This window comes from Narcine bancroftii, chromosome 2 (genome assembly GCF_036971445.1).
Source record: "Narcine bancroftii isolate sNarBan1 chromosome 2, sNarBan1.hap1, whole genome shotgun sequence".
NCBI classification, from domain to species: Eukaryota; Metazoa; Chordata; class Chondrichthyes; order Torpediniformes; family Narcinidae; genus Narcine; species Narcine bancroftii.
The window spans coordinates 203,411,019-203,483,107 of NC_091470.1; the positions used below are offsets into that span (position 1 = coordinate 203,411,019).

Sequence of the window (72,089 nt, forward strand, 5' to 3'; positions counted from 1 at the left end):
TTCTGCCCCCCCCCCCACCCCCGCTGCCCGTCCAGGCCTCCCCTGCCAAGTATGTGGCAAGCAGTGCCTGTCAAGGACCAGCCTGTACAGCCACTCCAGGACGGACATATCAAACCCCACAAACTGAAAGGAACCATCCTACATGATGGATAGCCAGAGGAAGACCCTCTGTCTAAAGAAATTCCCCCTAAACCTTTCCCCTTTCACCCTTAACCTACGTCCGATGGTTGGTATCTCACCCACCCTCAGTGGGAAAAGTCGACCTATATTTACTCTATCTGTCCCCCTCATATTTTTAAATACCTCTATCAAATCTCTCCTCATTCTTGATCAGCTGGGCAGTCCAGGAGAGGAAAGGCTACTGGAATTTAAATTTACAATTACATCTTTTAAATTTAGACATACAACACAGTAACAGGCCGTTTTGGCCCATGAGTCTCTGCCACCAAACTTTCACCCCTGGTACGTTTCAGATGGTGGGAAGAAATCAGAGCCCCCAGGAAAACCCAAGTGGACTCGGGGAGAGTGTACAATCTACTGAGCCCCATTCACACTGGCACTTTGCCCCTTTGCCCCAGTAATTAACGGGTTCGTGATATGGCACGCAGGCCGTCAGATCGCCCCAGGAATAGACATCCTAGGTAGGGTGTATAATAACCCCCCCCCCCGCCCATGGGGTCATCTGATAGCTACGTGCCAGTTACCCCAGTGTGAAAGGGACATGGGCTATTGTGGGAAAATTTAGTGAAGGGTTGATGACGTATTTGCACGAGTGAAGGAAACTAAAGATTAAAAAACTAAATTCAATTCACTAAATCTTGATCATGTATTTAAACAAAATTACTGTATAAAATTATGAAGGCAACAAAGCACATTAGCACACAATTTATGAAGAGCATAAACCCATATATGACAATTGCAGTACAGAAACACACCATCTCAGACCCTCTAGTCCACACCAATTTAAGTCATCTCCTCGTCCCCCCTACCCGCTCCCTCTCCATAACCCTCCAATCCCCTCCCATCCAACCTTCTCTTAAATGACAAAATTGACCCTGCTGCAACCACCTCTTCTGGAAGATCATTCCACTCGGCCACCACTCTCTGAGTGAAGAAGCTTCCTCTCATGTTACTTCTAAACTTTTTCCCCCTGTGATAGTACAGATTCTATCACCAATGTGTATATGTACATATGTACAGATGGTAGTGTAGGATGACTGTGATTGGCTGAGAGCATAGCCACACCTACTGGCAGGTCTTAAAGGATTGCTCCTAGCCAGACCAGGTCATTCTGGACTGGTCGACCTATTTGTGATACGCTCCAGTCTTTTAGTTAATAAAAGCCTTGGTTTGGATCAACAAGTCTTTGGTTCTTTCAACATGCTCTACACCCCCTAACCCTTAACTTATGACTCCTTGTTCCAATCTCACCTACCCTCAAGGGGAAGAGGCTATTCACATCTACTCTAACTATCCCCCTCATAATTTTAAATACCTCTATCAAATCCTCCCTCAATCTTCTACGCTCCTACTCGATCTTTCTCCATATTCTAGATACTGCAATCCAGGCAACATTTCAGTAAATCTTTGCACCCTCTCTATCTTATTGATATCCTTCCTATAATTTGGGGACCAGAACTGAACTCAATATTCCAAATTTGGCTTGCATGAGTGCTCAGTGCTTCAACAAAACAGCCCTTTTTCTGGCACTCGGAATTCTGGGAGGGCAGGTCCACCTTCGCTTGCTCGCTCCCTCTCTGCGACTTTCCCATGGTCTTTATAAATTCTGTGCCTCTGTGTTTTATTTGCCACTACCACTTTCTCACGGTCTTTTATAAATTTATAAAGGTTTATATAGGTCGGCACACCAGCAAGGGCTGAAAGGTTCATACTGTACAGTACATAATGCTTAATTAGGTTATAATTGGACACGATTAGTTTTGTTTAAATGCAAGATCTTTTGGATGCATCATTCACCAGTGGAGGATAGGTGATCCAACCCCCCCCCCCCCCACCCCCCCCAAGGATTGCCTGGTGGTGAAGGGACACAGAGAACCAGTGTGGTGATATGTTTCCACCATTGTATCTAGTTATCATTGCTGGTTGTATATATGGAGCTGGCTTGCCCACGGATGACTCATACCCTATGCCTCCTCCACTGTGGTCCTGGGCCATAAAGGTTGAGCCACCTCTCCCTTGCCACCAATCCTATCCTGGGATCTGGGCCAGCAAGGTTTTTCTGTGTATTAAAGCCTATCGTTTCCTTAGCTTGTCTCTGTGGTTACTTGTAGTGCCCTGCAATCAATTAACGGTGGTCTAGAGAGAATGGGCAAAAAGAAACAGCATCTTTAACTGGTTGGCTGAACGGCCAATTTACCGGTTAACCAGCATGAAAAGGGCTGCAGACAGCAAGGGATTTGAACCCCAGTCCCGATCACTGGCACTGTAACGGTGTGGCACTAACCGCCAGGCCGACCTTGCCACCCATTGGCGAGATGCTACATTTTTGAGGGGCCTAACATGTGCACGGCACACACAGTGAATGGTCATGATCTGGAGAGTGTTGTGGAGCAGAGAGAGAGAGAGAGAGAGAGAGAGAGAGAGAGAGAGAGAGAGCGCAAGGCGTACATACATGGCACCTTGAAAGTGGAGTCACAGGTAGGTAAGGTATCAAAATGGCTTCTAGCGCATTGGCATTCATCAGGGTCTTGAGTCCAGAAGTTGGGATGCTGTGTTGCAACTTTATAAGACATTGGAGATGCCCAATTTGGAGTATTGTGTTCAATTTTGGTCACTGTGTCAATGTTGTCAAGTGAGAGAGGTGGCAGATATTTACAAGGATGTCGTAATTGTTTTTAAGTCTTTAAATTTAAATTTTGGCATGTAGCACAGTAACAGGCCTTGCTGGCCCTCCGAGCCCAATTAGCCTGCAACTCATGTACATCTTTTGAAGGGTGGGAGGAAACTGGAGCCCACCGCCCTCCCCCCCCAACCCAAAGGCAAAGGGAGGACGCACAGACTCCTACCGGACAGCTCGGGTTTCGAACCCCGGTTGCTGGCACTGTAATAGCTAACCACTGGCCTTGAGAGGCCTTCAGAACACAGGAGGGTGAGTGTGGGAGGTGGTGACCTCACGGAGGAGCTCCAAAGCACAGTGAATGCAGAGGGTCTTTTGCCCAGATTAGGGGAACCAATAACCAGAGGACATTGGTTTAAGGTGAGGGGAGGATTTAGCAGGAACCTGAGAGGTCAGTTTTTTATTCTGAGGGTGATGGGCATGTGGAAGAGGCAGCCGGAGGTGATCGAAGCAGGGTCTATACCAATACTTCAGAAATAAATTGGATGATACAAGGAAAAGATGGGTTTAAAGAAAGCAGGCAGGTGGACATGTGGGTGAGATGGACCGAGGGTGTTTCCACCCTCCGTTACTCCACGATTAGTCGGCATGGCTTAGTATGTAAGAAATCATGTCTCTGGAATATGATGGAGTTTTTTCGGAGGTCGAAGACAATTGTCATTGGCACTGTCACCATGGACTTTAGCAATGCCCCGCATTGCAGGGTGGTCCAGAAGGTGAGAATGTGTGGGGTTCAGGGTGAGTTGACCAATTGGATACAAGACTGGCCCAGTAGGAAGTTCAGGATGTCTGATAGAGCAGTTTTTTATTTCCCCCCTAGTTAGAGGCCTGTTACAAATTTTTCAAAAGATTTGCTTCCCGAAAATAAACCAGGGATTACGATCGACAATGTCAAGCTGAGTACAACGATAATTTCCGATTTGCTGTATCATGTAGGAAACATTAAACTTTGATTGAATTTAGCATGTTTAATCACATCACGTTGTTGACACATTCGACCGTCCCCAAAAAGGTTTTGCCACTAATTTTTGGTTGTACTCAGCATCTGATGCCTCTCAGGTCAGTGTCCAACAATAGTCAGCCGGCGTGGATGGATCTTAGTTGCCCCGATACCGCTTTCCCACCATCGCAATGTCCTGGTGAAACCTCTCGTCATGTCTGCCGCTGATGGCACTGAGGTCAGCGGGGAAAACATTTGTATGAGTGCAGCAAATGAATTTTCAATTACATGTCACACTTCATGGCTTTGCAAGAAAGTAGATTTAAAATATAACTGGAAATCACAAAAATAGGTTCTATCTAAAAAAAATGAATGTCCATGGTCCATAAATTTATTTAAAAGTGTTCAGAAAGTGAAATCTTTGTTCAATTTTATTGATGCTTGTGCAGCTCAGATCAGTGTCTATGTCTTCTGCCGTTTGAGATATGTAACAGAACCTTGGCTGTGTGGATTCAGAATTGGCTTGCCTGTAGAAAGTAGTGGATAGAAAGTACTCTGCCTGGAGGTCAGTGGCTTGTGGAGTACCTCAAGGATCTGTTCTGGGACCCCCCCCCCCCCCCCTCTGTGATTTTTATGAATGACCTGGCTGAAGAGGTGGAAGGATGGGTCTGTAAGTTTACAGATGGCACAAAGGATGGAGGAGTTGTGGATAGTGCGGACGGTGGATGTAGGTAACAACAGGATAGAGACAGGATGCAGAGTTGGGCAGAGAAGTGGCAGGTGGAGTTCAATCTGGGTAAGGGCAAGGTGATTCACTTTGTAAGGTCAAACCAGAAGGTTGAGTATTGGGTTTATGGTTGGATGCTTCATGGTGTGGATGAACAGAAGGACCTTGGGGCCCACATCCCTCAAGGTTACCACACAGGTTGAAAAAATAGTAAAGAAGGCCTATGGGACACTGGCCTTCATTAAGTCAGGGAACTGAGTTCAAGAGTTGAGAGGTCACGTTGTAACTCTACAAATCTCTGGAGAGACCACACTTAGAATATTGTGCTCAGTTCCGGTCATCTCATTTCAGGAAGAATGTGGAAGGTGTAGAGAGGGGGCAGAGGAGATTCATCAGGATGTTATGAGGCAAGATTAGCAAAGCTGGGACTTTTCTCTTGGAGAGCGTAGAAGGATGAGAGGAGACTTAATAGGGGTCTACAAGATTCTGAGGGGGATCGATAAGATGGACAGTGAACACCTTTTACCCAGGGCTGGAAGGTCAAACACCAGAGGACATGTGTACAAAGTGAAGAGAGGAAAGTTTAGGGAAAACATCTAGGGTGTCTTTTTTACAGAGTCGTGGGTGCCTGGAATGCATTGCCGGGGATGGTGGTGGTATAGTGGACATTGAAGGTCATCTGAGATTACAATGGGATCTTATAAAGTGGGATCTAACCGGATCTGTTGAATCATCCCCTCACACTCAACTGATATCCTCTGGTAACTGATCCTCCTATGCAGGACAACCAGGAAAGTGAGCCAAGGAGTGGCAGCTTGCAGCAATAATGTCCCTGCCCCTAAACTCCATCCCTCCAGCGATGAAGGCCAACATTCCATTTGCCTTCTTGACAGCCATCGCAAGCCAACCTTTTGCAATTCATGCACTAGCATTCCCCACCACCACCGCCCTAGTCCTCCTGCATGGTGCAATCGCTTACTATGTAAGTAATACGCTGATCTTCCATTTTTATGCATAACCTTACATTTACCAACATTGTACACCATCCGCCAGACCCTTGCCCACGCACAGAGGGAATTTAACTTGGAGATGTGCAAAGTGATGTGTTTTATGTAGTGAAGCCAATGGCAGGAGATACCCTGTGAGAGACAGCATCCTGGGGAATGTCATTGAACTGAGTCATCTTGTTGGGGGGGGTACAATCACACAGTTCCCTCAAATGGGAACAAAGGTGGATGGAGGAGTGAGGGATGACTGGCGAACGCATGCGAAGGCACTACTCCTTGAGACAACATGTCCATAGTGGGAGAGATCATTGGAGGATCGTGGACAGTTCTTGCCGCCGCCCTCAAGTACGGGGAGAATTCAGCCGTGAAAGGGTGCAAGAAAAAGTCCCAAGGATTATACCTGGATCGGAAGGATTGAGCTATCAGGCAGCCTTGGGAAAGGCAAGGTCTGCTTTCCCCAGGTCAAAGGAGGCTTGGACATGATGTGGTAGGGGTATCAGAGGATGGCGAGTGTCTGTCCCCCCGTGGTGTGTGTTTAAAATGAGAGGCAAGGGCAAGGTGAGGGGGAAGAGATTTCAAATGCATCTGAGGAGTGAAGCTCGGTGTCTGGAATGAGCTGCAGTGGGAGGGTGGAGAATCACTAAGCAGAATGTAGCAGGATGTAGAATTAATGCAGGGAATTACTATTAGAAATGAGAGTTGGGGTACAGGAGTGTTTGTCTGGTTGGCAATTGGTGGTGAGCGTGGGGGGGGTACAGGGGTGGGGGGGGTACAGGGGTGGGGGATGGGCCCGCAACTGTTCACGACATAGATGAACGATCTGGAAGAGGGGACAGAGGGCAGCGTATCGAAGTTTGTTGATGGCACTAAACTGAGTGGAAAAGCAAATTGGGCAGGGGATAAGGATAAGGGGATTGTGTAGTAGAGTCATGTTGCCACTTTGTAAGTCTCTGGGGAGACCACATTTGGAGAATTGTGTCTGGCTGCCTCATTATAGGAAGGATGTGGAGGGTGCTGAGGAGGTTGTCTGGATTGGAGGGCATCTTATGAGGCAAGTTGGAAAAGCTGGGACTTCTCTCTTTGGAGCGTAGAAGGATGAGGGGGACTTTATCGAGTGTCTACAAAATTATAAGAGGCATAGATAGGTTGGACCTGTTCCCTAGGGTGGGAATAACAAGCACTACAGGACACATATAAGATGAAGGGGGGGGGGAGGTATAGGTGGGAGTTTTATTACACAGAGAGTTGTTGAGGCCTGGAACGCTGCACCAGGAGTGGTGGTAGAGGCTGAAACCTTAAGGGCCTTTAGATAGGCACATGGATGAAAGGAGAGGTTATAGGGTAGCGAGGGTTTAGCACTTTGATATGGTTCGGCACAATGTGAAGGGCCTGTACAGTGCTGTAATATTTTAATGTTTTTTAATAATGATAGTTTGCAGGGGGATATAGATAGGTTAAGTGAATAGGCAATGGTCTGGTAAATGTGAGGTTACCAATAAAAAATGGAAGATCAGAGTATTACTTGAAAGGCAGATGATTTCAGCATGCTGAGGTGCGGAAGGACCTGGGAGCGCTTGTGCATGAATCGCAAAAGGTTGGCTTGCAGGTGCAGCGGGCTATCGAGAAGGCAAATGGAACGTTGGTCTTCATCGCTGGAGGGATTGAATTTAGGAGCAGGGAGATTCTGCTGCAACTGCACACGGTCCTGGCGAGGCCGCGTCTGGAGAACCGCGTGCAGTTCTGGTCTTCTGACTTGAGGAAGGACGGACTGGCTTTGGAGACGGAGCAGAGGAGGCTCATCAGGTTGATTCCAGAAATGAGGGGGTTGGCCTGTGAGGAGAGATTGAGTCATCGGGGATTGTACTCGCTGGAATTGAGAATGAGAAGGGATCTTAAAGAAATTTATAAAATTATGATGTTTCCATTGGTGGGGGAGACTAGAACTAGGGGACATCATCTCAGAATTCAGGGGAGTAGATTTAGGTCGGAGATGAGGAGGAACTGATTTACCCAGAGGGAGGGGAATTTGTGGAATTCACTGCCCATTGAAGCAGTGGAGGTGACCTCAGTAAATATATTTAAGACAAAGTTGGATAGATTTCTACATAGTTGGGGATATGGGGAAAAGGTAGAGATGAGCTGATCATCAGATCAGCCGTGATCCTCACTGAATGGCAGTACAGACTCGATGGGCTGGATGGCCGACTCCTCCTCCTATTTCTGTTCTTCTGTGGGATAACAGAACATAGAACATTCCTGCATGGTAGATACCCAGCAGCCCCACAATGCCGACCAATGTAAACCTGCTTCACAATAATCTTACCTTTCCCTCCCTGACACCCATAACCCTCCATTTTTCTTACATTCGTGCCAATCTGAATCTTCCGAATGCCCCCATTGTACCAGCCTCCACCACCACCCCCAGGCAATGCATTCCAGGCTCCCACCACACTCTGGTTAAAACAATTTACCTCTGACGTCTCCCATAAGCCTTCCTGTAAATCGATGGTCCTCTGGTGCAGAGGAGCAGAAGGACCTTGGGGTCCAAATCCATACATTTCTCAAGGTCGCTGCGCAGGTTGATAGGATAGTTGAGAAGGCCTACAGGGTGCTGGGCTTCATTAATGGGGGGAGGGGATTGAGTTCAAGAGTCAAGAGGTCATGTTGCAACTCTACAAATTTCTGGTGGGCCCACACTTATGGTGTTCAGTGTGGTCACCTCATTATCGGAAGAATGTGGAAATTCTGCAGAGGAGATTTACCAGGGTGTTGCCTGGATTGTTCTTTTAGAAAATAGAACACTACAGCACAGTACAGGTCCTTCAGCCCTCGATGTTGTGCAAACCCATATATCCTTAGTACTAAACCTTCCTTACCCTGTAACCCTCTATTCTTCTTATATTCATGTGTCTGCCTGAGAGGCAAGGCTAGCAGAGCTGGGGCTTTTCTCGTTGGAGCGAGGGTTGAGAGTAGACTTAATGGAGGTCAAGATTCCGAGAGGCATAGACCAGGTGGACAGCCACCGCCTTTTTCCCGGGGCGGGAATAGCAAACACAACCGGTGCAACGCCATTACAGCGCCAGCGATTGGGAGCGGGTTTAGAATCCCGTGCTGTCCATAAGGAATTGGTACGTTCCCCCCGTGTCTGCTTGGGGTTTCCCTGAGGGGGCTCCAGTTTCCTCCCACCATTTAAAATGTCCCGGGGGTTGTAGGTCAACTGGGTGTAATTGGGCGGCGTGGACTAATGGGCCCAAAGAGCCAGTTACCGTGCTGTAGGTCGAATTATTTTTTTCAAAATATATAATGAACACCAGAGGATGTCAGGACTAAGGGAGGAAAGTTCAGGGGTACATTTTTTTTTACCAGAGTGTTGTGGGTGCCTGAAATACCATGAAGGCTTCAATATTAAAGGCATTGAAGAGACTCTGAAGCCCCTTTCACTCTTGCCAGGGATCCCAGGAATCAGACACCAATCGGCCTTTTAAGCGGCAAGTGTGAAAGCAAAATCTGCTCAGATGACGTCGACTCATGCCGGGGATCGCCAGCCATGACTCCCTGGTTCAGTCCCCAGCGTCTACAGACGTTGGCGTTGAGATTGGGCAAGCACAAAACGTGCAACCGCTCCTCTCTCTCTTGCGCGCTATGTCAGGCGGCCACTTCCGATTCAAGATGGAGCAGACCAAACACCAGGGATGGACCCTTGCAAGTGTGAAAGTGTTCAGTGTCCCAGTTAGGAGTGGCCTGAGTTCAATTAGTGAGATGCGGAGGTGAAAGGGGCTTTAGACAGGCACATGGATGGAAGTAAAATAGAGGGTTATGAGGTAGGGAGAGCTTTGGGTTTTTTTTTTGGGTAAGAAAAAAACCGCTGCAACCGTGTCTGCCTGTCCCGCATCGGACTTGTCAGCCACAAACGAGCCTGCAGCTGACGTGGACTTTTTACCCCCTCCATAAATCTTCGTCCGCGAAGCCAAGCCAAAGAAGAATATATGGGTTGGCACATCAAGGCCAAAGGGTCTGTACTGTGCTGCAATGTTCTATGTTCAATGTTTGTTATTGCCCGCAATAACACGGTGGCCCAACGATCTGTTCAACGCTGTTCATCTCTGTGACTCTGTAAAACAATTCAGGCAGTAGCATTTCAATCAAAAATACAGAGACTCAATGTCAGTGATGCTCGAACTCACCACAAAGGGATTTATTGAAAACTTTATGCACTCTATGCATAACCATGGGCTTCGCAACGGCAGACCCAGTGACCTGGACAAGCCACTTCCTTGCTTTCTTGCTCCTGCAAATGTAAGTCAGCCAGGATATGGCAGCTCTACCTCGCCTCACCACGTGGCACAAGGCCCATCTTGTGGAATCGCAGCCACCACGGACTTTGCAAGTCAAATTCCCCCACTGCCTGTCAGAGTAGCTGCCATGACGAGGGTGACCCGCCACAGGAAGGGAATGTCAGGATTACCCACCACAGGGAAGAACCTTAGAACACTAAAGCACAGAAAACAGGCCATAAGGCCCTTCTAGAAATATCATTTCTCTAGTCCCACTGACCTGCACCCAGTCCATAACCCTCCAGGCCTCTCCCATCCGTGTATCTAGCCAATTTATTCTTAAAACTTAAGATCGAGCCCACATTTACCATGTCAGATGGCAGTTCGTTCTACACTCCCACCACCCTCTGACTGAAGTTCCCCCTGAACCGTTCCCCTTTCACCCTAAAGCCACGTTCTCTCGTATTTATCTCTCCTAATCTCAGTGGAAAAAGCCGACTTGCATTTACTCTGTCTGTACCCCTCATAATTTTGTAAACCTCTGTCAAATCTCCCCTCATTATCCTACGCTCCAAGGAATAAAGTCCTAACCTGTTGAATCTTTCCCTGTAACTCAACTCCTGATGACCCAGCAACATATAGTAAATCTTCTCTGCACCCTCTCAATCTTATCAATATCCTTCCTGTAGTCTGGCATCCAGAACTGCACACAATGCCCCAAATTTGGCCTCACCGATGACTTATACAACCTCACCATACCATCCCAACTCCTGTTCTCAACACTTGGATTTATGAGGGCCAAGATGCCTTCACGACCCTGTCTACCTGTGATGCCACTTTCAGGGAATTGTGTATCTGTATTTCCAGATCCCTCTGTTCTACTGCATGCCTCAGTGCCCGACTATTTACTGTACATGTCCTCCCTTGGTTTGTCCTTCCAAAATGCAACACCTCACACTTGTCTGCATTAAATTCCATCTGCCATATTCTGGCCCTTTTTCCAGTTGGTCCAGATCCCTCTGCAAGTCTTGAAAGCCTTCCTCGCTGTCCAAAATGCCTTCAGGGAATAATCCAGTGCAGGATTTGATATTGGAATAACCCATCATGGGAGGAGATATTGGTCACCAAACCACAGGAAAGATATCAATAAGATAGAAAGAGTGCACAGATTTAATGGAATGTTGCCTGAACTCAGTCAGGAACTGAGTTACAGGGAAAGGTTAAACAGGTTAGGACTTAATTCCCTGGAGCGTAGAAGAATGAGGGGAGATTTGATAGAGGGGTTTTAAATCATGAGGGGGACAGACAGAGTAAATGCAAGTAGATGGCATAATTGGCAGAGCGGTTAGCGCCGTTACAGCACCAGCGGATGGGACCGGGGTTCGAATCCCTCGCTGTTTGTAAGGACTTTGTACCTTCTCTCTGTGTCTGCTTGGGTTTTCCCCGGGGACCAGAGGACGTGGGTTAAGGGTGAAAGGGGAAAAGTTTAGGGAGAACTTCTTCACACAGAGAGCGGCAGTGGTATGAAACGAGCTGGCAGCGGCCTCAATTTTAACATTGAAGAAGATACGTGGATGGGGGGTGGGGCTATGGACCGGCTGCAGGTCGGTGGGACTAGTTCTGCACAGATTAAAAGGGCTGTTTCTGTGCGGTCATGCTCGATAACCCGCCCTGGGAGGAGGTATCAGGATAAACACCCCCCCCCCACCCCATGGGGGGAGATATCAGGAGAACACCACACGAGGAAATATTAGGATATCCCACCACGGGAGGAGATGTCGAGAAGACCTTCCTGGTGAGGAGATAACAGGATAGTCCACCCCTGGAGGATTTTTCGGGACAACTTAGTTCAGGATTATTATAAGGGTGGACACTCAGCTTGTAGCTGGTTATCCAGCTTTCTTTAACAGCGGTCAAATTAAATGCCACTGGGTTAAGTGGTGCATACCTGTATTCAATCAGGACATTGGTCACATCCCTTGGCTCTACATGTAGATTACTCCTGTAATCCCAGGTGGGCTTGGGAGAGACAAATCCTCCCTCCCCCAGCAGTTTAACCCCAACCCTGGCTCATTGATTGCCACTTACCCAGCTCGGTCCTTGTCTCCGTGTCCACAGACATTAGAAGTTGGAACACACGATGGATTGTCCCCACCCACCCCCGCCCCCCTCCAACCCCTCCCAGGGACTGGGAACCTGGTCACAATGAGCTTGCCATACACTTCGCCTCCCTCCTTCAGTCAGGCATCAGAAGGAGGCACAGGTGCTCGGAGCGAGGGCGACTCGACCCAGCGGGTACAGCCTCAAGAGCGCAGCAGGGGCGCTAGGAGGATCTTCCTGCTGGGGGCAGCGGGGAAGAACTTGGCGTCCAGCAGGTCCTTGTATTGGAGTTCGGGCATGACCATGCGCAGGCATTTCTCCCGCTCACCGCCGCGCAGGTTGGCGTTGAGGTTGTAGCCCAGGATCCGAGCTCTGCCGTACTGGAAGGGCTTGATCTTCCGATCCTGGATCTTGCTGGCGTCCACGGGGCTTCTCCCTTGCAGGCACACGTCCATGAGCTTTCGGCGTCGGTTCTGCAGGATCAGCACGTCCTTCTGCATCCTCTGCCGCCCGTACTGGTCCACCTTCCGCCAGAAGGTCTCGTTGAAGTGGGAATAGAGGCTCCAGTCCAGTGAGTTCCAATGCTTTATCTGATCCGCTGTCTGGTCTGACAGCGTTTTGACTGTAACGTTGCTCCGCACATTCAGCTTGAAGGACACCACATCGTCAAACCCCCAGCAAAGGGCGTCCTTCAGTAAGATCATCGACTCATCGAAGTACTCCGAGATGAGGACCAGGTGGAAGGTGCGGCCGATCTCATCAAGGACCAGGTCCACGTACTCCTTTGTGCTGTTGGCATTGTGGTCGTAGCCAAAGTCAAACCACATGAGGTTGCGAGCATACTGGCTGCCTCGCTCTTTGGCCGAATAGTACTTCCAGGGGTCGGCTAGGAACTGCTCCAGCGACTCCACCTGCTTGAAGGCCGCGCTCGACCACTTGTAGTAGGTGAACGCCGACTCCAGCAAAGTCACCGGGTTCCTTAAGATGGAGAAGTAAAAGGTCCCCTTTGCCATCACTTTCTCCACCTGCAGAAAAAGGTGCCAGAGGGAAAACCAGAGGGTCAACAATCTACTTCTTCAAGAAATGAGCCAACACAGAGCACTATAGCACAGAAACAGGCCCTACAGCCTATCGAGTCTGTGCTGACATGGACCATATCCCATCCATAAACAATGCAGTTACTTACCACGGTCAAAAGTAGATCTGTGTAAATTTGACCCAAAAAATTGGTCCCCAAAACTCGACTATTGCACGACTACATCAAAATTGAGCCTGCGTTTACCTCTTTGGCTGGCAGTTGTTCCACACTCCCACCACCCCAAGTTCCCCCTAACTTTCCCCCTTTCACCTTTAACCCATGTCCTCTGGTTTTTAATCTCAGCCAACCTCAGTGGAAAAGCCTGCTTCCATTTACTCTCTCTGTACCCTGCATAATTTTGTAAACCAAGAAGAAAACAAAACACCAGCCTCTAGATTCAAGGCACTGAGATCAGATTCCTAAATGGGCCAAGAGCTATAAATGACTTAGATGACTTAAAAGAAGGTTGGACCAATAAGTTTGCAGATGATAGAAAGGTTGTAGTAGGAGTGTGGATAACATTTTGGTGCCGTGTTGCAGCAAAAATTTGTTTTTTTTTTTATATAGATATCCCTGTCATTCATTCTAACCACAAAAACATTTTCCGTCAACCCAGCTGATGTGGATCAATCTCCCTATGAGGCTAAAACTCAATGCTCAATTCCTTGTAGAACCTTCCAACACACTCCGGTCAGAGCCATCGTTACGACCCGATGACAACGGCGCTTCGAGTCCCACGGTTCCGTCTGCATCAGCAAATGCTGTTGTTTTTGTTGCTGCCGATGTTTTTACAGTCGCTGCTTTTGTCAAGTGTTCTGGTGTTTTCGCCACAGTATTGGGGTTATTACTGTTAGTGAAGTGAAATTAATAACATTTTGTGAGAATGAATTAAAAACATCTCCCGCTCCGTTGTAATTCGATGTGAAACGATTCTACAAAGCAACTTTCTTGTTAGTATTCATATAATCAAAGAAATATCACATATATTTATCACGTATTATTCTAGAGTTTTACAACATGACTAAAGATTCTGGATGGTCTGGTACGCGAGGAGATCCATGGGTTGGGGGGGTGACACCACGAGTTATCGCACTGGGTGACACCAAACCTTATGGACCCCACTGTGGGGATGCCTCTGCTCTTACCTGCGGCCGGTAGAATCTCATGTGGTTGCAAATGATGTTGTACTGCTGTGCCTTGAGAGGGGTGTAAAATTTGATTTTTCTTGCACTGAAGAGGAGGGGGTAGCCGAACTGGTAGGAGGCTGGAAGAGCGAAGGTCAAGTTCCTCGCCTCACCAAAGCGGTACAAGATATTGAGGATAGTGCTGCCTGCAGTCTTGTGTGTCTTCAGGAACATCACGTGGGTTTTGGGTTGGCAGGTCACCTCCTGCTCCCCAACGTCTGGGTCGGTTACTACCGGAGATTGCTCCTCCACGTCCAGCGATCGGACCCTTGGGGAACAGGAGAAAAGCTTGGTGTCACGGTCTTCGCTGTTACCCTTCCTCTCCTCTCTGCTTCAACCACAACCCCCCCCCCCCACAACCCCACAGGTCCTCCCTCCCTCTCTAGATTCACTTAGCATAGCAACATGCCCTTGCACCCAACGTCGGCCAATGTATCTCGCCCACACCTGTCTGCGTTTGACCCCATGTCTCTTGAAACCCCTCCCATCCGTGGACCCATCCAAATGTCCCCACTCACACCAGAGTCCCACCTGCCTGAGTTTTGCCCCACATCCCTCTGCACCGGGTTGTCAGTTGCAAATGCCAGAGGACATCTGAGGGGAGGAAGGGTGGGAGCTGACATGGTCAGCGCAGCGCCTTTCCAGCGCCAGTGATCGGGACCAGGTTTCGAATCCTGCACTATCTGAAAGAAGTTGAACATTCTCACCGTGTCTGCATGGATTTTCCCCCGGGGCTACAGTTTCCTCCCACCATTGGAAACATACCGGGGGTGTAAATTAATGGAGTGTAATTGGGCGGCACGGACTCATGGGCCAAAATGGCTGGTTACCGTGTATGTCTAAATTTAAATTTAAATTTTAAAAGGGGTGATCACTTTGATGGGATTACAGGAGTAATCTACATGTAGAGCCAAGGGATGTGACCAATGTCCTGATTGAATACAGGTATGCACCACTTAACATCCATTTGGACAACATCCGTCCGCAAATACATCCGCGGTTCCATAATTATTCAGTTACCGTGAGAAAGTCTGCAGCAATTTAGAAAAAGCGATCATGAGCCATATACCCAAACTGATCTAACTACCCCACTCTCTCCCCACAGACCTGTATCAGTCCCCACACTGATCCCACTGCCCCCACCTCTCCCCACAGCCATGTATCAGTCCCCACACTGATCCCACTGCCCCAACCTCTCCCCACAGCCCTGTATGTCCCCACACTGATCCCACTACCCCAACCTCTCCCCACAGCCCTGTATCAGTCCCCACACTGATCCCACTGCCCCAACCTCTCCCCACAGCCCTATATCAGTCCCACACTGATCCCTCTGCCCCAACCTCTCCCCACAGCCCTGTATCAGTCCCCACACTGATCCCACTGCCCCAACCTCTCCCCACAGCCCTGTATCAGTCCCCACACTGATCCCACTGCCCCAACCTCTCCCCACAGCCTCACACAACGTCCACTTCGCATAACACCTAATTTCATGGAACGTATCATGGACATTAAGCGACGCAGACCTGTATCTCTCACTGGTTAACAACAGGGGAAGGATGTGCAGGCTGGAGGGTTAGGGAAGGGGTAGGCTAATGTACGGGGGCACAGCTGTAAGTGGAAGAAGGAAGTGTTGGAAATATTGGATGGAGAAATGTGCAGGGCCTGATGGGATCTGTCGCACGAGGTTTAGGGAATCAAAGGGAGGGAATGACCAGGGTTCTGATCAAATCTTTCCACAAAAATAAATACTGTTGGCACTGCTGCCACTGGCATGGACCTGGGAGAATGGGGGAGGGGGATGCCAGAGATGCAGCATCCCTACTCAGGGTCCTCCTGACCGGTTGTGGTGTAACACTTCTATCTGGTCCTGGTGGGAGTCTGGATTGTGGGAGAAGGGGGGGGGGGGTCATGTAACCTCTCTGTCCGGAACCTGGTGGGGGGTGCAGATTGTGGAAATCACATAACCTGCCAATCAGGTTGGACTCTGCCCACCCATTCGTGACACCTGACCACTGGCCCTTTTAAGCACCTGCTAGCTACCTGGGATGGACCCTCCAGCTCACTGTCCTGCACCGTAAAATCCACCATGCGGAGTAGCTCTTTTGCCCTTGGCCCTGAGGCGAACCGCAGACGACACTGGAGGAGTCGTGGGTAAAGTGCGCACTACACAGGGATCGGGGCTGTTGGAGGCAGTGGAAGGGACTGGCATTTTTTTAAACATCGGTGAAACTATGAGGGGAGGGGAGAGGGTTTGTCCCCAAGATGGTGGCTCCCAGGCTTGGCAGCCCAGTATGCTAGGGGTCGGAGGAGGTGGGGTAAGCAGGGGAACGGGCGCAGGACACCAGAGCGGAGGACACCCCACCTCTTCACCATCACCCAGGAAGGGACCTCCTGGGGAGGGATGGGCTGGGGGACTGGCGAGGGGACTCACATCAGGCCCCAAGAAAGGGGGAAGGGGAGGACGGTGGAAACTGGCTCACAGGGAACCGGGCGCCTGGATCCGTGAGGGCGAGCAGGGACTCCCAAAGGGGCCTCAAGCACTGTTCATATCGTAACAGAGGGGACGTCGGGAAATGGGGGGGTGTTGATCGAGAAGTGGGGGAGCAACTGGGCTTTGGGATCACCACGGAGCCGGACAAGAGACCGTGGAGGTTAAAGGGAGAACAGAAGGCATCGATGCTCTGTGATTAGTAAGAGATTTTTTAAGGTGGGGTGTGGGTGGAAAGAAAAAGTTTGAAAGCCCCTGTTTTAATCGTCCCTCATTGACTCGTTATGTACACGGTTTCAGAACTCCAAAGGAAATGGGGCAATGACAATTTTTCTCAAGCAAAATATTTCAGTCACTATCAGGTCTAGGGCAGTGATTCTCAACCTTACCTTCCCATCCACATTCCACCTTAAGCAATCCCTGGCTAATCACAGAGCACCGGGGAGACTTAAAATGGGATGTGAGTGGAAAGGGAAAGGTTGAGAACCACAGTGATATATTGACTTAGAAAACTTTCCTGAACACATTTGACAAACCCCAAGCCATCCAGCTCTTTCACAGTATCGGAGTTCCAGTCAATATTTGGGAAGCTGAAATCTCATATCACAACTTTCTGCTTCTTCTGTCAGTCAGCTACCTCTCTGCAGATTGGTTCTTCCAATTCTCCCCGACCATTGCCCAGTCTATAATACAATCCTATCAGAGTGGTCACACCTTTCCCGATCTTCAACTCTACCCATGTGGTCTCTGTAGACCAACCCTCCTGGCTGTCCTGACTTTGCACTCCTGAGATATTTTCGAACAATACTCCTTTCAAACAATACTCCTTGCATTAAAATAGACACACCCGAGAAAATTTCTATCACGTACAAACCTTTGCTTTCTATCGACACGTGCAGTCCTCACACAACCTTTATCTTCCCCCCTTCTCACTAACTGCTCTAATATACTAATACCCCTCCCCCTCATTTAAACTCATCGGGACAAACCTACCAGTAAGGATATTAATCCCAGTTCAGATGCATTCTGTCCCATCAGTACAGATTCCACCTTCCCTGGAACAGAGCCCAGTGATCTAGAAGCTTGAAGCCCCCTCTCCAGCCTCGTGTTAAGCCGCCTTATCCAATTTCTCCAGCACGGGAAGCAATCCTGAGATCACTACTCTTCTTCAACCTCACTCCCTGACCTCTCCCTCACCCTTCCTAACCACGTGGACCATGACATCTGGCTGATCACTGTCCTGCCTGAGAATGCTGTGAACTCGATACAAGATGTCCCAGGCCCTGGCACCGGGGAAACAATGTACCATCCAGGATTCCCAATCTCCTCCACACAACCTGCCTTCCTAACTATGGAGCCCCCATCACTGCAGCTCATCTCTCCCCTTCCCTTCTTGGCTTCAGCACAGGCCTGGTTGTCATGGTTTCTACCCTGTAGGTCATCCATCCCCTTTAAGACTATTCATACTTGTTTTGTAGGGGGACGTCCACCAGGGGGCACTGCTCCTCCTGCCCGTTCTCTCTCTCTGTAACCAACTATCCCCTAGCTGTCTCCATGGTGGAATAGCGTCCCTGTAACTCCATTCTATCCCACCCTCTGCCTCCCGAACGTTCCAGAGTTTATCCACCACCTGCTCCAAAGCCTCAGCACAGCTGGTCAGGGGCAGCAGCTGGATGCACTTCTTGCGTTTGTGGTCATCAGAGAAACGATCGACTTCCCTAATAATCCACGTCTACAAAAGGAGTATCCCCTTGTCCTGGGCTACATTCTCACACCTGCTCTCTCTACCCCTCTCTCTCTCTCCTGCTCTCTGCCTCACACTCAATCTATCCCCGTCTCTCAATCCCGCTCTCTCTACCTCATTCTCTCCTCCTCTCTCTACCCTGCTCTCTACCCTCTCTCCCTACCTCTCTCTAACCCTCTCTCTCCACCCCGCGCTCTCCACCCCGCGCTCTCCACCCCGCGCTCTCCACCCCGCGCTCTCCACCCCGCGCTCTCCACCCCGCGCTCTCCACCCCGCGCTCTCCACCCCGCGCTCTCCACCCCGCGCTCTCCACCCCGCGCTCTCCACCCCGCGCTCTCCACCCCGCGCTCTCCACCCCGCGCTCTCTACCCCGTGCTCTCTACCTCTCTATCTCTACCCCTGTCTCAACCCCTCTCTCTACCTCTATCTCTACCCCTCTCTCTACCTCTATCTCTACCCCTCTCTAATCCTCTCTCTCTAACCCTCTCACTACCCCTCTCTCAACCCCACTCCCTCTACCCCACTCTCTCCCCCTCTCTCTCTACCCCTCTCTCTATCCCTCTACCCTCTCTCTCTCTACCCCTCTCTCTCTACCCCTCTCTCACTACCCCTCTCTCTCCCCCCCTCTCTCTACCTCACTCCCACTCTATCCTTGTCTCTCTACCCCTCTCTCAACCCCACTCTCTCTACCCTTTCTATCTACCCCTCCCTCTCTCTACCCCACTCTCTGCTGGAAGTGTGGTTCCTGAGGGAGGTACAAACGAAAGGACAAAGGCTTGTGGCCATTTACCACATTCCCAGGTAAGTTGGTTAATTGGGCATGTGGGTGTATTTGGGCAGTGCAGACTCGTGGGCCACAAGGACTTGCTGACACACTAGTTATTTCTGAGTGAACCTTAAATGAACAGGTTCTGTGAATTGTGCTCATGAATCTGAACCAAATCTCTGCCAGAATTTCACCTGCGTTGCCTAGCTGATCTTGCCCGTCGATTTACCCACATGCGACGGGGCAGCAAGACATAAAATACCGCGGGTTCCAGGTCCAAGATGGTGGTGCCCATGCTGGCCACAGCCTCGAAGGTTTGCGGACTCCAGGGAGCAGAGGACCCCCTCCGTTTAAGAGGCCATTTAAGATGACCTTTTGGCTGAAGAAATTCCTCTGTTCTAAGCGGACACCCATCAATCCTGAAGTTGTGCCCTCTTGTCCTAGACTACGGTAGCAGTCAGCGAGGGGCTCCGCGGCCTGAAGGACCCACAGGTGCTGGGCTGTTGGTGACTGGAGGGGCGGAAACCACCCAGGCTGCGGACAACTTCTGGTCAAAAGACTCGCACCAGGTCCGCTGGAGACTGGCTGAAGGGGTACTAGGTATTGGAACCAAGACGCAAGGGCGGGAAGTACTCCCGAAAGTGCTGAAGGCTTTCTGGTCACGTCAGAGGCTTGGATCTGGAGCTCGGCTTCTCGATAGTTCGGAGTAAAGTTCATGCATCTGCAGAAACTGCAGGAAATCACCGACTCTTTCTCTGATGGGTTCACCAGGAGGATTCCAGGAATGAAAGGGTTGCCGTATGAGCAATATTTGACAGCTCTTGGCCTGGAGTCGTTGGAATTTAGGAGAATGAGGGAGTTGGGTGGTGGGGGGAGAGGGGATCTCAAAACATTTTGAATTTCAGAGTAGTTATAGATGTTGCTTCCCCACAGTAGGTGAGTCTAGGACAAGAGGGCAGGATCGGAGGGCGTCCGCTCAGAACGGAGGAATTTCTTTAGCCCGAGGGCGGCGAATGGGTGGACTTTGTTGCCGTGGGCAGTTGTGGAGGCCGGGTCACTGGGTGGATTTAAGCCAGAGATTGACCGGTTCTTGATTAAAAGGTTATGGGACTGAGTGGGACAAATGAATCAGCTCAAGATTGAATGGCGGGGCAGGCTCGATGGGCAGAATGGCCTGATTCTGCTCCTATATCTTAGGTACGCCGGGCAATTTCTGCCAATTGGGAATCTTTTCCTGCCTTACGGCAGACTAAATCCGATTTTGTGCAATGTTACCCGTTTGAATTTAATTTTTAAATGAAATTTTTTTTTTTTACAATCTAGACCTACAGCACAGTAACAGGCCATTTCGGCCCCCGAATCCATGGCACTAACTTCACACCCAGTTAAGGTACAACCCCCGGTACATTTCAAATGGCGGGTGGAAACCGGATGCCCCCCCCCCCCCCCCCCCCCGGGGAAACCCCACGCAGGCACAGGGAGAGCACACAAACTCCTTCCAGACAACGTGGGATTCAGACCCCGGTCCCGATTGCTGGCGCTGCAAAGGCGCGGTGCCACGCCAGCCGGGTGTCGCCTTAATGCATGCAGAGAATCTTGAATCTTGAAATAACCTTTTCTTGTCAGTCATTCCCAGAGTCTGGATAGCCAGCCCAACAGCCATGAGAATTATTACGACCATCCACAGGACCTGGAGCGTGCACCACTGCAGTCTTAGTGGCTTTCTGCTGGGGGGTGGGGGGAGGAAGGAAACACAGAGTGAGGAAACCTTCGAAGCAGGCCTGACGGCAGAGTTCCAGTTCACGATCATCTGAATGCATGAGCAGGCCCTCCCAGACCTCGCTGAGCCACCCTTCTGCCTGGTCCCAAGGACCAGAGATCCTCCATGCCCCTCCCATCCACGTACCCAGCTAAATCTTTCGTGCAGAGCCGATGGATCAAACAGGAGGGGGCTGTGTTCCTGGCCCCAGCTCTACTCACTTTGCACCTCCGGCTGTGCGGCTCAGTATGACAATAACACCATGTACCAATTTTGCCGACGATACCCCGGTGGTGGGTTGTATAGAGGAAGGGAATGATACGGGAGGGAGATTGAAAACTGGCCGAATGGTGCACCAACAACAACCTCGCTCTCGATGTCACCAAAACTAAGGAGCCGATTGTTGATCTCAGGAAGGAAAAGCCAGGGGTGGACGATCCGTGATCACTGGGGGATCAGAGGTGGAGAGGGGGAGCACATTTAGGTTCTTGGGAGTCACTATCTCGGACGATCTTTCCTGGACCCAACACACCAATGGCATCGTGAAGAAAGCACGTCAGCACCTTGACTTCCTCAGGAGTTTGCAGAGGTTTGGTTTGACATCAGAAACCCTGGCAAATTTCTACAGAGGTGCAGTGAAAAAGTGTGTTGACTAGCTGCATCACGACCTGGTGTGGGGGGTTGGGGGGGGCACCAATACCCCTGAGCATAAAACCCTCCAAAAGATCGTTGCCACAGCCCAGGACATCAAAGGCAAAACCTTCCCCACCATTGAGAACATGTACGAGGACGCTGCCATCAGAGAGCAGCAGTGATGCCCCAGGATCCACACCACCCAGCGCACGCTCTGTTCTCACTGCTGCCATCAGGAAAGAGGTCTCGGGGCCACAAGACTCGCCCCACCAGGTTCAGGAACAGCTGCTCCCCCTCCACCATCAGATACCTCAATGGCAAACTCAATCAGGGACTCGTTTAAGGACTTGCATTTGTGAACTTCATTGATTTTCTCTCTGTATTGCACAGTCAGTTTGTTTACATTCATTATCTGTTCACAGTTCTTTATGTGTTTACATGTTTACGCTGTGTACATTTTTTTTTTGCATGACTAATTAGTGCCGCTGTCCCAATCGGGATGACGGGAGAGTAGTTGCTGCTGTGATCAGGGCGGATGCGTGACTGACGGCTAGTACTTCCGGTGAGTGCGTGGCACGTCACTCACCGCGTCATCGCGGGGGTAGGGGGGGTTTCATTCCCCCCCTTAAATCACCGGGTTGGCCATTCTTCAGGCAGGTCTGGGCGCGAGTTGAAAGGTACTTCCTGCACTTAGACCCAGTAACCGCACCTGGGTCCCAAGAGGGCTACCCAGCGGCTGCAGTTTGAAAGAACCTCTTGTTAACTCGTTATTCAGTAGCACGCTACCTGGAAGAGCCCCCTCCTGCCCTCATAGGCTCTCCATCTGACAAGAAGTCCCACCAACTATTTATACACTCAAGCAAGGTCGTTAGAGAAAAACCCCAGACCCACGAGACCTCAAAGCAAAGCATTACGTGTAGTACAAGCAGCTCCCCCTTGCCTCCTCCAATCCTGTGGCCTTATAGATTATCATACAAGGGGTTGAAAAACATGTTTTTAGAACAGTTTACGATTCTCAGATTCAGCGAAAAAAAACCCAGAGCATCGTATCTTTTCTTGCATTCCTGCACCATCTGTTTTTGTTCAATTCCTAGACTCCTCAAGGCTGCACCAGTGTGGGCACGGCACCAACACACAGCACTGTTTAAACTCCCCCCCCCCCCACCCCCACAACAAGGCTCCTAAGGGTCTCAAAATTCACTTCTCGAATTCAACACATTATGGACCACATGTAACAAGCAGCAATAGGACAATGAACCAGACGGTGTCTTACTTTAAAACACTAATATTATATCTCTTAACTTTTAAACTATCCTTAACACTAAATCTATCCCCAGCAATGCGCAGGTGTCCAGTGTGTGTGTGTGTGTGTGTGTGTGTGTGTGTGTGTGTGTGTGTGTGTGTGTGTGTGTGTGTGTGTGTGTGTGTGTGTGTATGTGGGGGTGCGATATACCATTATAGACCAGGCCAAAATCTAGAAAGTTACTTCCAAGTTCAGACATTGAAATTCAGTGTTGACGCGCAGCGCTTTGAAATTTGACGCCCACTATTAATGATGAACTCATGTGGCTGCTACAGACTCACGGATTCTCCATGCGCTGCCTTTGAAGAAATATCCACCCACGCGAGCTGTGGTCATAACACTCCCGCTCCCTTTTGCAGGCGAGACTCAAACTGGGCAGCCCCCACGAAGCTTCCAAGACCCGGGCAACCAGTCACTCCAAGTGACTTTACTGCTAGTCACACGTAAAACAAAGCCGTCTCTCCACTGTTGGTTACAATCAAAATGCAGCCCTTTGCTTCCCCAAAAAGACCCTCCTGGCACAGGTCAATTCCACAGAATGGCAGAATGCTTCAAAAAGCTGCTTTCTCTCCTGCAGCCAGAATGGCTCTCCCTTTTACAAAATCACAATGTCTTTGCCAATGTATTGAATTCTGGAACAGACTGTGTAAACCTTCCTGCAGTCCTTACAATGTATTGAATCGTCATTGGGCTGTGACTTGTGAGGTGCTTGTGTGAAATGTTAAGTGTTAACTGTGACCATTCAGTCCCTCCTGTCTATACTATCCCTGACAGTGATTACTAAAACAGGAGCTGGTAACAAATGTAACTGCTGATGGCAGCAGCAACATGAATTCTGAGGTGTACAGAAACATCTTATCTGCTCAGGTTCAAGCAAATGCCTCCCAATCTATTGGATGGCACTTCATCGTACAGCAAGACAATGGCCCCAAACCGACTGCTAAAGCAACAAAGGAGTTTTCTCAAACCTAAAAAAATTGGAAAATTCTAGAACGGCCTGATCTAAATCCAACTGAGCTGTTCCATGTGCTGAAGGGAATAGTTAAGGGGACCATCCCCTGAAACAAGCAGGAGCTGAAGGAGGCTGCAGTCGAGGCCTGGCAGAGCATCACCAGAGCACCTGGTAGGGGAATCCAGACCGACAGACAGACAAATTGGATACAATGAGGAGGAGAGGTGAGAATTGATTTTGCCTCCATGAAAGGAGGGGGAAAAGAGGAAAGAGGGAGAGAACTGGAGGAGAGGAGATGGGGGGGGAAGATGAATGGAGGGGGGCGGGTTTAACAGAAACCGGAGAAGTCGATGTTGATGCCGTCCGGTTGGAGGGGGCCCAGACGGAAGACGAGGTGCAGTTCCTCCAATTTGCAGGTGCTCCACCAGTCTGGCAGTGAGCATGGATGGGCACATCGGCATGGGAATAGGACGGGGAATTGAAAGGGGCGGCCCCTGGGAGATCCACGCTCTTGCCGCGGGCAGAGCTGAGGTGCTCAACAAAGCGATCTCCCAGTCTATTGCGCCTGGCCTATTGAAAAGTTCAGGGATTGGGGAAACAGAGTGGGGGTAACAACACCATGCTGGAAAAACTCAGCAGATCAAACAGTCCCCGTTATATAGCAAAGATAATGATACATAACCAACACTTCGGGCTTGAGCCCTTCATCAAGGTGTGAGGTATTAAGGGTCTGGAAGATTTATTACAAAGCATGAATTTGTCTTCTGTAACATTGCAACGTCTCTGAAAACCTACCCTGGGACCATCCCGCAATCAGGAAGAAGCCCGCCAACGGCTATATTTTGCGAGGAGCTTGAGGAGATTTGATGTGTCACCAAAGACTCTTTCAAATTCCCCCAGTTGCAGCGCGGAGAGTTGCGTCACTGCCTGGTCCGGAGGTACCAACGCACAGGGCAGGAAAAGGTGATCTCGGCTGTTGCCGTCGCGGGCACCACCCTGTCAAGGACACCTTTAAAAGGTGGTGCCTCGAGAAAGCAGCCTTTCTCAAGGACCCCCACCACCACCCATCAGGCCACGCCCTCTTCTCAGTCCTACCATCAGGAAGGAGGTCCAAGAGCCTGAAGGTACAAACCCAACAGCTTCTTCCCCTCCCCTCTGAACGGACAGCAAGCCTCAGGCTTCCAATTTACTGTCAGAGAACATACACGGCATCACGTACAACCCTGAGATTCCTTTTGCCAGCAGGCACCACAGAATTACCACTTATTGGCAATGCAAAAAATAATAAACTGCATTCAAGGTTCACATGTTGACTGTAAGCAAACTGACTGTCCAATACAGAGTGCAAAAGTAAGAGTCCTTAAATTAGTCCCTTGCCCTTTTTACACAGAATTCCTGCATACTGCCTTAAAGAAGTCCCTATCGCTGGCTGCTACAGGCTGCGGCTCTGCAGGACCCATGGCAGAGGTGAGGTTAGAGCTGTCTGCAGGTTAGCTCAGAAAGAGCACGCTGTTCCCAGAAAGAACAATACGAACCTCAGTTGAGTGTAGTTAATACTGAGCTTCATTGGGCTCGCAGCCCGGCTTTTATTCTCAAGCTGAGGTCAAAGACCCCTCGGCGCCAACTTGTGACCCCCCCTTCCTTGAGAGGCCAGTTAGGCTCCTGTAGTTGTGGCTGACTGGAGGGCAGCACCGTGGGCCTGGTGCAGCCTGCTGGACCATCCCGCTCATTTGGTGAGGTGCCACACCCCGCCATTAAGATGGTTTTGCTTGCTTGCGCCACGTCAGTTCTGCAGGCTGGCTTTCCGGGAGCAAAAGAGGTGGGACTCATGGTGTGAAACGCACACTTCCTTTCCCGTCCCGCGCTTCCTCCAAGCAGTCTGTGGGCGCGTGCACAAGGGCAAGCAAAGCACGCGTGGGGGTGGTCTGCTTTGCGTGGGTGTGCGCGCGCGGAGCGCTTGTGCTTTGGGGGAACGTGGTGCTGTCCTTTTAAAACTGACATCGATTCGCACTGTGACTTTCTTCGCCACCGTTGGGGAGTCTGATGGTGGAGGGCCAGCAGCTGTTCCTGAACCTTGGGGTGTGAGTTTTGTGGCACCGAGACCTCCTTCCCGATGCAGGACGAATGTTGTGGGGGGGGGGCACGGTAGTGACGCAGCCTGGGCCCTAACTTGACAACTTAAACAGGGCAGTAACAGGCCCTTCTGGCCCATGAGCCCACAATGCCAATTAATGTACAAACCCCGGTATATTTTTGAACAGTGAGGGGGGGGAAACTGAAGCCCCCGGATAAACCCACGCAGACATGGGGAGAAGGTACAAACTCCTTACAGACAGTGGGGAATTCGAATCCCCGGTTGCTGGTGCCCTAATAGCGTTGCGCTGACCGCTACGGTAACAGAACCATCCAATGTTGTAACCACAAAGGGCTCAGTCCCGAAATGTTGGCTGTGTCTTTACCTCCTATGGACGCTGCAAATTTTTAACGTCACCATAGAACACTACAGCATTTGGCCCCTCTAGCCTGTGCCAAAACACTACTCTGCTAGTCCCACTGACCTGCACCCATTCCATAACCCTCCAGGCCTCTCCCATCCATGTATCAGTCCAATGAATTCTTAAAACTCAAGAGCGAGCCCATGTTTACCACATCAGATGGCAGCTCATTCCACACTCCCACTCCTCTCTGAGTGAAGAAGTTCCCCCTAAACCTTTCCCTTTTCACCCAAAAGCCACGTCCTCTGGTATTTATCTCTTCTAATCTAAGTGGAAACCGCCAACATGCGTTTACTCTGTCTATACCCCTTATAATTTTGTAAACCTCTATCAAATCTCCTCTCCTTCTTCCACGCTGCAAGAAATAAAGTCCTAACCTGTTAAATCTTTCCCTGTAACTCATCTCCTAATGTCTGGGCAACATCCTACTAAATCTTCTCTGTGATCTTTCAATCTTACTGATATCCTTCCTGTAGTTTGTCCACCAGAACTGCACATAATGCCCCAAATCTGACCTCACCAATGTCTTATACAACTTCACCATAACATCCCAACTCTGGTACTCAATACTTTGATTTATGAAGGCCAAGATGCCAAAAGCTTTCTTCACAACCCTGCCTACCTGTGATGCCACTTTCAGGGAATTATTTATCTGTATTCCCAGATCCCTCTATTCTACCGCCCTCCTTAGGGCCCGACCATTCACCCTTCCAAAATGCAGCACCTCACTCTTGTCTGCATTAAATTCCATTACCATTTTTCAGCCCATTTTTCCAGTTGGTCCAGATCCCTCTGCAAGCTTTGAAAGTCTTACTCGCTGTCCAAAATCTTAGTTTGGTGATGACTGGGCAGAGTTAAATGTTTGCATGGTGGTTCAAGAGGCTTTGCTCACTTCAAACAATAGACTTGTAATCCCCTTTTTCACCTTGCGAGATATGTTTCCGAACTTGCTTATACAAGGAATACTCCTGGACTTTTGCTCCGGATATCTGCCATCTACACAACTGGCCGATCATGAAACCGGCGAGTCCGCAGGCGCTGTGATTGTAGTGCAACTCTCCAGTTTCCATCAATCCCCTCCCCCCCCGACCCCCGTCTCCAATCCTTTCCCTCTCCGTTCAGAGAGCTATCCTCAGTTTCTTTCCTGCCCTCCTACCCGTATCCACCTGTGACCTCTTACCTGATAACCTGTTCTCCTCCCCTACCCCTCCCCCACCTCCCTCCAGCCTTTTGCTCACACTCTGACGAAGGCCCCCACAGGCCCGAAACATCGGAGACCCTTCAGATGTGGAGTTTTTCCAGCACGTTTGCTTTTCTCTTGTAGGCCGGGAGCAAAGGGGCTTCAGTGCAAAATCATATTGTTTTCATCGTGCTCTACAACAATCAGAGGCTAGTCCACCACTCATTTTGGATCTCCCGGAGTTTGCGCTGAAGATGGCTGCATGCGCGACGGAAGGCTCGTTTCTTCTCTGGCCAGGACGGCTTTGCAAGGTGAGCCTGGTGGGCAGCTCGCTTCTTTGCCAGCAGCTCCTGGATTTCCTGGTTGTTTTCATCGAACCAGTCCTTGTTTTTCCTGGAGGAGAAGCCCAGTACCTCTTCAGTGGATTGCAGTATGGCAGTCTTCAGCTGATCCCAGAGGGTTTCAGGGGACGAGTCCGTGAGGCGGATTGTATCCTCGAGCTTTGCTTTGAGGTTTGCCTGGAAGTTTCCTCTCACTTCGTCTGACTGCAAGTTTCCAACATTGAACCTCTTTCTGGGGGCTTTACTGTTCCTGGACTTTGGCTTGAAGTGAAAGTTGAGCTTGCAGCGAACCAGCCGGTGGTCAGTGTGGCATTCCACGCTGGGCATGACCCTGGTGTGGAGCACATCTCGTTTGTCTCTTTCTCGCACCAGGACGTAGTCCAGGAGGTGCCAGTGTTTGGATCGGGGATGCATCCAGGTAGTCTCCAGGCTGTCCCCCTGCTGAAAAAGGGTGTTTGTAATGACAAGCCGCTGTTCTGCGCAGAGCTCCAACAGGAGGCGCCCGTGGTCGTTGCACTTGCCGACACCATGCTTGCCCAGGATTCCTGGCCAGGTTTCAGAGTCTTTGCCGACGCGAGCGTTGAAGTCGCCAAGGATGACAACCTTGTCGGCTGTAGGGGTGCATTGAATGAGGTTGTGCAGATCAGTGTAGAACTTGTCCTTTTCTGCTGGTTCCACCTGGAGGGTTGGAGCATAGACACTGATGAGGGTGATGCGACGCTTGTTTTGAAGGGGGAGTCGCATGGACATGATCCGGTCCGAGTGGCCTGTCGGGAGGTTTTCGAGTTTGGAGGCAATGGAGTTCTTGACCATGAAGCCTACACCAGATAGGCGTCGTTCATCCATAGGCTTGCCAGACCAGTAGAGTGTGTAGCCCACGCCACATTCTTGGAGGCTGCCTACATCTGCAAGGCGGACTTCACTGAGAGCGGCTATGTCAATGTCAAGTCTGATTCATTCCATCATTCTTTCTTTGGCTTGGCTTCATGGACGAATATTTATGGAGGGGGTAATGTCCATGTCAGCTGCAGGCTCGTTTGTGGCTGACAAGTCCGATGCGGGACAGGCAGACACGGTTGCAGCAGTTGCAGGGGAAAATTGGTTGGTTGGGGTTGGGTGTTGGGTTTTTCCTCCTTTGTCTTTTGTCAGTGAGGTGGGCTCTGCGGTCTTCTTCAAAGGAGGTTGCTGTCCGCCGAACTGTGAGGCGCCAAGATGCACGATTTGAGACGATATCAGCCCACTGGCGGTGGTCAGTGTCGCAGGCACCAAGAGATTTCTTTAGGCAATCCTTGTACCTCTTCTTTGGTGCACCTCTGTCTCGGTGGCCAGTGGAGAGCTCGCCATATAACACGATCTTGGGAAGGCGATGGTCCTCCATTCTGGAGACGTGACCTACCCAGCGCAGTTTGATCTTCAGCAGTGTGGATTCGATGCTGTCGGCCTCTGCCATCTCGAGTACTTCGATGTTGGAGATGAAGTTGCTCCAATGAATGTTGAGGATGGAGCGGCCCCACAGCTTTTGCAAGAGCTTTGGAGAGTGCCCAAGAGACTTCAATAATGGATTGTTGTCTACAAAAAGCAACAGATGAAAGATCTTGTTGGAGCCGCAGATTGTCTGGAGCTGTACTCAGAGGGTCATGTGGTTTTGCTAGCAGAGAGGGTCAAACAGGCTTTTTTTTTCTCAAAGAGAGAGAGAGAGAGAGACAGAGATCACTTCCACAGTTTTACAGGCAATAACAGTAGCTGGGACTGGAATAGGACAAGCTGGCAAGCTTGTGGAAACCCCCATTTGGGAGATGGTCTGGTCAAAGCCTTTGTGGTGGTTCATGCAAGAGGAGAGGACTAGTGTCTAATGTTTCACTTGGAATAAGTGAAACAAAAAGGAACTCTATGGTGACCTGAAAGAAAGAGGTAATCATCTGGAGAACCCTGACGGGGCAAGTTTTGTCAGCAAGACACTGAAGTGACTGATCTAAAGGAATCAGTTTGTGTCCAACGAGCAACAAATCTCTCTCTGAAAATCAACAAGAACCTTCCTGAGCGGTAACCATTTACCTTGCAAGCACCAAAGCCTGGTGAACTTCATAAATGTTAAATTCTGTGCACAGTATAAGAATTGCCTGCAACCAGTAAACTTGGAGGAATGAGAACTGTGAACCAAAGGACTTTTCTGAACTTACATACACACTACATACATGTGCGCTTAGAATTAGGAGGTTAAGTTAAGTTAAGTCAATAGTGATAAATTAAAGTGTGATTCTATTTTCATATTCAAAGATAATTAAAAGTAACCTTTGTTTAAGTAACCATTTGTCTTGGTGAATATCTATTGCTGCTGGGTTTTGGGGTCCTCTGGGCTCGTAACAGGGTGTAAATGGGGTGGCGCAGGCTCGTGGGCCAGAATGGCCTGTTACCGGGCCATTTAAAAAGAAAATTAAATAAGTAGATTCTCCAGTTTCATCCAACCCTTCACCGAGTCTCTCTCTTTTCCTATCCCTGTCTTCTTTCCCTCAGCTCCCCACTCCTTTCTCTCTCCATTCAGAAAGCTATCCCCTCCCTCTATCACCTCCGACATATGACCTCTCATGTGATGGCCTGTGTTCCCCCTTCCTCTCCTCTCTTTTTGTGTTTTTGTGACTTTTTGTGTTCAAGTGCCTGTCTGCCTTTTGCTCACACCTTGACGAAGGGTGCAGGCCCGAAACATCAGTCACCCGCGGATGCTGCGTGACCTGTCGCGTTTGTCCAGCACATTTGTGCCTTGGGCACTGGCCGGGGGCCATTATCCAAACTGAAAGCGCAACTAGCTCTGCTGCCGGACAGGCAGACAGATGGCAAACCACCTCTGATCTTTTTGGGTGTGGTTCGAACAAGGAAAGGGAGAAGCAGATCAAAGTACACACTTTAAAGGCAGTCAGTGAGCAGCTACCATGCCTGTGGCAGTTTGTCATTCACTGAGAGGGGAAGGGCAGGGAGCTGGAACGATCCACGGGAAGGGGATACAGAAATGGGGTGGGGGGGGGGGAGCAACACAGAAGGTTCAAGCTTCCTTTTACTGTAATCCCACTGTTGGTGTAGCGGTTAGTGCAACGCCTTTACAGCGCCAGTGACTGGGGCTAACATCCCGCGCTCTCTGTCAGAAGTGTCTGCGTGGGTTTCCCCTAGAAGACTCCGGTTTCCTCCCACCCTTCAAAATGTACCAGGGTGTAAATTTGGCGGCACGGGCTTGAGGGCCAAAATGAAATTAATGACTAAATTTAATTTAAATCAATAAATTGTAATGGCCACGGTTCACTTCAACGATAGCCAGCCGAGCAGGAGCCTACAGCAGATGCTGAATTCTGAGACACTGGTGTGGGAAGAAAGTTGGATGTAGGCTGAAACTCTTTATCATGACTGAATTTTCACCTTTTATCATGTGTCAGGTAAACAATGCAGCACAGCACAGGCCCTTCAGCCCACAACCTGGTGCTGACCCACATATGAAATAGGAGCAGGAGTCAGCCACTCGGCCCATCGTGCCCTGCCATTCAATGAGATCATGGCTGATCTGATGATGGGCTCATCTCCACCTACCTGCCTTTCCCCCATATCCCTTAATTCCCCCACAATGTAAAAATCTATGCCTTAAATATATTTACTGAGGTCACCTCTGCTGCTTCAATGGGCAGTGAATTCCCACCCTCTGGGAAAAGCATTTCCTCCTCATCTCCGTCCTAAATCTACTCCCCTGAATCTTCAGGTTATGCCCCCTCGTTCTGGTCTCCCCCACCATTGGAAACAACTGACCGACCACGATGCCTTTCATAATTTTATACGTTTGTACGAGATCCCCTCTCATTCTTCTAAATTTCAGCGAGTATAGTCCCAGACGATTTGATCCTTCCTCATAGGCCGACCCCCTCCCCCATCTCTAGAATCAACCTGGTGAACCTCCTCTGCAAAGCCAGTCCGTCCTTCCTCAAGTAAGGAGACCAGAGCTGCCCGTAGTGCGCCAAACGCGGCCTCACCAGGGCCATTTGCCTTCTTGATCGCCTGCTGCACCCGCAAACCAACCATCTGCAATTCAGGTGCGAGCGCTCCCAGTCCTTCTGCCCTGCAGCATACTGTTCTTCCAGCCTTCCTCACTGTGCCTGGCGAGGCTTTCCAGGCACCCACCAATGTAAAAATATGTACCCCTGACATCTCCCTTAGACTTTCCTTCACTTGCCTTGAACACATGTGTTCTGGTGTGACCTTCTCAAGAAGTAGGGATGTTTAAATGACTCAGAAAGAACAATGGAAGGTTATGGTCTCTGCCACTGGGAAGGATCAAATTGATAGGCCAGCGCTGCTCAAATTTCCATGTCCCTGAGACCTTAAACCCACCAATATAAATAGGAGCTGGAGTCAGCCGTCCGCCCTGTCGAGGTCTGCTACCCCATTCAGTCATTTGGTGTAACGATTGGCGCAACACCTTTACGGTGCCAGCAGCGGGGGTTCGAATCCCGGAAGGGAGTTTGTAACCTCTCTCCGTGTCTGCTTGGGTTCCCCCTCCACCACCTGGGGGCCCCTACCGTTCGCAACGTACCGGGGGTTGTAAGTCAATTGGGTGTTAATTGGATGACACGGACTCATGGGGCCGAAATAGCTGGTTACTGTATATGTCTAAATTTTAAAGATAATTAGTAAGATCAGGGCTGTTCTGGCCATAACCCTGATATGCAAAAATCCATCGATCTCTGTCCGACTGAGTGACATGGTTAGACCATAAGACATAGGAGCAGAAATAGGCCCTTCAGCCCACCAAGTCTGCCCTGTCATATCAACCCACTTGGCCCCACTGCCCAACCTTCTCCCCGTAACCTTTCATGCCCTGGCTAATCAAGAACCTCGGCCTTAAATATGCCCAATATCTCGGTCTCCACAACCGCATATGGCAACAAATTCTGCAGTTTCACCGCCCTCTGGCTGACGGAACTCCAACGTGTCTCTGTCCGAAGCGCAGGCCCTTTAATCCTGACGTTGTGCCCGCTTGTCTGAATCCAGTGGACCTTTCCGCCCACATACCACCTTAAGTCATCCGTTACTAACCACAGAGCAGCAATGGCATCCAATAAGAACACCCCCCCATCCCGCCTCCTAAATTCCAACGAATACAGGCCGCAGCTGATAGCATGAGGCTATTACAATCCCAGCGACCCAGGTTCGAATGTGGCACAGTGTAAGGAATTTAGACGTTCTCCTTCGGCCCCCCCTCACCCCATGACCTGAATGCGTTTTCCCTGGAGACTCCAGTTTCCTCCCAACCTTCAAAATCATACAGGGTTTGTAGATTAATTGGGGTATTTAAGTAACACAGGCTTATAGGCCAGAAGGGCCTGTTTCCATGCTGTACATCTAAACGAAAAATTTAAATTTAATAATGAGGCAGCATCAACTGCTTCTTTGGGCAGAGAATTCCTCTCTGGGAGAAACAGTTCACAGACCGACGGAAACCAAGTCCGCCACGATCTTATTTTACCCCACCTGAAGCCACTAACTGACTGGTGGCGTCACTGCCCAGCCCAGAGGGGCCAACACACAGGAAAAGGCCTCAGAGGGCTGCAAACTCTGCCTACGCCATCACTGGCAGCAGCCTTCACTTCCTCGAGGACGTCTACAGGAGGCGATGCCTCAAGAAAGCAGACCCTATTCTCAAAGACCCCAGGCAGGGCCCTCCTCACTCTGCTCCCATTGAGAAGGAGGTCCAGGAGCCAAAGACGGCACAAGGACAGCTCCTTCCCCCCGCCATCAGATTCCTGGACGGACAACGACCCCCAGACTCACTTCCTCTTCTTTCCACTAATGTATTTCGATATTTAAATAGTGTATTTACGGAAATTGTAATGCACAACACCGCCGCAAAACAATGATGTCATGACACAAGTTGTTGACAATAAATTCTAATTCGGATTCAGGAGACACCGTTTTCTCAGGATTGTATAGCAGAAAGACGGTGGAGACCCATTTCTGGAACAGGCCCTTCAGCCCTCAAGGTGTGCTGACCTATGTAAACATTTCAACAACCTCGCCCAATGGTTCTCGACCTTTTCCTTTCCACTCGCATCCCACCTTAAGTAACCCCTGTGCCATCAGGGTTCTGTGATTAGTCAGGGATTGCGAGTGGGAAGAGAAAGGTTTTAATCATCCCTTGTTGACTTGTTATGTGCACGGTTTCAGATTTCTAAAGGAAATAGGGCAATGACCATTCTTCTCAAGCAAATATTTGTGTCTAGAGCAGTGGTTCTCAACCTTCCCACCCACATCCCACCTTAAGCAACCCCTGACTAATCACAGAGCACCGATGGCATCAGGATCACTTAAAGTGGGATGTGAGTGGAAAGAAAAAGGTTGAGAACCCTGATCTCACCCTTCCCTCCCTCATACGCATGACCCTGTATCTTTCTTGCATCCATTAAATGCTCCTGTTGCACCAGCCTCCACCACCACCCCAGGCAATGCATTCCAGGCATGGGTCTCTGTGTAAAAAGCTTATTGGGCAGCCCGGTTGGTGTAGCGGCCGGCGCCTTTACAGCGCAGACAATCGGGGACCGGGGCTCAAATCCCGCGCTGTCTGCAAGGAGCTTAGACGTTCTCTCCACATGCTCTGCATGGGTTCCCCCAACCCCCCGGGGGGGGGCTCCTGTTTCCTCCCACCCTTCGAGACGTACCGGGGGAAGGGGTGTAGGTAAATGGGGTGCAAATTGGACAGCGCGAGCTCATGGGCCAGTTACTGTCTAATTTTAAATTTAAAAATTTTAGACAGAAGGACAAGGGGAGAGAGAGAGAGAGAGAGAGAGAGAGAGAGAGAGAAAGAGAGAGAGAGAGCTGGGGGAAAGGCAACAAGGGTAAGAGGAGGGGTTGCGGGAGTTTAACGAAACCTGAAAAGTCGATGTTGATGCCATCCAGTTGGAGGGGGCCCAGGCGGAAGGTGAGGTGTTGTTCCTCCATTTTGCTGGTGGACCATGCTGACCATGGACAGACAGGTCAGCGAGGGAGCAGCATGGGGGAACTGAAATGGATAGCGACTGGGAGATCTATGCCAATGTGGCGGCCAGAGCCAAAGCAATCTGAATAAGACAGCAGGCCATTTGCTCATCTTGGCACAGAAACGATTCATTGAAGGAAATCAAAGCAAACGCACAGTGCACTCTGGAAGAGAGAGAGAGATGGAGAGTGAGGAAACGAGAGAAAGAGAGCAAAATGACAGGCTCAAACAAAATGGCGGCACTACTGTAATGGCAGGCCCGGGGGAGAGCGGGGAGTGGAGACACAGCACTGCTCCAAATGGTCCAACTGCCCAGGCCTAATGCCGATGGCTCCATATGGTCATTAAGTGGCCCTGTTAGAGGAGCCGACTAAAATCCTGCACGTGGGATGTGGGCCCAAGATGGCAGCGCCAGCACTCGAGAAAAGCCACGAGGGGTTGCAGACACCCCTGGGGGGGGAAGCAGCAGACCGGCGCAGGGCATCGGAAAATGGTGACAACGCCCCCACCCCCCCTCCACCATTGAGAAGGAGAAGCAGGTCGGGGGCCATGGGGGCTGTGGCCGAAGGAGACATCTCCGGGCTGCAGGAGACCGGCTCATTGGAGCCAGGTTCCCCGAAGGGTGCTGAGAGCAAGAAGGGCTCCCGAAGGGCGCCTGATTGTGCCGGGGGTTAAGATCCAGAGCTCAGGCGGCTGATGGATCGAACAGGAGACTGTGCGGCTGCAGGGACCGCAGCAGGAGAATCCACAGACACTCGGTGTCTCTGAAGGATCTCCCTTTCACTTCTCCTTCTCTTGTACTGTGAGGGGCCCCAGGCAACACTAATGGCAAGTCTCAGTCTGGCCTACAGCAGGCGGACGGTAATTTTATGTAATATTACACGTTCTGACCATAGAAGAGAGAGAGTGAGAGAAAGGGAGTGATAGAAAGGGAGAGGGAGGGAGTGATAAGCCGGTTCCAGGTGCTCGGACACAGATAATGAGCAGCAGACGCAGCTGGGGGGGGAGTGCAGCTGGGACGTTCAGGTGGCCGCGGAGAAGCCGCCTTCCTGTCAGCTGAACATGCCAGCTGAAGGAGAGCCGCGTCCGAGTGAACGCCAGTTCCTGCGGACTGCGGCCGTCAGTCCCACTGCTGCTTTCAGGTGCAGCGGGGGATTCCCTGAGCCAGAGATTATACCGACAGGAGGAGGGTAAGTGCTTCCTCCTGGCCGGGTTCTCCACTTTCAGGTGGCCACCCGACAGCCGCATGGGGGTAGAATAGGCGGCTTTACAGTCGGGGTATTCTGGCCACCTGAAAGCGGCTTGAGAGGGTGATAGAGAAAACGGGAAAGAAAGAGAGAGTAAGATACAGAAAAGGCAGAGATGGTGAGAAAAGGTGAGAAAGGAGAGAGAGGGAAAAGAGAGAACACAAGTGGGTGTGTGAGAGAGAGGGGGGGGAAAAAATCAGGCAAGTGGGGGACTGTGTCTCCAAGAGAACCAGAGGGAAAGAACAGCAATTTGGATTTGGAAGACAGGATGAGTATCCCTTGCCACAGGCTGCATTCCTGGGGAGGCGATTGAGCCCAGATCCAGTGGTGGCGGGTGGGGGAGTGGTGGTGGGGAGAAGAGGGGGTATCCAGATTGGCCTTAGAAAGAGCTAGTACGAGCTCCAATGCCTTCCTCGAGATGAGCAGAAGGAAGAGGGGGAAGGGGGGATGTGTCGAAGGAGCCACCTCCTCTCCATGGGACATGCTCTCAATCCTTGGGACAAGAACCCCAGGAGGGGGGTGGGGGGGGCTTCCTGGACCCTGCGAGGGGCATAGAACTTTGATCGGCCCAGTGTCCTCTCCGGCTGAGTCAGAGAGATGGGAACAGCTTCCCCAACCCCCGTACACAATAACTGCACTGTTCCCTATTCACATCCACAGCTTCCTGCTGCAGCCTCTATTATTTGCATCTCTGCACATTCTACTCCCGTTCTCACTGATTGCTGGATCATTTCCCACTCCCCGCCCCTCTTATCAACACCCCCATCAACCTTTGCCTGCTCTATCTGTCCTCCCTCTCCCCCTCGCTGAACCCTCTCTCCCTTCCTTCCCCACTCTACACTCAACCCCCTCTATACCCTCTCATCTCTATATCCCCTCCCTTTCTATCCCCCTGTCTACACCCTCACACCCTCCCCTGTCTACACCCTCTCCCCTGTCTACACCCTCTCCCCTGTCTACACCCTCTCCCCTCTCGTACCTCACCCCCTCTCTACCTCACCCCCTCTCTACCTCACCCCCTCTCTACCTCACCCCCTCTCTACCTCACCCCCTCTACTACACCCTCACCCCTCTCTACACCCTCACCCCCTCTCTACACCCTCACCCCCTCTCTACTACCCTCACCCCCTCTCTACACCCTCACCCCCTCTCTACACCCTCACCCCCTCTCTACACCTCACCCCCTCTCTACACCCTCACCCCCTCTCTACACCCTCACCCCCTCTCTACACCCTCACTCCCATCTTCCTCTCCCCATCTACCTCTCCCCATCTACCTCTCCCTCTCTCTACATTCTCCCCCTCTCTACCTCCTCTTATCTACACCCTCACCCCCATCTACCCCTTCCCTTCACTCCCTCTCTACACATCCCCTCCCTATATCTCCCCCTCTCTAGACCCTCTCCCCTTCTCTACCTCTCCTCTCAACATCCTCAATCCCCATCTCTCCCCCTCCCCACCTCATCCCCATCCTCCCTCTTTCCCACACCCTCAGCTCTCTCCCCCACCCTACACTCAGTGGCATCACTAGGGTCGATGTCACCCAGTGCAGTAACTCATGGTGTTTCCCCGCCCCCCCTACACCCTCCACAATGGCCCTCCTCCCATACCAGACCATCTAGAATCCTCAGTAATGTTTCTTGTACTAATGTTACCGGTAAATCGTAATCCCGTAGATCACTGAAGGTAACGGCGATCGTAGTGAGATAAACAACTGGCAAAACTAAAATCACACCTTTAAGTTACAACATCATATGCCCGGCAGCAGCAAAAACAACAGCGCTTGCTGATGGCCACGTACAGATGGAACCATGGGATTTGAAGTGTCATAACGACGGCTCTGACCAGAGCACGTTAGACGGATCAAAAAGGAAAAAGCATCGAGTTTTAGCCTTGTAGGGAGATTGATCCACATCAGCTGAGCTTACGGAAAATGGTTTTGATGATGTTAGAATGAACGATGAGGATATTTTTATAAAAAATAATACATCTCTGCTGAAACATGGCACAAACATTTTACAGACAGTCGTTGTGGTGACGCCCCCACCCCCCCCCGATGGTATCACCCACTGCAGTCTGCATCCCCCAGTTACACTCTCCCTCCAGCCTCACCCCCCTCTCCTCCCTCACCCCTCTCTACCTTTTTCACTCTCTACACCCTCTCCTCTCCTCTCTCATCCTCTCCATACACCCTCACCCCCTCTCAAAACCCTTCCCCTCTCTACTCTCCCGTATCTACCTCTCCCCTCTCTACACCCTCTCCCCATCTACCTCACCCCCTCTCTACTCCAGTATCCAGTCCCTCCCCATACCCTCTTCCTCTTTCTATATCCACTCCCCCTCTTTACCCTCTCCCCACTTCTCTACCTCACCCTCTCTCCCCTTTCTACATCATCACTCCCTCTCTCTGTACCCCTCTCCCATTCCACCCCACACCCTCTCTGAACCTCCCCATTTCTCTCAACCCCTCCCTCTCTCTCTATACCCTCTCCCCTTTCTATAGCCCCTCCCATCTGCCTCTGCTCTCTGCCTTTCTCCATAACCTCTCTCACTCTATACGCTCTCCATATCTTCCTGTCTCTATCCCTCCCTCTCCCCTCTTCATACCCTCTCCCAAGCCCTCTACCATCTCTATACCTCCTCCCTCTCTCCATACCCCTCCCTTTTCTATACCCCCTCTCTTCCCTCTCCACACCTCCACCTGTCTCTACACCCCCTCTCTTCACTTCCCCCTCCATCTCCTTACCTTCTTGTCTCTGTACCCCTCTCCCTCCCCTTCTCCGTACCCTCCTCCCAATCTCAATACCCCATCTCCACATCCCCTCCCATCTCTATACCCCTCTCTGTCCTTCTCCATATCTCTATACCCCCTTTCCCCCTCTCCACACCCCCTCCCGTCTATATCCCTCTCTCTCAGCCTCTCCCTACCCTCCTCCCATCTGTATCCCCTCTCCGCTTCTCAACACCCTCTCCATCTCTATACCCCTCTCCATTTCTCCCTCCTTCTCCATACCCCCTCCCAATCTCTATACCCTCTCCAGCCACACTCTCCTCCACTCCATACCTTCTTCCCGTCTCTAATAAGCTTCGTTCCATCTCTGTACCCCCTCTCTCCCCGCCTTTTCTCTCCATACCCCCTACCCAATCTCTATCCCCCCACCTCCAGCCCCACTCTCTCTCTCTATACCTTCCTGTCTCTCACCCCCCCCCCTTCTCCCCTACCCCAACCCCCTCCTCTCTATAACCATCTCCCCGTCTCTCCACCACCCCCCACCCCCCATCTCCCCCGAAGCGGAGCCTAGCGCCGGTCCCACGGACGAATGGGGCAGGGTCAGCTCCCGGGGTTCTGCTGCGGCTTTCCTGGTTCCGCCCCCCCCCCCGCTCCCCTCGGAAAGGTTGCACCGGATTAAACGAACCCCCCCCCCCCCCCCCACCTCCCGGGGCAGCGAGCGGCCACTTACTGACGTCGCCTGCGGTGGACCATCCCGCAATCGTGCAGCGGCGGGGCCAGGGTTCGGTGACAATGCGATGCTGCGGACAGCCGGACGGACTAGCCCTGGGCTGCGGGCGATGCAGGCATGGCGTGGAGTGGGAGTGGGGGTGGGAGTGGGGGAGGGGAGGGGGGAGAGGGGGAGGAGAAGGGACGGCTGACGGGTGCAGATCCCCGGGCAGAACTGCAGCAATTGCCCGGTGCGGAGCCTAGATTCACTGCACCTCTCTCCCTGTCCACCCCCTCGCTTCATTCACACGAGAGGGAGGGAGAGAGAGCGGGAGGGAGAGAGAGCGGGAGAGAGGAAGAGAGGAAGAGAGGGAGGGAGAGAGAGGGAGGGAGAGAGAGGGAGGGAGGGAGGAAGAGAGAGAGCGGGAGGGAGGGAGGAAGAGAGAAAGGGGGAGAGAGAGAGGGAGGGAGGGAGAGAAAGAAAGAGAGAGAGGCCCAGCCCGCAGATACATTCCTGGGGAGGAGTCGGCGTCCAGCTGGGAGTCGCAGAGACACAGGATGGTGGCTACTGGAAGATATCACCAGGATCAACCCTATGCTGGAAATGGTCTGGGGATGTCCAGAAGTCTCATTCCCAGTGAGGGATGTCTCATCCCCAGGGTGGGATGTCTCATCCCCAAGGTGGGATGTCTCATCCCCAGGGTGGGATGTCTCATCCCCAGGGTGGGATGTCTCAACCCCAGGGTGGGATATATCACCCCACTGGGTGGGACATCTCATTCCCAGGGAAGGATATATCAACCCCAGGGTGGGACATCTCATCTCCAGGGTGGGACGTTTCATCCCCAGGGTGGACGTCTCATCTCCAGGGTTGGATATATCAACCCCAGGGTGGGACATCTCATCTCCAGGGTGGGACGACTCATCCCCAGATGGAGAGGATACATCTCATAACCTCAGTGGTTCGACTCTCCTCCAGTTATTAGACCCTTAAATGGATCTTTCATTGCAATGGTTAGTGTAGCACTAAACTCAGTCAGCTACAGTGACCAAAGTTTAAATCTGCTACGGTCCACCTGAAATACCTCCATAGGATACTGTGTGACCTTCTGAGTTTCTCCAGCACTTCCATGTATTGCACTCAACCCCAGCCTCTGCCAATTTATTTGTTGATCTGAGACACCTCGTACCCAGCAACTCATTCTCAGCAATGAAGTGTCTCCGACCCAGACTAGGGCACCCCCTTCCCTTTTACCCAAATTCGGCCAGCCCATACCAGGCTTACAAAATCCACTGCTGTGGCATGGCACCGGAGTTTATCAGGGGCATTGAGAGGGAGGAAGGGTGAGAGTCTGTTTGGGGATCTAGAATCTGACTGCATCATTTCAGAATAAGGGATTGCACATTTCAGATGAAAGTTTACTGTCCTAGGGAGTTGAAAATCCTCGGAATTCTCCCCCGAGAAATCTGTTTGAGGTGGCGACGTCAAATTCACTGGAGGTGGAGATTAACGGATTATTTCTACCTCTGAGGTATTTCTACCTCAGAACTGGATGGTGGCAGATCAGCCTTCTTGAACGTAGGGGTCGGGTCAAAGGGGAAGTCAGCCGATTGAGAGGCTGCAATCAAAGTGGATGGCTAGCTCATTCATCTGACTGATCAAAGTTCAGGTGGGGGAGGGAGCAATGGGCATCTTGGCCTAATATCTCTTCAATATGATGCAGGGGACCTAAGTTGATGGAAGGAGAAGGAAAGAAAAGAATGGACTCAGTAGAATTTCTGGTGTATTTTTGTTGAATGACAACATTGTCTGACTGGCTTAATGCAACCTAGATTGTATACCTAAAATGGATGAGAGGGGGGGGGGTGGGGGGGTGGCCTGGGAGGAGGGAGGGGGGGGGGAGAAAAAGTCACTGTATATGTGTGAAAAAGAAAAAGTGTATATCATGGCTAATGTGATTTATGGTGTGAAAAATAAAAAATAAAATTAAAAAAAATATGATGCAGGGGAGTGGGAGGTTGTTGGGGTGGTGTGGGGGGTGAGAATGATGAGAGGGTAGAATGAGCTGGCAGAGGAAGGGGGGAGGTATTGGGAGGTTTGGGAGTTCACATAATTAGTGGCACACGACTCCTCCTCACTTGTCAGGAAGATGCAACAGCAACTCCCCTTCCGGAGGACGACTGAGGCAGACGAGGCCTACCATCATGTCAACCTTCTACACCACTGGTTCTCAACTTTTTACTTTCCACTCACATCCCACTTCAAGTCATCCCATTGCCACCGGAGCTCAGTGATTAGTCAGAGATTGCTTCAGGTGGGATGTGGGTGAGAAGGGAAGGTCGAGAATCACTGCTCTAGACCCAATTGTGACTGAAATCTTTTGCTTGAGAAAAATGGTCATTGGCCCATTTCCTTTGGAGTTCTGAAACCGTGCACATCACGAGTCAATGTACAGTTAAAACAGGGGCTTTCGTTTCCACCCAAATCCCACCTTAAGCAACCCCTGACTCATCACAGACACCGACGGGATCAGGATGACTTAAAGTGGGATGTGAGTAGAAAGAAAAAGGTTGAGAACCACTGTAGCATGGCTGTATCACAGTGTGGGGACGGTTGCTGCAGAGAAATGGATCAGAGGTCAATCTACAGGACCAGAGGAGCGGCGGAAAGAATCACTGGAGTCTCCCTCCTCCCCACCCCCCCCCCCCCCCCATTGATGTGATCTACTGAGATCGTTGCCTGAAGAAGCGCGCAAAATCATCGAGGACCCCCTTCCACTCCCGCACAAGGCATCATTCAGCTGTTCCCATCGGGGAAGAGATCCAGGAGGATCAGAGCCAGCACCACCAGGCTGAGGAACAGCTTCTTCCCACGGGCAGTGAGAACGCCGAACAACCAAAGGAACCGCTCATACTGATCTTCCAAGACTCTCGTATTCACAAAATCAAATCTATTTATTTATTTATTTAGGTGAAATACTTCTCCTGTGTGTGTATTGTTTGTCAGTGCGTGTGTCATGTCTCGTTGTGTGTCCACGTGTTTTGCACTGAGGACTGGAGAACGCTATTTCGTCGTGTTGTACTTGTACAATCAGATGGCAATAAACTTGACTTAAAATGGGCCAAATGCAGGCAAATGGGACCAACTCTAGGAGACAACTCAGACAGCATGGATGAATTGGACCAAGGGCCTGTTTCGGTTCTGTATACAAACTTCTTGCAGACAGGGCAGGGATTCAAACCCCACTCCCGATCACTGGCGCCGGAAAGGCATTGCGCTAACCTCTATGCCAACTGTGCTGCCCTTAGATTGATAGATAGGTAGGTAGATCGAGATTTAAATATGTGTTTATATGTATATCTATATCAGAATCAGGTTTATTGTTTTGACGTGTCATGAAATGTGCAGAATAAGGTGCAAGATTTCTATAAATTACAATTCCATAAATACTTCATTTAAAAAATTAATAACTCATGGAAAAAAAAAGAAAAAGTGAGGTCTTGTCTGTAGGTTCATTGTCCATTCAGCGATCTGATGGTGGAGGGGAAGTGCCATTATGCGGGTCTTCCTTGGTGAGGATAGCAATGTGAAGAGGGCATGGCATGAGTGGCTCCTTAGCACCTTATAAAGCCTCAACATCATATCCCTGCTCTTAGATTCTATTCCTCGTGAACTGAACACCAGCATCGCATTCGCCTCCTTCCCCACTTGACCTCAATTAATTCTAATAGGTCTCTTTAGCCAAATGCAAGATTGCTCTGCAATTAAAGTTTGTGGTTTTACTAATTTGCTTTACAGAGAATTGAGGAAGAGGGAATCATTCACGACAACCACCTCGCACTCAATGTCAGCAAAACCAAAGACGACAATTGTGGATCAGGAGAACACAACCCAGTCCTCATCCAGGGCTCAGTAATGGAGAGGGTCAAGAAATTCCTGAGGGGGTGGGGGTTAACATCTTCGAGGATCTGTCCACGTTGATGCAAACTTGAAGAAGGCTCACCTTCTTGTGTGAAATGGCTGAGGTGGCTCAGTACGCCACTGAAGACTCTCGCAAACCTCCCCAGGTGGAGCATTCTGGCCGGTTGCATCACTGCCTGATATGGAGGCGCCAACTCTCAGGATGAGAATAAACTTCAGAGGGTCATTAACTCAGCCTGCGGTGTCACAGGCACCAGACTCCACTCCATCGAGGACATCAACATGAAAAAAAAGCAGCCTCCCAACACCCTCCCCCACCAAACACCCACCCAGGCCCTCTTCACTCTGCTACCATCGGGGACAAGGTCCAGGAGCCTGAAGACGAGCCCAAGGATGGCTTCTTCCCCACCGCCATCAGATTTTCATACGATCAATGAACCACAGACATGGCCTCACTTTTCATACAGTTATTTTTATTTTTTTATAGTAATGTGATAAGATGGTTTATATTACAAATGTTCGCATTGTGACACTGTCACAAAACCCCAAGTTTCATGACGGTAAATCCTGATTCTGATTTCTTCTGAACCCTCTTCAATGTCCGCCCATCCATTCTAAAATGAGAATTTTTCTTCTGATCCTGTGTGGACAATAGGGTTCTGCAAATTCCTTTGGCCTCCTCCTCTGCTCTCTCCGTCCTCCTCTCTCCCCTTCTTCTCCCGCCTCCTCTCTCCTCCAAGGCCTCGTCAGCCTTCCAGCACAGAGCTCAATAGATTTTTAAACCTGAAGGTAATCAAGGCCCCCCCACCACCACCACCAGGGGTGGCTGCTGCAAGGGTCGCTTGCAATCTTCGAGGGAGGGCGAACGAGTCATGAGGGCCTGTGGTCTGCATCTTGCTTCATTTAGACCATATAGCATAGTAACAGGCCCATGAGCCCCCATCCCCCAATTAATCTCTTCAACTGCCCCCCCCATATGTTTTGAAATGTGGGAGGAATCTGGCGTGCCATGTGCGAACTCCTTACAGACAGTGCTGGATTTGAACTAACTGCTAAGGGGTGGGGGTGGTGGGGGGGAAACAATCTCTTTACTTCATTCTGCCCCACCCCTCATCTCTCTCCCCATCTCCCACTCCCTGAAGAACCTGAATGAGGGAGCGACATCCCATTCCCCTCTCCTTCCTGCTCCACCTCTCCCTCCTCCCCGTTCCCCTCCGCTTCACTCTCCCTCTCCTCCCTCTCTTTCACCTCTCCTCGCCCTTTCCCATGTCTCTCACTGTAATGGTCCAATTTGCACTCACTGACCAAAATCTCGGAGGATCTTTCCTGGACCCAACGCATTGATGGCCTCATAAAGAAAGCACGTCAGTGCCTCTACCTCCTCAGGAGTTTGGGGAGGTTTGGTATGACACCGAAAAGCCCGGAAAATTTCTACAGAGGTGTGGTGCATCACGGTCTGGTATGGGGGGGGGGGGGGAAACACCAATAACCAAAAGGTCTTGGACATAGCCCAGGACATCATGTGCAAAATCCCTCCCCACCCATCAAGAGCATCTATGGGGAAATACGGGGAACATTGCTGACGGAAAGCAGCAGCAATCATCAAGGATCCACACTACCGGGAGGAGTCACGTGATGGAGTAGTGGCCGGTCGGGGAACTCCAGCCCTCTCCAGAAAAGTAAAAAAAAGACAGTGAAAAAACAAAGGCACAAACATAAAAAACAAAATAAAGTGAAATTAAAGGTGTGGAGAAAATGGCAGCAAAGAAAGAAAAGCCAAAAGCAACGGGAAGAAAAGAAGAAGAAAAGACATCGGAAGAAGAAGGTGAAGGCCTTACCTGTACGAGGAGGCCCGCCGTGGAGAGAGAAGCCCGCTCCCTAAGGTCAGTTGAAGCCCCGAACTCGGGACTACAAAAATGGCTCACGGAGCCAAACAAAAGTGCGCAACCGCGCATGCGTGACTCCTCGCGCATGCGCGATGCGCAAGACAAGAATAACACTGATGGGAGGGGGGACCAGCTGAGGAGTTGATCTCCACAGCTGAAACTGACAACCACAACAGGGCAGCAAGAGGAAAACACAGAAAACAACGAGAACAAGAAAGAAGAGAGTAAAAAGAAATCAAAGAAACAATAGATGACCAACCCAGAGGAAGAAGACCAGCAGCAAGACACTTCTAATAAAAATAAGAAGACCAAAAATACCCAACAAAATAAAACAAACAAACCAACAAGAAAACCAGAAGAGACAGGGGTAAAGGACACAGATCCTGGAGTAGACTCAGAAAAAGAAGAGGAAGAACACAGAGAAATGGAAGATGAAGGGAAGGGCAAGTACATGGATACATATTTTTTTTAAAAATATATGGAATCAGTAAAAGAATGGCAATCACAAGAATTCAGTGAATTAAAAAGAAGAGTTAAAAAGTACAGAAGAAAAAATGAATAGATTAGAGATGATCATGTCAGATATAGGAAAAAGAGTAGACAAGGTGGAAGAATGAGAAACAGCCATAGAAATGGAAGTAGATGACTTAAAAAAGAAATTAGAAGAATCTGATAAAAAAAAAGTTAAAGAGACACAAGAGCTGTTAGCTCAGAAGATAGATATAATGGAAAATTATAATAGAAGAAACAATATAAAGATAGTGGGCCTTAAGGAAGATGAAGAAGGCAAGAATATGAGAGAATTTATAAAAGAATGGATCCCCAGGGTCCTAGGAAGACCAGAATTACAGGAAGAAATGGAAATAGAAAGGGGACACAGAACATTAGCCCCTAAACCACAACCAGAACAAAAACCAAGATCCATTCTAGTAAAATTCCTAAGATATACAATAAGAGAAAATATATTGGAGAAAGCAATGAGGAAAATAAGAGAAGATCAAAAACCACTGGAATACAAAGGTCAAAAAAATTTTTTCTATCCAGATATAAGTTTTGAACTCCTGAAGAAGAGGAAGGAGTTTAATACAGCAAAAACGATCCTATGGAAAAAAGGATATAAATTTATGCTGAAGTATCCAGCGGTACTTAAAATAGTTATTCCAGGGCAGCAAAACAGACTATTCTTGGATCCAGAGGAAGCAAGAAAATTTGCAGAACTAGAAAACAGACAGAGAGATGAAGATATGTAATGAGAACAAAAATGACCACAAACTATATGTATGTGTGTATGTATATATATATAAAAAAAAGAAACTATAGGTAAGAACTAAGAAGGGAAAGAAAGGGAAGAAAGGAAGTATGGGGGGAATTAAGAGAGTGGCCTTTGTTATATATGAAGATTAAAATCTTTTCTGGGGGGGCTGGGTGGGGAAGAGTTACGGTCACTGCGAAATCAGTTGACGCTTGCGAGTGAATTCGAAAATCTAAATGGAGAGGGGAGATGTGGTTGCCCGACAAGGGACAAAGGGCAACTCAGGAAGGGGAGGGGATAGGGGGGTTAAAGGAATTTTAGATAGGAGAATAAGGGAAATATTTTATGTTTTAGAAATGTTGTCTTATAATGTGTTCAAAAAAAGAAAGCAGAAATGGATAAGAAGGAAAGGTGATGATGAGGAAACGAAAAGGAAAGATAAACAAAATATGAAATGGCTATGTTGAAATATATAACTTTAAATATTAATGGAATACATAACCAAATCAAAAGGAAGAAACTGCTAAATTTACTGAAAAAAGAAAAAATTGATATAGCATTCGTACAAGAAACACACTTAACTGAAGTGGAACACCAGAAATTAAAGAGAGATTGGATAGGACATGTAACAGCAGCGTCATATAATTCAAAAGCTAGAGGAGTAGCTATATTAATCAGTAAAAATGTACCAATCAAAATAGAAGAGGAAATAATAGATCCAGCAGGGAGAAATGTAATGATAAAATGTCAGATATATTCGGAGTTTTGGAATTTACTCAATGTATATTCACCTAACGAAGAAGATCAAAAATTTATGCAAGATATTTTTTTGAAGATAGCAGACGCGCAAGGGAACATACTAATAGGAGGGGATTTCAACCTTAATTTGGATTCAAACATGGATAAAACTGGGAAAAAAATTAACAGAAAGAACAAAGTAACCAAATTTATAATTAAATCGATGCAAGAAATGCAACTTTTGGATATATGGAGGAAACAACACCCAAAGGAAAAGGAATATTCATATTATTCGGGTAGACATAAAACATACTCAAGAATAGACCTATTCCTGTTATCAGCTCGCATGCAACAGAGAGTTAGGAAAACGGAATATAAAGCTAGACTATTATCGGACCACTCACCCCTGATATTGACAATAGAGTTAGAGGACATCCCACCAAGAATGTATAGATGGAGATTAAACTCCATGCTACTTAAAAGGCAGGATTTTAGAGAATTCATTGAACGTCAAATTAAAATGTACTTTGAAATAAATACGGAATCAGTGAAAGATAAGTTTATACTATGGGATGCAATGAAAGCATTCATCAGAGGGGAAATAATAAGTTATGTAATGAAGATGAAGAAGGACTACAATCAGGAAACAGAGCAGTTGGAAAGGGAAATAGCAAATATAGAAAAAGAATTAGCAATGAAGGAAGACACAACTAAAAGAAGAGAATTGGCAGATAAAAAAATAAAATATGAAACACTGCAAACATATAAGGTGGAGAAGAACATAATGAAGACTAAACAGAAATATTATGAACTAGGAGAAAAAACGCACAAAATTCTAACGTGGCAGCTTAAGACAGAACAAACTAAGAGAATGGTATTGGCATTAAGGAAAAAAGACAAGCAAATCACATATAATCCAACGGAGATTAATGAAAACTTCTGAGAATTCTACGAACAATTATATCAAACTGAAAATGAAGGGAAAGAAGACAAAATAGATGAATTTTTAACTAAAATTGAACTACCGAAATTACAAACAGAGGAACAAAATAAATTAACAGAACCATTTGAAATAGTAGAAATATAGGAGATAATAAAAAAACTGCCGAATAATAAAACACCAGGAGAGGATGGATTCCCAATAGAATTCTATCAAACATTTAAAGATTTATTCATTCCTCCCCTTCTGGAAGTAATCAACCAGATTGCCAAACACAAAGCTTACCAGATTCATGCAAAACAGCAATAATTACAGTAATACCAAAGACAGGGAAAGATCCACCTGCACCAGCATCATATAGACCAATATCTCTACTTAACACAGATTATAAGATAATAGCTAAATTATTAGCAAACAGATTAGCCGACTATGTACCAAAAATAGTAAATCTAGACCAAACTGGATTTATTAAAAAAAGACGAACAACAGACAATATCTGTAAATTTATTAACTTAATTCATGCAGTAGAAGGAAACAAGGCTCCAACAGTAGCGGTTGCTTTAGACGCAGAGAAGGCCTTTGACAGAGTAGAATGGAATTATTTATTCAAAGTACTACAAAAATTCAGCTTACCAGAGAAATATATTAATTGGATTAAAGCATTATATAAGGGGCCATTGGTGAAAGTGACAGTAAATGGATATATATCAAAGCAATTTAACTTAAGCAGATCAACAAGGCAGGGATGTCCACTATCTCCCTTATTGTTCGCGTTAGCCATAGAACCACTAGCAGAACTCATAAGAACAGAAAATAAAATAAAAGGGATAAAAATAAAAGGCAAGGAATATAAAATCAGTCTATTTGCAGATGACGTTATAGTATACTTAGCAGAACCAGAAATATCAATAAAAGAATTACATAGGAAATTGAAGGAATATGGAGAAGTGTCGGGGTACAAGATTAACGCAAATAAAAGTGAAGCAATGCCAATGAATAATGCGGATTTCTCAAAATTTAAGAAAGAATCACCATTCAGATGGCAAACGCAAGCAATACGATACCTAGGTATACAAATAAATAAAAACCTCGGCCATCTATATAAACTCAATTATTATCCACTAATGAAAAAAATTACAAGACGACTTAGAGCAGGGGTGTCAAACTCAAATTCACGGAGGGCCAAAATTAAAAACTTGGACTAAGTCGAGGGCCGAACTAAATATTTATTGAAAATTTTCAACAACATCTGCATGTTTTCTCTTCTTTCAACATATGTAATGTTAAACTTTTTCTTATTAAAATAAATGTTTAATAATAGTTTTGGTTAAACTCTTTCATTGTCATTGTCATTGGCCCATTTCCTTTGGAGTTCTGAAACCATGCACATGATGAGTCAATGAGGGATGATTAAAGCAGTGGTCTTCAAACTTTTTCTTTACACCCACAGACCACCTTAAGCAATCCCTTACTAATCACAGAGCACCAATGGCACAGGGACGCGAGTGGAAAGAAAAAGGTTGAGAACTGTTGTATTGTGGTAATTCCACATCTGATTAGGTTAATTGTTAGGCAAGTGGTCAGAGAAGGACCCCCCCCACCCCAAGAAAGGCTTAAATCACAGGAACAAAATAAGCTTCCGTCTCACTGCTCCCAATCTTACACACAGTCCTGATGTGGAATGTGGGGTCGCAGCTCCACGTTCACCCGAGTTCAGGTGCTGTCTGTGTGGAGTTTGTACGCTCCCCCTTGTCTTGGACCAACAGGTCGGTCGCCTGATGAAGGCAATCGAACCCCCCGTTGAAACGCCGGCGTCCGGGGCGGTGGAGGAATTGGCTGAGAAGAGCGCGTTGCTCCCACCCCCCTCCCATGGTTGGAGAGGGATTAAACTGCGATCTCATGGCGCCGGGCTCGTCTCCAACAAAAGGAGCGGGAGGCAGGGTCCGCCGCGCACGGAGCGAGGGGGAAGGCATCGCCAACGAGACGTTCGGTCCGGCGTCGCCGCTGAAGCGCAAACCCAGCGAGGATGGTCCCCAACTCCAGCCGCGTCTGTGTGTCCGGGAGCCGGGCGGGCTGAGTGCGGCGCTGTGATCCCCGGGATTCGGGACTCTGAGATCCCTCCACACCTCCGGCGTCTTCATTTTCACCTTCAGTGTGCATGCGATATACTGGCGCGGCGGCCAGCGGGCCAACTCTAATATATATTTAATCTGATCTTGCAGGCCAAATATAATTATATCGCGGGCCAAACATGTATATTAAATATATATTTAATATACAAACATGTATATTAAACTACAAGAAAAGGAGAACAAGGAAACAAATGGTAAAACCAAACAAAAATGGAAACAAGATCTAAGCATAAAGAATGAAACATGGGAGAAGCTATGCTCCGGAACCATGAGAAATACAATGAACACGAGGTTACGTATGATACAATATAACTGGATACACAGGCTATACATTACACCTCAAAAGTTAAATAAATGGGATCCAACAGTATCTGACAGATGTTTTCGTTGTAAAAAAGAAATGGGAACAACAATTCATGCAATCTGGACATGTGAGAAAGTGGAAAAATTTTGGGAAGATCTAAACCAGATATTAAATAAAATCACAAAAAGCAATATACCAAAAAACCCAGAGATCTTCCTCCTAAGTAACATAAAAAACAAAGAATTTGGACTTGATTTGGATGGAGCACAAAAAAGATTTGTTAGGATAGCCCTAGCTGAAGCAAAAAAATGTATTATGTCAGCCTGGAAATTAGAAGATAACTTGAGAATACAACAATGGTATATAGAAATGAATAAATGTATTCCATTAGAAAAAATAACCTATAATTTAAGAAATAACATTACAATATTTGAACAAATATGTGAGCCATATATGAAACACAATAGAGAAAACCTACCGTGGACATCTACCACCTAAAATGACAGAAGGAGAAGAGAATGAAAAGAACTGACTCAGTGGAATTTCTTGTTTATTTTTATTGAGTGACAACATTGTTTGACGGGTTTAATGTATCTTATATTCTGAACTTTAAATAAATGGGAGGGGAGGTGAGGGAGGGAGGGTGGGGAGGAGGGAAGGGGGGAGAAAACGACACTATATATTTAAGAAGGAAAATATATGTATCTTGATTAATATGGTTTATAGTGTGAAAAATAAAAAAAATTTAAAAAAAGAGGTCTCAGGGCTACAAGACTCACACCCCCAGGTTGAGGAACAGCTGCTCCCCTTCCACCATCAGATTCCTCCACAACAAACTCTCTCTGCATTGCAGTTTGTTTACGTTCGTTATCTGTGTACAGTTTATTTTTGCACTACCAATTAGTGGTAATTGGTAGCGTACAAAGTACACACATTCACATACACGCACGCACACTCTCACATTGACACGCACACACATTGGACCTCTTTCTCTTTCTGTCTGTCTCTCCCTCCATCCTGTCTCTCTCTTTCCCCCCGCCGCCACCTCACATTTGACCTTACACCTGCTCGAGGCCTTTGCTTTCGGCTGCCTGGGCCCAAACCTCTGGAACTCCCTCTGTTCCCCCACCTCTCTCGAGCTGCTCCCTTAACCCTCGTTACACTCTCTGCACTGGCTACGACCTTCCCAGGTCCAACACCTAACTCCCAGCACCGACACTGCCGAACCCGAGCAGGGAGGATTTCCCTGGCGGATGAAGGGAAGGACTGAAAGTCTCCTTGAACATCCCCCACTGACTGGAGACACCAGAAATGGCGGTGCTGAAATCATGAGTCTGAAGAAAACAAGTCATTGGAGATACTTGATGTGTCGGGCAGCAGACATTTCAGGACAAGACTTTCATGCAGGCTGAATGTAGAGGGAGTCGGAATGATGGGAATAAAATGGTAACGTCTGCAGATGCTGGGGTTGCAGTGCAATGCACAAATGTGTGGGAGAATCCCCCCTTGGGATGGCGGGGGACGAGGGTGACCTGTTTAAGATGATGAGAGGCATTGACAGCGAGGATAGACAGAGGCTGAAAGGTGGCCACTGGAGGACACAGGTTTAAGGTGCTGGGGGACCAGGGGCAGAGGAGAAGTTTCTTTTTACACAGAGAGTGGAGGAATCGGCTGCCGGCAACTGTGGTGGAGACGGATATAAAAAGGGTCTTTTCTCTTTGAATATTTCTATTAAAATCAAAGATCCACATCGGAAAATACGAAGTCCATAAGAATACACAGTAAAAGTAAAAAAAGATACATTCCCACTTTGACCAATGGTTCTCAACCTTCTCCTTTCCACTCACATCCCACTTTAACTTATCCCGATGCCATCGGGGCTCTGTGATTAGTCAGGGATTGGGATGTGGGTCGAAGGAAAAAGTTTGAAGGCCACTGTTTTAATCGTACTTCATTGACTCGTTATGTGCATGGTTTCAGAGCTCCCAAGGAAATGAGCCAATGACAATTTTTCTCAAGTAAACGATTTCAGTCACAACTGGGTCTAAAGCAGTGATTCTCAACCTTCCCTTCCCACTCACACTCCACCTTAACTAATCCCGATGCCATCGGGGCTCTGTGATTAGCAAGGGGTTGCTTAAGGTAGGATGTGGGTGGAAAGAAATTCCCCCACCACTTCCTCCCTCCTCTCCTGCCCCTTCCTCCCTCCTCTCCTCCTCCACTGCCCTTCCTCCTTCCTCCTTCCCCTCCTCCCTGCCCCATCCTCCCTCCTCTCCTCCTTCCCTGCCCCTTCCTCCCTCCCCTCCTTCCCTGTCCCTTCTTTCCTCCTCTCCTGCCCCTTCCTCCCTCCTCTCCTACCCCTTCCTCCCTCCCGTCCTTCCCTGCCCCTTCCTCCCTCCTCTCCTCTCTCCCTCCCCCCCCACCACTTTTTTATTACAGCACCTACCAGCGTTTTGCTCGCACCTTGACGAAGGGCCCAGATCCGAAACATCAGAGACCCTGCGGATGCTGCGTTTCGTGCTGAGTTTCTCAGATTCTATCCAGATTCTATCACCAATGTGTCTATGTACAGATTGTAGGATGACTGTGATTGGCTGAGAGCATAGCCATGCCTACTGGCAGGTCTTAAAGGATTGCTCCTAGCCAGACCAGATCATTCTGGACTGGTCGACCTACTTGTGATTCACTCCAGTCTTTTAGTTAATAAAAGCCTTGGTTTGGATCAACAAGTCTTTGATTCTTTCGATGTGCATTACAAGCACTTTTGTGCGTCAACCAACAATCCCAGTGGCTGCAGAATTTCCTGTTTAATTTCAACCACGAGTTCGAAGAGCCCACTTCAGACATTGGCCCATGATGTGGCGCCGACCCCTCTAAACCTGCCAAAACAGAACTAAACCCTCCCTTTGTCATTACTTTCTATTTTTCCTTCGTCCAACTGCCTGTCGAAGTCTTTTGGCCAGTCTAAGAGTCTTTAGGCCAGTCTAAATATCTTTAGGCCAGTCAAAGAGAACTTTGGCCAGTCTAAGAGTCTTTAAGCCAGTCTAAGAGTCTTCAGGTCCTTTTATAGAATTAAAAAGGGCAACTGTAAAGGTGGAGATTCCCCGCCCTCGCATTGCTAACCCTACCTTCATAAATGCTCCGGGAGCGGCTCCAAGAGGCCAAATCCAATCCTTCCAAGGGGTAGTTCCAGCGGTGGAAAGCAGCTTTCCACCTCCCTTCATAAATTCAAGTGGCTGGCTAGAGGGCGGGCCCAATGACGTCGCGACCCAGGGCCTAGTCGAGTTGCGGTCCTGCATGGGCGCTATCACATTTGAAGGCAAAGGTGCCCGGGAGCAAGTGGAGGAAGGACACTGTCAGGGCAAGGTGCAGAGGGGGAGAGGGGCTCTTTTTTTTTTAAATGGAGGTTTGGCCAGGCAGAAGAGAATGATCAATAGTTGACTTAGTTACCCATAATCCCCCATGCAGCTGGAACTGCTCTGCGTTTCCAGCTGCGTGGGGGAACTATGGGTAACGTGAGCAGCCATGGCTTGCCGCATATTGAAGCCGTTGTGCTGACGGCCGGCGCCAAGGCAACAGTCGCCCCAGCCTACAGCGACTCCGGAGGCAACGCCCTTCAGGGCTGGCCAATGAAAAGGAAAGCGCAGATTTTTCTCCCCTCGAAGTGGAGGCCGTCCATAAAAACACCTTCTTAAATGCCCCGAATGTTCCAGCCTCCGCCGCCACCCCTGGCAAGGCATTCCACAACTCTCTGTGAAAGAATGTACCCCCCCCCCACTGATCTTTCCTCCCCTCACTTTGTATAGACATCCTCTAGTATTTGCTACCCCCCCACCCCGCCCTGGGGGAAAAGGCGCTGGCCATCCACCATGTCTAATCCTCTCATAATCTTGCAGACCTTGGGACAATCAAGCCTTCTGCATTGGAAGAGCTTACACAAGTTTAGAGTCCAGGATAATGAAATGCGCGGAATACACGGCTGGAACATCGAACCGCAGAGCACAGGAACAAGTCTGTCTGTGCCAACGCGTTGCCCGAATGATATCGGTTTCAATTCTTGCATATTCATCATGTAACCTCTTCAACACCAACCACTGCTTCCACCACTAGGCCTGGCACCCTCCGCTCGCTGGGTAAAATATTTGCTTAGCCCCTCACCGCAATAGCGTGGATCTCCCCATAGTCGCCCACTTCAATTCCCAGCACCAACGTGTCATGCGCTGCCAGGCTGACTGGGCCCCCTCCAACCGGATGACATTAACATCGATTTCTCTGGCTTTCGTTAAACCCCCTCCCCCTTGCTTTCCCACCCCCCACATCGCCTCTCCTTTCCCTGTCCCATTTCGCACAGACGTGATAAATTCTACCTTGTCCCTTATCACCTTTAGTTGGTCTGGATTCCTCCCCTGTTGTTTGAATCCGGAGACTTCCTGCTTCTGCTCTTTCAGATTGCTTTTTTTCCCCTGAGGAAGGGCTCAGGCCCGAAACGTCGGCGATATATCTTTGTCTCCTTTAGATGCCAAAAAGTCCAGCTGAGATCCTCCGGCATTTCGGTGAGTTTACCACAGTTATAGCACCTGCAGCTTATTGGGTTTCGTCGTTCCTCTGGACCTGTCATTAGCATGGAGAGGAGGCAGGTCCCACTGCACGGGCAACAGCTGGATCTCTGTATCAACTCTTTGCGCCCTGGAGAGGGCACTCCAGCTACCAGAGGCGCAGAACCCATGGTTGACCACGACCGACAGAGGCCGCAGATGGACACTGTCGCCAAACAGTGAATTTCCTGACACTAAATACTGATTCTTATTCAGATTTTGGATTTAATGTCAGAGTCCATGCACGACATCACATCCAACACCAAGATTCCATTTTCCTGCGGGCGCGGCAGAATTACCACTAATTGGTCTTGCAAAAAAATAAACTGTACACAGTGTAAACATTTAAATACATGAAGAAGTGTAAACAGATAACAAATGTAAACAAACTGTCTGTGCGATGCAGAGAGAACAAAAAGAAAATCAATAAAGAGTCCTCAAATGAGTCCCTGATTGAGTTTGTCGTTGAGGAGCTTGATGGTGGAGGGGGAGCCGCTGTTCCTGAACCTGGGGGTGCGAGTCTTGTGGCCCCGACACCTCTTTCCTGATGGCAGCAGCAAGAATAGAGCATGAGCTGGGTAGTGGGGTATCCTTGATGATCGCCACTGCTCTCCAACGGCAGGGTCCCCCACATAGATGTTCTCGACGATGGGGTGGGGTTTTCCCAGCCATGTGCTGGGCTGGGTTCGCTACCTTTTGCAAGGCTTTCCGCTCAGGGGCATTGGCTCCCCCCCCCCCCCACACACCAGGCCGTGATGCAGCCGGTCAGTGCACTTCCTACCACACCTCTGTAGAAATCTTCCAGGGTTTCTGGAGTCGAGCTCGGCAGGAGTGGCAATACCACATTCCAAGCACAGTTTAGCCAAAGCCTTGTGTAGCAACAATATTACTTCACGGCTCTGGAACTCAATCCCACGGTTAATGAAGGTCAACACACCATAGGCTCCCTGAACAACACAGTTGACCTGTGCAGCAGTGTTGAGGACCTGGACCCCAACATCTGCTCAGTTCGTCCACGCTCCTGATAACGTTGAATTCTGCCTTCAACTTAGACAAACCAAAATGAACCACTTCTCAGCCCAGCTCTGCATCCTATCGACGACTCCACCCACCCCTCCGTAACCTCTGACAACCCTCCAGCCATTCTTAACCATCTTTTCATATAGGGCCCTCCGTTAGGGCTCTACTCCTTAATGGGCCCTCTTCCCTGTGAAGCCGTCATGTTTCTCCAACTGACTACATTAAAAATTATTTTTTGTTCCGTGAGGTGAAAAAAGGCTTTTACTTAAACGTACCGTGGCCCCCAAGTGTGCGGGGAGGCGGTGGAGAGGGTCATGAAACCTCCCCATTGAGAATGGTTGCTCCAAACCACAAATCTTTGTGTCATCCGCTAACACATCCTTCCACCCGCTCATCTCGGTCATCAGCACGGCCTGGTTTAGGGACACCTTGAGCATAAAAGAAAAGGCCCTGCATAAGGTAGTGGGCACAGCCCAGGACATCACGGGCAAAACCCCTCCCCCACCATCATCTGTGGGGAGGGGGATGCTGCCGTCGGAGAGCAGCAGCGATCATCAAAGATCCACACCACCTAGTACACGCCCTGTTCTCGCTGCTGCCGTCAGGCCACAAGGCTTGCTCCACCAGGTTCAGGAACAGCTTCTACCCCTCCACCATCACCAATGACAGACTCAATCAGGGACTCGTTTAAGGACTCATTAGACATACAACACTATAACCTTCATCCCCTGGTATGTTTTGAAGGGTGGGAGGAAACCGAAGCCCCCATGCAGACACAGGGAGAACGTACAAACTCCTTACAGACAGTGCGGGGATTCGAACCTTTGCGTTGTAAAGGCATTGTGCATTGGAGTCCATTTGTTTTTCTCACTTACACATGTACAGTGAGCCAGTTTATTTTTTGCACAGCCAATTAGTGGTAATTCTGCCACACCCGCAGGAAAGAGGAATCTCGGGGTTGTACATGATGTCACATACGTACGTACTCCATCAATAAATCGGAAATCATTTTCCCCTCCCCTGCCATTTGCCACCGGACATTTGATCTGTTTACTCATCTCCTTGTCCCCAACCCCCCACACTCCCCTACCCCGCATCCCAGCACCCGCCCTTCACCCTCCCTCTCGTCCACATTGAGACTTGGGCCACCCCTCGTGCAGCGCGCCACAGGACTTTCCATCTCCCCTGCGCGGGGCGGCCCTGCGCTGCTGAGGCCTCCCTACCCGGCGAGCCACCTGCAAGCCAGGAGCTGGGCCTGGGGGCGCAGCCTGGGTCAGTGGCCAGAACAGGAGCAGGCTGAGTACCCGGCCCTGAGGTGCCCTGTGCAACCTCCTGCTGCCGACCCAGACAGACTGTGGTCCTTCTGCTAGAAAGTCCAGAATCCAGTCCAGCCCAGATGGAAACAAACTTGAACGTGAACTGGGAGTAAAAGCCAGTTAACATTCTGAGCCTGATATCTGATCTGTTTTCCTGCTGTTTAATGCTGTGGTCCCTCAACAATGGTTTGTTAATGATCTTCCAGCGGACATGTGATTCAAACCACACTTTGGGGACTAAAGTGTCACCAAACCACGAGATTTTCCACCTCCTCTCATCATTGTTCCTGATACTGTCCTATCATCTGCAAATTTGATGACACAGAGCTTTCACCATGGTGATAAGAGCTGGCTGCCGTCTTGATTCGCCAGAGGGAGCTGTGGACTCCACGATTCGAGCTGCAGTCAGGAGAATATTAAAAGTGAAGTTGCTTCAGAGTCTGCCAAGGACTGGCAGTGTCCTCAGGATGGCCCCGGAGGCTCTACTGTTGCCAAAGCTCAATTCCATTCGTAAAACCAGCTGGGGGAGGGGGTGGGGTGAACCGTCCTGGAGACAAGGAGCAATGCGCGGAGCTCAGTGGGTCAGGTCGGAGGAAGCGACAGAAAGGCGGAACCCCTTGTAAAAAGGGTGAGGTTGGTGGGCTGGGGGGGATTGCGCAGAAGGGGGGAAGAACACAGAAGGGTCAGCACAATGCCTTTACAGCGCCAGTCATTGGGACTGGGGTTCAAATCCCCACACTGCCCATGAGGAGTTTGTACATTCTCTCCCCGTGTCTGTGTGGGTTTTCCCCTGGGGGGGCTCCAATTTCCTCCCACCATTCAAAACGTACCATAATTGGGTGTAAATATGGCGGCACGGACTGGTGGACTGAAATGGCCCATTACCGCACTGTAGGTCAATTTTAAAAATTAAATCTCCTTCCTCCTGCTGGCAAACCCCCCTTCCCATCCCATTCAGGAGCCACACATCTCCCTATCTGTATCTTTACTGTGGCCTGGGCCCTTCACCCTGTCCATTTCCTCCTCCTCCCCTCCCACCCCCAATTTTTTAATCCAGACGCCCTCCTGGTTTCTTTTTGCTCGTTGCTTGACAAAAGGCCCAGGCCCAAGACGCAGGGTACACTTCACTTCCACTACCCACGTGCTGGTCTGGAGAACATTGATTAAACCCCACTTCCCCACTCACCCAACACATCCTCTCCCTACTGTCGGAGAGCAGCAGCGATTATCAAGGACCCACACCAACCCCCCCCCCCCCCCCCCATCCCAGCACCCGCTCTGTTCTCACTGCTGATGTCAGGAAAGAGGTCTCGGGGCCCCAAGACTTGCCCCACCGAGTTCAGGAACAGCTGCTCCCCCCTCAACCATCAAATCAAAATTTGTTAACGTGTCTACGCTGTGTGCAGATTTTCTTTTGCACTGCCAATAAGTGATAATTCTGCCACGTCCGTGCGGAAAAGAAAATATTTGTCTAATGTATCTTTAGCATATCTTTAGTTCCAGCCTTTCCCCCCTCCCCCCACCTGTCTTCGGCAAACTCATCGTGCGCAATCCGACAGGTGAGGAGGGGGGGTATGGGGTGAAAGCAGTCACGGGTCTGTGGAAACGGTGACTGTCTGGCCAAGACGGTTACTGCCTGCCCGGGACAGTGAGCGACCCTCCAGGACGGGGACTGACTGCCCAGGACAGTGAGTGACCATCTGGGAAGGTGATGACCATCCGGGAAAATGACGGCCACCTGGGATGGTGACCAACTACCCAGAACAGTGACTGACCACCCAGGATGGTGACTGACTGACCGGGACAGTGAGTGATCACCCGGACAGTGAGTCACCATCCAGGAAGGTGATGACCACCCGGGATGGTGACCAACCCCTTGGGACCGTTGCGATTTCCAAACTCAGACAGTTCCAATGATTCACACTAACAACAATCACATTCATCAAATATATAAACATTTCTTCTGCTGAATCTGGTTTTATCCACCCCTCCCCACCTCAACAGAAAACAACCAAAGAAAACCTCACATTGACCATTTAAATAAATAAACTTTCATGACAAGGCAAAAATGTTTATTTAACATAAAAACATGACATTACTGACCAAAGACGAGTAACAAATTAAAAAGGATAAAGGGAAAAATGTCACATTAACCACAGGGTCTCTCGGAGCTCAACCCCCATCCTCCACTTCGATGTAGCCTGATTGGAATGGGACCCCCCCCCCAACCCCCAGGAGAGGAAGGATAAGGGGTGGGGGGAGAGCGGGCAGCAAAGCACTGTACCCTTGCACCTATGTAACGCAGGTATGGCGGCCAGATTTTAAGGGGAGTTTCTTTGGGTTCTAGGTCATTTTCTCCAGGGGAACACCCACCCCTCCCAACCCCCCCCCACCCCATCTCGCCCGCAATCCGTCAGGTGAGGGGGGTATGGGGGCTGAATTACACTTCCAGGTAACAGCTATGTACTTCCTGGCCACGCCCAGTGCGATCAGTACAAGATGGATTTGAAATTTGGACAGCTTCATTGTAAACCTTTACCCCTATGTTTCCCAACAGGAATAACTCTCGAGTCCTGTGGAAACTCTTTAACTATGATTTTCTCTAAGTCAGTGGTTCTCGACTTTTTTCTTTCCACTCACATCCAACTTTAAGTCATCCCGAGGCCATCTGGGCTCTGTGATTAGTCAGGGATTACTTAAGGTGGGATGTAGGTTGGAAGAAAACCACTATTTTAATCGTCTGTCGTGGACTCGTTATGTGCACCTTTTCGGAACTCCAATGGGCCAATGACAAGTTTACTCAAGCAAAAGACTTCAGTCACAATTGGGTCTAAGCAGTGATTCTCAACCTTCCCTTCCCACTCACATCCCACCTTAAGCAACCCTTGACTACTCACAGAGCCCCGATGGCCTCAGGAAGACTTAAAGTGGGATGAGAGTGGAATAGCAAAGACCAGAGGACCAGGGGTTCAAGGAAAGTTTAGGGTAGGCATCAGGGGTAAGTTTTTTTTAAATACAGAGAGTTGTGGGTAGCTGGAATGCTTCGCCGGGGATGGGAGTGGAGGCTGGAACATTAGGGGCATTTAAGAGACTTTTAGGCCTATGGATGCAAAACAAATAGAGGATTTAGTACTTTTTTAACGAATATATGGGTCGGCACAACATCCAGGTCAAAGGGCCAGTTGTGTTCAATGTTCTAAATACAGGAATATGCCACCTAACGTCCACGATTCTTCTGCAACATGGGCGATATATAACTATACAGATACTGAACTAAATTAAACTGTTTACTTATATTTCACTCTTTAAACTTTTATGTAAACACTTTCTTAGTCTATATCACACACCATTGAACAAAGAGGATCAGGTTCATCCGTATCACTGGTCTCAACAACCTCATCGTGTTCCAATGGACAAATTTCAGCTCAAATAACTTCCACTGATGAACTGTCGCTCTGCAATGCCTTCTTAAGGAGGTGTTGCCTTCTTCAGGAAGCTCTCCAGTGTTGTTCGCCAAGTTTTCTTTTTCTTTCCTTCGTACATTTCTCGATCTGCGGCCAACACTGCATGAGCGTTCCTCCCCAGCAGTGAAACATGCTCAGCGTTTGGATCCAGCTCTTCAGCAAGCTGTTGAGGCCTGAGAAGAATCTGGCTACCCCCCCCCCCCCCCCACCAACAGTTCTTCTTCATCTTCCTTGGCTCAGGCTGTGTCTGCTACGTCTCATTCTCAGATCGGGATTTCTGACAGGACTCTGTTATAACCCTATTGGACAACTGATGTATATGCAGTGTGACAGAGTATTTTGAGGTGGTTAGGGAGGAATTGCTAGAGCAGCTTGGACACACATATTTTAAAACACAGAATATTTGCAGGACTTTTGCAGAGTGCTTTTTGCAAAGAGAGCAACAAAGTTGCAGAATACAGCTTGCCTGGGAGAGCATGTGATTTTTGCGGTAGAAACAGAAGAGTTTTGCACTCAGAGAGGAAGGGTGTAAAACAGAGAGAGAGGAGACAGAAATCAGTTCCAGAAGGACAAGCTGGCAAACTTTGGAAAGCTGCCTGGTCAAAGGAGAAGACTGGCAGTGTGAAAGGTGACCTGAAAGAAAGAGGATCATCTGGAGAACCCTGGAGGTGGCAAGTTTCGTCAGCAAGACTGATTGAGAAGGAATCAGTTGTGGATGTCCTGGAAAAGGAATCTCTCTCTCTGAAAACCAACAAGAACCCTCCTGAGTGGTAACCATTTGCCTGTTAAGCACCAAAGCCTGGTGAACTTTGTTAATGCTAACTTCTGTCCACAGAACAAGAATTGCCTGCGATCCAAAGAACTTTTTAAATCTTAAATATACATTACACACACCTGCGGATAGTATTAGAGGGGAGATTAAGTGGATTAGGTAAGTAAGAAGTCAGAGTTTATTTCTGTTTTCTTGTTCAAATATAATTAAACTACTTTTGTTTAAGTAACCCTGTGTTGTGGTGCATATCTTTTGCTGCTGGTTTTTGGGGTCCTCTGGACTCCGTAACAGCAGTCAGATGTTGCCTGATCAGACATTAAGCGGCACACACCTATTGCTATTATAAAATGAGTACAAAGAAGGGAGAGCGAGGCCGTGTCTGTGGTTCAATGTTCGTTCAGGAATCTGACGGCAGAGGGGAAGAAGCTGCCCTTGTGCCACTGGGTGCTTGTCTTCAGGCTCCTGGACCTCCCTCCCAATAGTAGTAGCTTAAAGAGGGCACGGCCTGGAGAGTGGGGGTGGGGTCCTTGAGGATACAGGCTGCTTTCTTGAGAGGCTGCCTCTTGTGGGTGTCCTCAATGGAGTGGAGGCTGGTGGCCGTCATGGCTCCCTGTAGCCCCTTCCCGTCCTGTGCATTAGCACCTCTGGACCAGACAGTGATGCAATCAGGCAGAAGAAATTGTCAAGTCCTTAGCAACATGCTGAATCTCCGCAAACTCCTCGTGAAGTATATCCACTGGCGAGCCTTATTTGTGATTGCCTAGACTTGGAGGACCCAGATCTCTGCAGTTTTTTAAAAAATATTATTTTACTTCTTGTACAACATGTGAGAAGTCTGCTGGACTGCTTCACAAAACAACCTCTATCTCTTCACCTTGGTACACGTGACCATAAACTTGAACATGATTATTATCTAAACTGGTTCAGCAGATTTCAAATTTACTATCCGAGTACATACGTGACATCACATACAACCCTGAGATTCCTTTTCCTGCGGACGAGGCAGAATTACCACTTATTGGCAGTGCAAAAAAAAAACTGTAATCCATGTGCACATAAACAAATAAACAAATGTAAGCAAACCTACTGTGCAAAACAGAATAAAAAAAATCAATAAAATGCACAAGTGAGAGTTCTTAAACGAGTCCCTGATTGAGTTTGTCATTGAGGAGTTTGATGGTGGAGGGGTAGCAGCTGTTCCTGAACCTGGTGGAGCAAGTCCTGTGGCCCCCGAGACCTCTTTCCTGACGGCAGCAGCGAGAACTGAGTGCATGCTGCGTGGTGTGGGTCCTCGATGATCATTGCTGCCTTCCGACAGCAGCGTCCCCGATGGTGGGGAGGGTTTAGCCTGTGATGTCCTGAGCTGTATTCATGACCTTTTGCAGGGCTTTACGCTCGGGGGCATTGGTGCCCCCCAAGCCAGGCCGTGATGCAGCTGAATCTCTCGGCCATAGAACATACAGCACAGAGCAGGCCCTTCAGCCCTCGATGTCATGCCGACCCATATTCCTTCTTAAAAAAAGTACTAAACCCTCCCTACCCCATAACCCTCTATTTTTCATCCATGTGCCTGTCTCAGAGACTCTTAAATGCCCCCAATGTTTTAGCATCCTCTACCATCCCTGGCAAGGCGTTCCAGGCCCCCACAACTCTCTCTGTAAAAAAAAACTTCCCCCTGACATCCCCCCCTAAACTTCCCTCCCTTCACTTTGTACAGACATCCTCTGGTGTTTGCTGGTTCCACCCTGGGAAACAGGCGCTGGCCCTCCACCCTATCTCTGCCTCTCATCATCTTGTCGACTTCTTCGAAAGACAGAATCTAGCAACGTAGGCTCAGGGAAGAGGAGGGAATTCAGAATTAGAAGGTGCACTAAGGTCTTCCTGATGTTAATCAGGGCATCAATCCTTGGTAATCAAACACTGCTGTTAGATAATAGGGAGAATCCTGGGAACTAGATGATTCTTCCAATGAGTCTTGCGTCAGGGGTGTGCAAACTATTGGAGAGGATTCATAAGGATAGGATCTATTACTATTTGGAGAGGTACAGTCTATTTATGAGCCTAATTGAGTTTTTAGAGGCAGGGACAAAGGAAATTGGGAAAGGTCGGGCGTGATTTATGTGAATTTTGGTAAGATGTTTCAGAAGGTCCCCCTGAGAGGGTCATTCAGAAAGTCATGAGGCCATTTTTGGATCAATATTTTCCAAACAATTCTCAGGAAGAAATGTGATTTGTTTTATTCTGTTTTCTTTCTCTCTAGAAGAGGGTATATCTCTGTCCTCAATCCCGGCCGGATGAGCAATTCTGATGACGTGGGAAGGTAAGGTTTCACTCATTCACATTCAGTGGTTACACGATCTCATGTCTTATTTATGTTTGGGGAAAAAAAATTAGATACGATCTTAAGTCCGAATTTGAGATGTGGGGGCCCGTTCACAGATCATTATCGCCATCTGAGGATTGAAGTGGTGTGGAGGCCGCGGGGATTCCCCCCTGGTCTCTGGGGGCTGCTATTTTAATTCGGTACAATATATACAGGTCACCTTGTTTGGGAGGGGGGGGGAGAACAGTCGGGAGAATTTTTATTATTAAACCAAATAAGTAAAGGGGAGGATTTAACACATCACAGAACCACATGATCATATCAGAGAAATCTAAAATATTTTATAGAAAGGAATTTTAAGTGTATCATTTGTACACATTTTGTATTCAATATCATTTTTGAACACAGTACGAGTCATGATTTAATTGTTTAATTATAGAATTTGAGGTCCTGAATTAAATAAGTTACATAATAATTATGGTTTGGCTTCTAATTTACAATTGACATGATTTGAGTTGTTATTAGAAGATTATCAAAGCTTAGAGGATGATATGGGACAATTAGATGAGTGGGTTGAAAGATGGCAGATGGAGTTTAATACTGATAAATGTGAGGTGCTACATTTTGGTATGACTAATCAAAACAGGTCATACACGTTAAATGGTAGACAATTAAGGAGTGTAGTGGAACAAAGGGATTTAGGAGTCATGGTACATAATTCTTTTTAAAGTTGAATCACATGTGGAAAGGGATTTAGTATGTTGGCTTTCATAAATTAGTGTATAGAAACAGGAATTGGGATGTTATAAGGCATTGGTGAGGCCAAATTTGGAATATTGGGTGCAGTTTTGGTCGCCGAATTACAGCAAGGATATAAACAGTATAGAGAGAGTGTAGACGACACTTTATATTTTCTGTTATTTCCCAATTTCAACACGTTATCTTCAAAGAAATGTAAGCATCAATATTTTGAATTACTATCTTAATATTGTGATAGATTATGTTATATTTTATATTATGTATAGATATGTGTTTGGAAGATAGATTGTGGGGTTTTTAGTGTAGGTCACACACAAACACTGAAAAGAGGGTTGGTGCGAGAACGCAGCCTTGCTTCACGCCATTGTTTATGGAGAAGGGTTCAGAGAGCTCATTGCTGTATCTGACCCGACCTTGTTGGTTTTCATGCAGTTGGATAACCATGTTGAGGAACTTTGGGGGGCATCCGAGGCGCTCTAATATTTGCCAAAGCCCTTTCCTGCTCACGGTGTCGAAGGCTTTGGTGAGGTCAACAAAGGTGATGTAGAGTCCTTTGTTTTGTTCTCTGCACTTTTCTTGGAGCTGTCTGAGGGCAAAGACCATGTCAGTAGTTCCTCTGTTTGCGCGAAAGCCGCACTGTGATTCTGGGAGAACATTCTCGGCGACACTAGGTATTATTCTATTTAGGAGAATCCTAGCGAAGATTTTGCCTGCAATGGAGAGCAGCGTGATTCCCCTGTAGTTTGAGCAGTCTGATTTCTCGCCTTTGTTTTTGTACAGGGTGATGATGATGGCATCACGAAGGTCCTGAGGCAGTTTTCCTTGGTCCCAGCAAAGCTTGAAAAACTCATGCAGTTTGGCATGCAGAGTTTTGCCGCCAGCCTTCCAGACCTCTGGGGGGATTCCATCCATACCTGCTGCTTTGCCACTTTTCAGTTGTTCAATTGCCTTATATGTCTCTTCCCGGGTGAGGACCTCATCCAGCTCTAGCCTTAGGGGCTGTTGAGGGAGCTGGAGCAGGGCAGAATCTTGGACTGAGCGGTTGGCACTGAAAAGAGATTGGAAGTGTTCTGACCATTGGTTGAGGATGGAGATCTTGTCGCTGAGGAGGACTTTGCCATCTGAGCTGCGCAGCGGGCTTTGGACTTGGGGTGAGGGGCCATACACAGCCTTTAGAGCCTTGTAAAAACCCTTGAAGTCGCCAATGTCCGCGCTGAGCTGGGTTCGTTTGGCGAGGCTAGTCCACCACTCATTTTGGATCTCCCGGAGTTTGCGCTGAAGATGGCAGCATGATGCTGAACCAAGCCATGAAAGACCTCAACAATGAAGACGCTGTTTACATCCGGTACCGCACAGATGGCAGTCTCTTCAATCTGGGGCACCTGAAAGCTCACACCAAGACACAAGAGCAACTTGTCCATGAACTACTCTTTGCAGACAATGCCGCTTTAGTTGCCCATTCAGAGCCAGCTCTTCACCGCTTGACGTCCTGTTTTGCGGAAACTGCCAAAATGTTTGGCCTGGAAGTCAGCCTGAAGAAAACTGAGGTCCTCCATCAGCCAGCTCCCCACCATGACTACCAGCCCCCCCACATCTCCATCGGGCACACAAAACTCAAAACGGTCAACCAGTTTACCTATCTCGGCTGCACTATTTCATCGGATGCAAGGATCGACAACGAGATAGACAACAGACTCGCCAAGGCAAATAGCACCTTTGGAAGACTACACAAAAGAGTCTGGAAAAACAACCAACTGAAAAACCACACAAAGATAAGCGTATACAGAGCTGTTGTCATACCCACACTCCTATTCGGCTCCGAATCATGGGTCCTCTACCGGCATCACCTACGGCTCCTAGAACGCTTCCACCAGCGTTGTCTCCGCTCCATCCTCAACATTCATTGGAGCGACTTCATCCCTAACATCGAAGTACTCGAGATGGCAGAGGCCGACAGCATCAAATCCATGCTGTTGAAGATCCAACTGCGTTGGGTAGGTCACGTCTCCAGAATGGAGGACCATCGCCTCCCCAAGATCATGTTATATGGCGAGCTCTCCTCTGGACATCGTGTCATGGGTGCACCAAAGAAGAGGTACAAGGACTGCCTAAAGAAATCTCTTGGTGCCTGCCACATTGACCACCACCAGTGGGCTGATAACGCCTCAAACCGTGCATCTTGGCGCCTCACAGTTTGGCGGGCAGCAACCTCCTTTGAAGAAGACCGCAGAGCCCACCTCACTGACAAAAGGCAAAGGAGGAAAAACCCAACACCCAACCCCAACCAACCAATTTTCCCCTGCAACTGCTGCAACCATGTCTGCCTGTCCCGCATCGGACTTGTCAGCCACAAACGAGCCTGCAGCTGACGTGGACATTTACCCCTCCATAAATCTTCATCCGCGAAGCCAAGCCAAAGACACACAAACACTTCAACACAAATCTCATTTAAAATGCCAGAGTCCTGTTCAAGCCAGACAGTCCAGGCTCCGAGCGCCTTTACAAAAACTTTGAAGAATACCTGTAGAGACTTCACTAGTAGGTGCTAATTGGACATGCTGTGGGGTAATGGATTATTGTTTTGGAAATCAACAGATGAACAAACTTGGAAGATTGGAAGAACTTGGAAGAACATGAGGGGGAATTTCTTCACGTAAAGGGTGCAGAATGAACTTCCGGCAGAGGTGGTAGAAGCGAGATCGATGTTAACATTCAAGGAAAGGTTGGGTAGGTATATGGAATGGGGGAGGTGTGGAGGGTTAGGGGCCAAATGCGGGTCAGTGGGACTAGGTGGGAGAAGATGTTTGGCACTGACTAGTATGGGCGAACTGGCCCTGTTTCTGTGCTGTCAATGGTTTATATGGTGTTAGTTTACCTTGAGTAAAGTGACTTTGTTAAAATATTTTAAAAAGAAAGTCAGGAGAAGTGGGATCCATGGAACCTTGGATTCAAAACTGCCTGTAGAGAGCAGAGAGCAGTGATATATGAAACATATGTTCATGGGCCACTCTTTGCTTCCCTTAAGGCAGACAAAAAAAAATTGAAATATATAGCATGGATTGCATTTTTATGTATTATTATAGGACCAGAAAAACACCGTTGAACCTCAAAATGGGTTCTGTCTGTGGCGCTGATGATCACTGGCCTGTAACCATCAACCTTCTATAAATGAAATGGTAAATTATTCCAGAATATTTGTACACGCGTGCAGTCGAGTTGCATGGACCAATTTTCAGGGCGAAATTTAGGAGCCTCGACTACTCCATGCATTTGACCTTTAAGTGCCTGCGTCAGGAGTTCCGAAGGGTGAGAGGGCAACCCAGGTTGGGAGCTCGCTCGGATGGCCGGGGCATTGGGACCTTGGAGGGGAGGGGGGCGGAGGCCAGGAGCTCAGACGGGAGGGCAGCCTAGGCAAGAGATGGCAGTTGGGGCATCGGGAGCTCGGATGGGCGGGCCAAAAATAGGGCGTCGACTTTTACATGGTATCGACTATTACATGCATGCATACGGTATTGATTCTACATTAAATTATCCGTGATGATTATATACTGTGCATTGTGTGTTTATGGGTGTAACACTGTCGAAAGAGATGCTGTTTCACCTCGTTTTATAGAAAAGGGGATAATAACTTCGTATCTAAGATTCCACAGACTAGAAGCATTTCAGAAAAAAAGAAAATGAGAAAACAGTAAACACTGGAATCATTCACCTGGAAATGTCCTTTGAGAACTTGCTGGAGTCTATTACCAGGGAAACTGATACTTAGAAAATAAGTACAGGATTTGACAGAACCCAGCTCAGTTTTATTGAAGGAAAAAAAACCACAATATTCTGGAAAAACTCAGCAGGTCAAACACTGTATTTTATATAGCAAAGATAAAGATACATAACCAGCGTTTGATATGTACCTTTATGTTTGCTAAATTAAATTTAGGCCAGAGGACCCCAAAACCCAGCAGCAATAGATATGCACCACAACAAAGGGTAATGAAACAAAAGTTCCTTTTAATTATCTTTGAACATGAAAATAGAATCAAATTTTAACTTATCTCTATTGACTCATTTATCCCCCTTCTAATTCTAAGCGCAAGTTCAGCAAAGTTCTTTGATTCACAGTCCAATCTCACTGGTTGCAGTTCATTCTTGTACTGTGCACAGAAGTTAACATTAACAAAGTTCACCAGGCTTTGGTGCTTAACAGGTAAATGGTTACCACTCAGGAGGGTTCTTGCTGGTTCGCAGAGAGAGAGTTTTTATTGTTTGAGGTCACACACGGAGTTCCTTTCTGTTTCTCCTATTCCAAGGGAAACACCGGACAGCCAGTCCTCTCCTTTGACCAGGCCGTCTTCCAAAGCTGACCAGCTTGTCCCTCTGGAACCGATGCCTATGTCTCTCTTCTCTCTCACTCTCTCTCTCTCTCACACACAACCCCTCCTGCTTTTTTTTCTCTGCTCTCTGCCTGCAAAAATCACATGATCCTCCAGACAGCAAGTTCTGGTTTCCAGACAGAGCTGCTGCTGCCTGTTGTTACATTTGTTGCCTTTTGCAAACAACAGTCCATCCTGACTCTGAGCCTCTTGCAAAACCTCTGTGTTTTAAAGTGTCTGTGTGTGACCTGCTCTAACAAACCTTATCCAATTTATCTCTCCAAACACCTCTATATACTCTGTCACAGAGGTAACAAGGTCACTTCAGCCCACGAGCCTGTGCTGCCCAATTTACACCCTGTCTAAGAGTCCTTTAAATGCCCCTAAGGTTCCAGCCTCCACCACCACCCCTGGCAATGCATTCCAGGCACCCACAACTCTGTGTGTATAAAGCCTGACGTCTCTTTAAACTTCCCTCCCTTCACTTTGTTCAGACCTCCTCTGGTGTTTGTAATGAGGTGACCAGAAACAAACACAATATTTTAATTATGGTCTCACCAGAGAGTTGTAGATCTGCCTCGACCTCACAACCCTGAACTCAATCCCTCAACTAATGAAACCCAGCATCCCACAGGCCTTCTTAACTATCCCATCAACCAGCGTAGTGACCTTGAGAGATCCTCAGTATGGATTTGGACCCGAAGGTCCCTTTGTTTAGACCAGTTGTTCTCAACCTTTTTCTTTCCACTCACATCCCACTTTAAGTCATCCCTATACCATCGGTGACCACCCCTTGAGTGTAGAGGCTGCCTTCTGTAGGTATCGTCTACGAGGCGAAGACTGAGACCCGTGTCGGTGCTGTACAGATTTACAACTCTCTGTCATGTGCATTGGCACCTCCGATCAGAATGCCCCCCACGGTGCAGCTGCAGAAATTTGCAAGAGGCTTCGGAGACGTACCGAACCTCCTCAAACCCCGAACACGGTATAGCCGCTGGCGAGCCTTCTTCATGATTGCATTGACATGGAGGTGCCGAGGATAAGTCCTGAATGTTCACGCTATTAGGCCCACGACAGCGTCACCAGGCCCAGCTCCAAAAGAGTCAGCAAGTTTGCAGGTGGCGCATAATGGTCGTTGTCCTTGACAGCAACAATGATGAGGTGCACTGCAGAGAAGATGTGGAACATCTCATGGACCTTCCTCGGAGTCTCAACGTGGACAAGACGAGGGAGATGATCATGGACTTCAGGAGGACCAGGAACAACCACCTTCCGCTACACATCAACAACTCTGTAGTGTGATGTGATAGTGTACTTAACAGAACCAGAACTATCAATAAAAGAATTATATAAGAAATTGAAGGAATATGGAAAAGTGTCGGGATACAAGATAAACGTAAATAAAAGTGAAGCAATGCCTATGAATAACGCGGATTTCTCAAAATTTAAGAAGGAATCCCCATTCAGATGGCAAATGCAAGCAATAAGATACCTAGGTGTACAAATAAACAAAAATCTAGGCCAATTATATAAACTCAATTACAATCCACTAATGAAAAAATTACAGGACGATTTAGAGCATTGGAAAGAGCTACCACTAACACTGATAGGAAGGATAAACTGTATTAAAATGAACATTTTTCCAAGGATACTATACTTATTTCAGGCATTGCCAATACAACTGACAGAAAAATTCTTCAAAGAGTTAAAGAAAATAATAAGGAAATTTTTATGGAGAGGGGGGAAACCGAGGATAGCACTAGATAAATTAACAGAATGGTATAAACAAGGAGGGTTACAATTGCCAAACTTCAAAAATTATTATAGAGCCGCACAATTAAGATACCTATCAGATTTTTATCAAACAAGGGATAAACCAGACTGGACGAGATTAGAATTAGATAAAATAGGGGAAAAGATACCTGAACACATATTATATAAATGGGACGAAAAATTGGTACAACATAGAACTTCTCCAGTATTACATCATCTCCTCAATATTTGGAAGAAGATTCATGTAGAAAGAAATAAAACAAATTATCAATTACCAAAACTAATATTGACGCAATATAAGCTACTCCCTTTTACAATAGACAACCTTTCCTTTAGAAAATGGGGAAAAAAAAGGGATTAAAAGAATAGAAAATTGTTTTTCAGGAAGTAGATTCTTATCCTTTGAACAAATGAGAGATAAGTACAATATAACTGGAGATACAGCGCTGGCATATTACCAACTGAGATCCTACTTGAAAGAGAAATTAGGAAGCAATTTGAGTTTACCAGAGGGAAGTAACCTTGAATATGTGATTACAGATACAATGTTAATCAAAAGATTTATAACAAATATGTATATTAAACTGCAAGAAAAGGAGAATGAGGAAACAAATGGTAAAACTAAACAAAAATGGGAACAAGATTTAAATATAAAGATAAAAAGGGAAACATGGGAGAAATTATGTTCTGGAACGATGAGAAATACAATAAATACGAGGCTACGTATGATACAATATAATTGGTTACACAGACTATACATTACACCGCAAAAGTTAAATAAATGGGACCCAACAGTATCTGATAGATGTTTTCGATGTAAAAAAGAAATGGGAACAACAATTCATGCAATCTGGACATGTGAGAGAGTAGAAAAATTTTGGGATGATCTCAATCAGATATTAAATAAAATAACAGAAAACAATATACCAAAGAATCCAGAGATCTTTCTCCTAAGTAACATAAAAAATAAAGAATTTGGAATTGACTTGGAGGATGCACAAAAAAGA

At 48.4% G+C, this 72,089-nt stretch overlaps 1 protein-coding gene across 1 annotated transcript; it reads right to left on the reverse strand.

Moving 5' to 3' along the window:
- Window positions 1-11,996: 11,996 nt before the first annotated feature.
- Window positions 11,997-39,869, reverse strand: LOC138752592 (galactose-3-O-sulfotransferase 2-like). Its single transcript, XM_069915382.1, has 4 exons — window positions 39,542-39,869; window positions 20,779-20,889; window positions 14,129-14,435; window positions 11,997-12,930 (listed from the first exon to the last, which is right to left on the reverse strand). The coding sequence occupies exons 1-4, from the start codon at window positions 39,562-39,564 to the stop codon at window positions 12,109-12,111; spliced, it is 1,263 nt and encodes a 420-aa protein (XP_069771483.1). The 5' UTR covers window positions 39,565-39,869; the 3' UTR covers window positions 11,997-12,108.
- Window positions 39,870-72,089: the final 32,220 nt, after the last annotated feature.

What these genes read in the sequence shown, in the direction of transcription:
- LOC138752592 (XM_069915382.1), bottom strand. Translation starts at nt 39,564, where the DNA reads ATGGTCCACCGCAGGCGACGTCA. An exon ending in GTCCACCGCAGGCGACGTCA is followed by an intron (nt 20,890 to 39,541) that starts GTAAGTGGCCGC and finishes ACCCCCCAGCAG; the next exon opens with AAAGCCACTAAGACTGCAGT. An exon ending in TGAGATTCTACCGGCCGCAG is followed by an intron (nt 12,931 to 14,128) that starts GTAAGAGCAGAG and finishes CTTTTTCTGCAG; the next exon opens with GTGGAGAAAGTGATGGCAAA.